Source organism: Odontesthes bonariensis, chromosome 8, assembly GCF_027942865.1.
Source record: "Odontesthes bonariensis isolate fOdoBon6 chromosome 8, fOdoBon6.hap1, whole genome shotgun sequence".
NCBI classification, from domain to species: Eukaryota; Metazoa; Chordata; class Actinopteri; order Atheriniformes; family Atherinopsidae; genus Odontesthes; species Odontesthes bonariensis.
The window spans coordinates 16,451,042-16,521,364 of NC_134513.1; the positions used below are offsets into that span (position 1 = coordinate 16,451,042).

Below are 70,323 nucleotides of genomic sequence, written 5' to 3' on the forward strand. Positions count from 1 at the left end.
GTAGCCAAGGTGACAGGTGAGCTGAGCAGGGTCATTGAGCTCAGCAGCCTCAAGACACCACGCAAAAACCTGCAGAGGAGAAATTGTAGATAAAGGGGCAGCAATGCCGAGGCTGAGGAGGTTCTGTGCTTTCCACGTGATAAGTGCCACCATCACATTTGAACACAGCTGTGCTCACTGTCAAACTTCCACCTGAAAACAGACAATTCATCTTTAACCGAATTGATTATTGATAGAAAATCCTAGAGATGGGACCAAGTCACACATGTGCAAGTCTCAAGTAAGTCCCAAGTCATTTTTTCTTGGGCAAGTCAAGTCAAGTCACCTTATTATTCCAATTTTATCTGCAGAATCTGATCTTAATAAAGTCAAAAGAAAAGATTTAAGTAACTGTCAGTAAACATCGTTGGCCAATGTGTCCAACCTGTCCACCCCGTATCACATCAAGCTAACGTTAGCTAACTACAGACTAGGCTAACAGGATAATATTAGCTAATTTGACAAGCACTTACTGGTCAGAATGGGTCTTCAAATGACGAACAAAGTTCGAAGTCGTCTGGCTGTCTGAGATGTTGACGCCGCATGTCTTGCACTGTGCTGTTCGTCTTTTGCTGTCAAAATGGTAATTACGAAAGCCGAAGACAACGACTCTCGGTCCCCCTCCCGCTGACATGTTGATGCATATCTGATATGAGTTTATTCTCTCCAATAAACACTTAAGGTATGTAGAGAGGGCTTGACTGATTGACAGGGTAGGGATCCAATCATGACGCCATTCTCAGCCTGCGCTCCTACCGGGTAATCGATATTATTTTTTTAATTAATTTATAAATTTTATAGTCAAACGGAAAACATGAACTAAATAACACTCAAGTCATTCAAGTCGTCGTGTCTCAAGTCAAGTCAAGTGCCGAGTCTTTAACTTCCAAGTCCGAGTCGAGTCTCGAGTCTTTTAGTTTTTGTCAAGTCAAGTCACAAGTCATCAAAACAGCGACTCAGCAACAGAGTCGGACTGTGCACTGAAATTCTTAAGACAGGACACCGTACAGCAGCTACCATAACAAGACATTAACATGTCTTGACATGACATAAGTACTCTAACAAAAACAGTAACAATAAATAGGCAATGTGGACACTACAATATACATTTTACGCTAATTACAAGAGCTATACTGAACATTTAATACAAATAATAGCATATGCTAATCTAAGACCTATACTAACCTAGAAACATAAGATAAATAAAAATACAGTATTGCGCAATATTGCATGTTGCAGTGCAAACAGCAGTGGAGGTAGGCATGTGTAAAGTGTCGAGAGTGTAAGTGATGAGCATTATAGTCCATTTAGGAGCCTGATGGCCTTAGGATAGAAACTGTTCTCCATTCTGCGGGTGCGAGACCGGATGCTTCTGTACCGCCTACCAGAAGGCAGCATGGTGAACAGTCTGAAGGATGGGTGGTGGCAGTCTTTTAGGATTCTGCCAGCTCTACGAAGACATCTTGTGTGGTAGATGTCCTGAAGGGTTGGGAGTTTCCTACCAACCATGCACTCAGCAGGGCCTTGATGATGATCAAAAACAGTAAGCAGTACATAGGGCATTATGGGACATGGAGTAATGTAACATCTTCCCCATACCTTACATACTTTATGAATGTGTTCTATCGTCTTTTTTCTACTCCCAACTGGGTCACCTCTGTTTCAGTGAAAGCGATGACTCATTGATTCTTCTCAATAGTTCTCCAATGAGTTTCCTACCAATGATGCACTCAGCAGATCGGACCACACTGCGTCGGGCCTTATCAAGTGATGATGATCAAGTGTTTACAGTAAAACCAAAAAAAAATCTGCATTTTGAAAAAGCCAGGCATTACATTCTGCTACCGCTTATTGCTCTGTTATTTCCAAATATTTTAAATAATTTGGCAACTAAAAATGCCAAAAATGATATCCTTGCACTTATGTAGACAGTCCACAGGCTAGGGTTAAAAAAGAGGAGAAAGAGAAAAAAAGATTACGTTTCGAGAGATTTCGTGTAAATGCTGATGATCAGAAAAAACAAACCAGCGTCAGAGAATAAATGAAATTTCCTTCCTATGAAATTCTAATTCAAGCTGTCTGATGTCACAGCAGAGGGGTCGACCCGCTGTGTCTGAATATTTCTGGGTGAGCCTTTTGTTGGAGTTGCGTCATACAGGCTTGGTGCTTTGTAAAGATATGTCATAAATAGTGCCGGCATAGTTGGCTGCTTAACCGCGACTAAAAAGGCCACCCACGTCAAGCCACGAAGAACATCACTGGGAAAGAAATGCTTCAGAAGATGCTGGTTATAGTTCATCAAATGCAGTGGCGTTAGAGCCACATTTGGACAAAGTGGCTTTGTACCCACTCACATCCACATTCTTAGCTAACACAAAAACATGACAGCATTAATTCTAAATTTTTCCCTTGTCGCTGCTTCCACTAACACAGTCTCATTCACTGTAACCAGCTTAATTACTGTCAGCAGCAGGCTTCCATTCCTCTCCTCCCCAGCCAACTACAAATCCAATTCACTTAAAACTCACAAATGTTACAGCGATCTTGAAATCGTATTATAGATATAATAATCAATGTAGATAGAGGGAATGGAACGCTTCGAGGCAACGAAGCCTGCAAACAGCTGGTTTAAATTCAAACGAACACTGGACATAAAATGCATCAACATCTGCAGACATCTGGCTTTTGAGGGTGCAATGTGAAGGTGTTTAATTGTCAAATGACGCCAGAAGACGGGTTTTTATGGGTTTCCGTTCGTTAGATGCACATATTAAATGTTCTGCAGTCAGGAATGGGCACAGCTCGCTCCTCTTTACAGAGACATACAGGGGGGCTTCCCTGGTTCTGTGCTCCTTGGGGAGCTGCTGGTGGCCTGGGTCTTGGGGCCCTCTCGGCCTGCTTCTGATTGCTGGGGGGGGCTGTGGATTGTGGCCCTATACACTTATACACTCATAATTAAGCGGTTATCATGTGGGACCTGTGCCATGTGTATTACATGTTCATGCACACACACAAACATTCATTAGCTCAGTAGCATGCTGGCTAAGCAGTTGTTGTGTCGTCCTGTGGTTTAAGGTAATCTGTATCCACAGTTGTATTATATGTGATTGCTGCTGCTTGTGCTTTTCTGTTTGTTTGTTTGTTTGTGTGTTTGTTCTCTGCTTGTCTGCCTACAGGTGCTCCTGGTGGCTCTAAGGCTGGATTCCCCAAAAAGGCTGGGGATTGTCTTCTGTTTTTACAGGTGTAGCAGCTGGTGATCTGGTTTTTCATTGTTTTCTCTGATTGTTTCTTCCTACTTCTGTTCCGTTTCTTTTTCTTTGCTCTCCCTCTTTCCCCGTCCTCCCGGTCCGGTTCGGCACTATCACATGTTAAGTATTGTAACAAAATAGATAAATAAATAACCAGTTGATGCAGCATCAAGGGGAGCTTTACATTCATACAGCTGCCCTTGGCATAGCAAATGTGTTTGGCATAAACGGTATTCAGATTACAATTCTGCTGCCATAATGCTGGACAGGACAAAAGGGTTAAAAAAAACAACAACAAAAAAAAAACCCAGAGACATACAGGTTTTTATCCGCCATAATGTCTTTCATAGAGTCTGTTGAGAGTAACAACTTGTGGACAAAGAGAAGAGACTGATCAATCTCAGCTTCTGCAAGACAGCTGGCAGCTTATGCACAGAATCATGGATTGTCTGATGGACACATTGTAATGTCATCCCTCCATTTTGTTGTAGTAGTAACAGCTTGTCTTTGGAAGGTGGAGACCAGTTGTAACCCTGAAAGCACTAGGTGTTAACTCGCTACTATCTGCAATGGACTTAATAGCCTCACTTAGCGTGTGTACCGTTGTTTTAAAAAAAAACTGTTAAAACACACCAGTTTTGGTGTGAAAACAGCACAAGAAACACTCGCTGGTTGTTATGAAGGACAAAGCAGACTCTGGATTTGAAGCTTTACAGATTTTGCGTCATGGTGTACAGGTTGCGTTGTTTTGAACTTTGCATTTCAGTGTTTCATGTTTTAGTTCCTGTTTTCTTCTTGTTTTTTAACTGTTCCACCTTTGGGTATTCTGTTGCATTTTTGCTTCTCCTTGTTTCACGCCAGGTTTCAGTCACCGATTATCAAAGAACTCAACACGGGATTAATCATCGCTTTCTCCGGCATAATATACACCACCAGATTTCCTTTGTTTACGGCTAGAAAATGAGCAGTGCTCTCTGCAGGTGGTGCGTTAGCTGAGGACACCGACTGGCAGATCGCAAACTAGCTCAAAAGGCACACAAACAATGAAAGCAGCGGAGTGAGTTTTAACTGAGCAGAACTGCTTAGATGTGAAAGCATAAATACACACTGCAGACATCAAATACTTCTGTCACCTTCCAGCTGTGGACTCAGTTACAAATTGTGCAACTTTCCTTCACATTACGGGCATGTCGATGCAACATGAGCATGGGCGTCGCACCTGGGGGATGGGGGGTGTTTCGACACCCCCACTTTTACAGCAAGATGATTTCACCTTTTTGAATTTTCAATGACCAAATAAAGTTTTAACAAATCATAAAATGTGTTCTAAAGACTCTGTACCCTCTTTAGAATAATTCTATCCACATTTGAGCAGTGTAACTATTGTAGTTTCCATACAGGACCTAGTTTAGGGCGATCAAAATGCAAAAAATGCAGTGAAATTGCACTTTATGCCCATCCATTTAATTTGTGAATCGGATGCCAACTTCAGCGTCGTGTCTATGGGCTTGATGTGGCGCTCATGTGCCCCCCCCCTGTAACACCCCCACATTTAAAATCACTGCTACACCCCTGGACATGAGCATGCTGCAGGAAGTAGAAGAGTCAGCCCAGTCAAATCACAGCAGCAGTGCATCATTTCACCTCAGCTCTCTCTGGATAAAGTTCGTGAAACCACCAAAAATGAGACAGGTGTTGGTTGTGATGCTCAGACTCTGTGGCTCCACCCAAAATAGATACACTGAGCGTCCATTTTTCTTGCGGTTGGTGCCTTAACGTTGGTCTCCTGAGTAGTTGCTCAGCCCTCTCACCTCCATGTTGCAGCAGTGGTCTGCAAGCGCTCACTTATAACAGTAGACTAATGTGCATCAAGCGTGTATAGATTTATATCATTCTTTTTATAAGAATTGCAGAGTGATTCCATAATCTATTAATCAATTTTATCTACACTGGAAAAAAAATCTAAGTCTTACCAAGTATATTTGTCTCATTTCTAGTTAAAATATCTCATTACACTTAATATAAGACACGACTGCCTAACAAGCACTATTTCAGCCAGATATAGGGACTTGTTTGGAGACAATACATCTTGAATATCTTGTTAAATGAAAAAGTCTTGAAAACAAATTGTTTTGAGTCACATATCATATGAAACAAGCTTTTTTTTTTTACATTTGAAGAGGTTTTTAAGCTAATTTCAAGATCACTTTTATCTCAAAAGTCCTAAATATCACATCTTATTTCAAGAAATCTGGACAAGCTAGTCACTAGTTCACTAGTTCCATTGGCAGATTTTTTTTTTGCCTATTTCAAGCAAAAACATCTTGTATTTGTTGTTTTTCTTACTTATTTTTGGAGGGGCATTTTTTCCAGTGTAGGAAAAAAAGCCAAACTTCAATATCAGGGACTAAGGCTAACATGGCAACTAATAAATAAAACAGTAAGCAGTACATAGGGCATTATGGGACATGGAGTAATGTAACGTTTTCCCCATCCCTTACATACTTTATGAATGTGCTCTATCGTCTTTTTTCTTCTCCCAACTGGGTCACCTCTGTTTCAGTGAAAGCAATGACTCACTGATTCTTCTCAATAGTTCTCCAATGATGTTATCTAACTCGCCTTTACTGCTGTTCGTTCTACCACATGCTGCAGCTAAGAAAACCCAAGTTACACTAAGAGAGAGATAAAAAGGATAATTGCAGCCTTTCTCCGTCGGGAGTGCGGTTCCGTCATCTCATTGTGGTGGAGATGTTCACTCGTGTCTCCAAGATTAGCTCTGATTGGTCTGCAGGAGTGCACCACCAGGAGTGCACCACCAAACTTAAGACGAATAAAATAACTTGTGCCTCTATAATCATTAGGTGAGAAAAGGAATGTGTGCAGTTTCGTCTGATTTTATGATTAAGTGAAGTGAAATTGATTTATATAGCATTTTTCAGCAACAAGGCGATCCAAAGTGCTTTACAACACAAAAACAACAATCAGGTACAGAAATAAAAACATTAAAAAAAAAAAATCTATCACAGAAATACAGATACAGAACATCAATCAGGTAATTTTAGCTAACAGTAAGATTGGTATAACTATAACAGGTAATTTGAGTAAACTAACAAAAGCTAACAAACATGGATAAACTTTCCTCTAAGAGGAGGCATTTAAAAATATAGCTAATAACAGAACGGTTGATAAAATGAACGATAACAAATCTTTAAAAGACTTAAGGTTGGTACAGTGGTAATAGGTCTTAATAGACCATTTGAATGTGACTAAGTTTTCCTCCTAGTGAAGTGTTAATAAGATCAGAAACATGGATAAGCTTTCCTCTAAGAGGAAGCATTTAAGAAGCCGTTCGATGGTCTATAAATTAATGGGAACTTGGATCAAAAACTTTCATCTGAGAGGGAATATTACAGTGATAATAGGTCTTAATAGACCATTTGAATATGACTAAATTTTCCTCCTAGTGAAGCATTAATAAGATGATTAGTGCGATACTCTGCGGATCTTTGTGGACAAATCCTCAAGGAAATACGGTGCCTCTTACAATAAGGACACACACACGTTTCAGAGCAATACTCGCTGACAGCATCTTTAAATGCTGACATGTAGCAACTTGTCCAAAGATATAAATCTTTCAGCTCTGGTTCGTTTGATCCAATGGAAATCAGAAAACGGCGTGTTGTATCCAGGCAACGGGTTCGTTGCCAGGTGACAGACACAGAGGTCCTGAGACCAGAGACTGCGTGTAACAATTCCACATGAATAACTAGAGGCAGAACATCAGTCACCTCCTGCACCGCACACGTTTTCTTTGATAGTCCTGCTTTGATCACCTTTATCATTAAAGCAAACAGCTCCTTTCGAGCTGATGCTAACAAATGCAGCAAACCCTGCACACAGACAAAAGTGGCAGTGAAAACCGATGGCAGGAAACATGCTCTCTGCCCCCTTTTGTTGAACTTAATCAGCCTGCTTAATTGCCTCACAGAGTCCTGATACACAGCGACGGCTTATCAGAGAAGACATATCCTCCAGCAAATATGAAAACAGCCGTAAGTGGTGGGATTATCAAAGTGCCTCAGCCAGACCGTTGGGCCTTTCATTTGGCAGCCATGTGCTAAGATAATGATAATTTCCAAGGTGATTCAGTTGACAAATCCACCGCCACCATTAAAGGCTTTCGCTCTCCCCCAGAGCTGTGTGGGACGACCGAATACTTTACTTTGATTTAGAGGCAGCTGTTTTAGCAGGGGGGTCGTTTGTCTACTGAGATAAGTTTGGCTCAATTAAAAACTCTGATTTGCAAAGCAAATATTGGCTGGTAAAATGCGTGCGAGTGCAAATGCTCCTCCAGAACAAGGGACATTAGAACTGCACTAACATGTGTATTTCACTTTAAAGTATTTTTGGGGGCTTTTTATGCCTTTAATGTTAGGACAGTTCGAGAGAAACAGGAAGCAGGGGGCAGAGAGAGGGGGAAAGACACGCAGCACAGGGTTCTTTGGAGCCGCAATCCGAAACGAGCTAAAAGAGGCTAAACGTTCTGCCCCTTTTGCCCGTGCTTATTTGAGATTCTTGCAGTTCACTTTCATCAACACACTTTTTACGATTAAATATTTGATGCAAAATAACATACTTGACTCTTTATGTTTATGTTTAAAAAATAAATAAATCTGTCGATGCAACTGTAAATATGAACCCCAAACACCTCCCGGGTCGCACTGTAGCCATCATGGTCGGATCTTTGCTGCCATTAAATTGTCCTATTATTCATATTGAACATTTAAGAAAAGCCATTACCATTCTTGAACTGTCCTGTTAACATAGTTCTTGAACCAGCCACAACTGTTAAAGGCAAATGATCAGTGTAGGGGGGAAAAAAACAAGCTCAGTTAGGAATGGATATGTTTGCTCGGGGCAGATGTTTGTGTTGCTGATTCAAAGATACCTAAGGGAAGTATTCATTTGCTTCGTTCTTAGTTTTTCCTTCCCATAGCAGAAATATCTTGTCTGGTGGTTTTATCTTTGTGCCTCTGTCCTGTTCTCTTCCCTCAAACTGGTGGAGACAGAGTCTGGTTCTGCTGGAGGTCCCCTGCTGTCCCTTACATGCTCAGGGCGCGGGCCAAAACAAAGGTTTGAAGCAATCTGCTGGAATTTTAACAAATTATCTTCATATATATATGAATAAACATGGTTATACCGAACTGCAGTGTGTTGGATTGACTTGCACTGATTTGGATTGCATTGAATAGAATTATATTATTACACTGCATTTACTCATTCGCTTTTTCCCCGTTAGAAAACGTGCACCGAGATTAAGTTGGTGTTAACTGGCGCTGTATAAATAAGCTGAACTGATTCAACACCACCGATGTCGATGGATGAAAGGACAGCTAAATCCTGTCCTCGTATGAAAAAATAAATGTACAAATACATGACGTGAAGCTGCAAAGGCAAGTTTATTTCTAAACATTTTCCCTTCAAATCAGACTGCTGTCTGCTCAGTGTTGAGGAGTTGATTCCACCCAAATCAAATCAGTTTGGAACTAAATTCATTGGTGGAAAAAATAATAAATCAATCTTCTTTTTTTTTTTTTTTTTTTACAATTTTCGTAAATAGCAGCTTCACTAATTAGTCCAATATCTTTTTTCAAATGAACTGCACTGAGTAGAAGTCACTCCTTGAAAGAAAAATCGCACGCCTGCCATCTAGTGGACAAACAAATGTACTACAATAACTATCCAGGTTTTTTTTTTTTTTTTTGGTCTTGCAGGTTTTCTGAATTCCCATGAACACAAAACAGATTTGTTACAACCCGCACAGCATCTCCGGCCAATAATCCAGACATGTTGCCAAACTGGTCCAAAACCTATCACATTGGTGAAAAAGAAAAATTTGTTTTAAGACAGGAGTTTTTTTTTTTCTTTTGGGAGCAAAAAAAAAAAAAAAATCAATCACAATCATTATCATTCCACCTGAGTCACCTTTATTTATATTCCAGACACAGTCACATTAGGGAATCTAACGAACAAATGAACGACAAACTTATAATCATCATAATGAAAACCACCACAAATAAAGTTATTGTATTTAAGGATTTGAGAACATTTTGCTCAGATTTGGAAAAAACAACAACAACAAAAAAAAAACCTAAAGAATGGACATTAAAAAAAAAAATGTTCCCACCATAAGCATTTTCATTGTTAGGGTGAGAAAAAGGACACAGTGTGACTCTATTCATTACGTATACAGTGATTTTAGTGCGTCATTTCAGTCTTAGTTGTAATCATCCTTACTGAGGCCGCTCTCAGAAAACCTCCAGGTCTGCAGAGTTGTAAACCACTGCTGTCTCCTCAGTGCCAACAGCTGCTTCCTCCCGACCCTCCTCCTCCTCCTCTTCTTCTTCTGCAGCCTCCTCCAATGACTCCAAGGCCTCGTTAGTGTCGCTAGCAAAAGTCTCCCTGGAGACGTCGTCGTGCTCCTGCAGGTTTAGTGTGCCGATGGCCTGCTTCATCTTCTTAGCCACCAAGTGCCGCCTCCTCTTCTGAGCGGCCTTCTTGCTCTTGCAATCTTTCTGTTGCTCCTCAAAGAACACCTGCCTGATCTGCGCCTTGGTGATGCTGGGTGTGTTCTTGAGCAGATTGAGATACACTCCGCCGGGCGTCCGCCGCCTGCTGCCGTCCATGGTGTACACGCCGCCGTTCTCCTCCAGCGTGGCCGTCTCTCCGAGCAGCTCGATGGCTTTTTTCTTCCCAACCACTTTAACGACTCGTTCTATCAAATCCTTCTTAGGCTCCTGCAGTCTGTACGCGATCTCATCCGTCACCTTGTCATCGGGGTCATCCTCTGCGATCTCGTACCGACCCTTGATGTCCATCTCAGCTACGGGGCCCAGTCTTTCTTTAACCGGCCTTTTTCTCTTGGCGTCGCCCCCTGCTCTGTCTCCTGAGCCCCGGGCTTTCATGTACTCCTCCAACTCAGCGTCCATCATGCTCACTTCTCCCTCCTGCTTAGCCTGCGTCGACAGCTTTTCCATCTCCCTCTCCTTCTCCATTAACTTACGGGCCAGGACAAAGTTATACGTCTCCACATTTCTGCTGGACATGTCAACTCCCTCCATTCCAAATATGCCCAACTCTGCGGTCACGGAATCCTGGCACTGCTCTTGGACCACAGAGCCCCATATGTTGTTCACCTTGCGGCTTCCCAGCGCGCCAGCGGCGCCTACAGGCGTCGGCCCCGGCCGAGCTGCGTTTACAATCGGCTGCGGAGCGTTGGAAACTTTCTGCCGCTTCCGGCGCCAAACGGCCCCTTCCTCGTCTGAGGAATCCGGGTCGCTGTCGCTGGAATCCACCGTCTTACCGGTGCTGCGGTATCCGGAGGCAGGTGGCTGGGCAGCGGCTCTGCTCTGGAAGGACTGCCCGCTGAAACCTGAGGAAATCTGGGGTCGGGGATGTTCGGCTGCAGCGGTGCCCATCTCAGTATCCGAGCTGGACCCGGAGATCTCTCCATCCTCCAGATCACCGTACATAACATCAGCCATTTTTTTTGTTTGTTGTTGTTGTCTGGAAGTCACAGCAAAAGATACTAGCTGTTGACTACGGCATTTAAAGTTAAGGCCAGTGAACGGCGGTAACAGCTAACCCAACACCATTAGCAGCTACGATGTTGCTGAACTTAATGCTAAAGAACGTCAAACAAACGTGTGTTTTAAAAAAAATAAAAATACCTTCAAATGTCTGACAGAAGCCGGCTGTCTGCTCTGCATGAAACTGTATTTTTTAGTGATGTTTGGCTCTTCGAACGACTGCGCCAGAGAGAAAGAGGTCCACCAGCGTTCTTAAGGAACAGAAAAGTTCCCGCTAGGCTAAACCTACACTTCCGCCATGCAACCGTCAGACCCTTTCAAATTAAAAGTGCAGAAGACTTTTTCTTCTTTCTTTACTCGGTAACAAAAAGGGGTTGGATATTAACGATTTTCATCGTGATTTGTGTTATTTGATAACGGTGATAAGAAACTATAATCGGCACAGATTCCTTTTTAAACTGAAAAGAACGACTCGATTACATTTATATGACCTCATAAAACGTATCAATTGGAAAAACTAGTTCACTTTTTTCTTTAAAGATACGACCAACTCACTCGGGTTGCCAGTTTTGTTACGAGTAACATTCTTTATTATTCAACACGATAAAACAGAAACAAAAGCACAGGATAAAAACAAACTAGGGCTGGACGACGATTAAAATGTTTAATCTAATTAATCACATGATTTCCCTGATTAATCACGATTAATCGCATTTGTACGCAAAATCCAAAAATGAATCCAAAAGTAGTGTATAGCTTTTAGCATTCAGTTTTATTTTAAATGTGCTGCCATATGAATGAAAGTGCCATAACATTTGTTATGCAAACACACTTTTAACATCAGCATTTGTATGTAGTTTTTATGTAGAAGCCTCGCTCCACTGTACAAGAGGCTATAGTCCTCGCTGCAGCTGGCCCCGGTTCGAGTCTTGCATCGGACAGCCCTGTGCTGTGTGTCGTTCCCCCTCTCTTTGCCCCCTGCTTCCTGTCTGTCTGAACTTTCCTGTCCATTAAAGGCACAAAAGCCCCCAAAAATTATATAAAAAACAAAACAAAACAAAACTGCGTTAATGCGCAATAAAATATTTATCGGCGTTAAATAACTAACGAGTTCACGCGATAATAACGAGTTAATTCGCCCAGCCCTAAAACAAACACACAAGAAACAACGTCAAACATGAAGCTATACACAGTTTGCCTACAGTAATGTATGTGCCGGTACTGCTTTTGTAATCTGACTTGGCCCAATGTTAAAGCTGAATATGTAATAATGTGTTTCATTTCTTTGAAAACCAACATGCATATACTTACTTACATACTTATACATATTTTGGGGATCTGAAAATTCTGATCTGATTTTCAGAATGGGTTACATTCAACATGTTACGTATACATATATTCAACTACCCGCATATCAAAGCAATCTTACTCAACCCTGAAAGCAACAATATGTCTGTAATATCATAATTTGAACAGCCTGATTAGCCGCTCACATTTCTGTGTGTTTGTGTATTTCTAAATAGTAAACATAAAAAAACACGAGCAAATGGTTATGTCTTTAGTCATGTGCTGTGTTTTTTTCAGTCAATGTGGATTTCTAAGGGCTTATGTAATAATTAGACAGCAGCACAATATCATTAAGAATTATTTAAATGTTTATAATGTGTCTTCAATTTCATCTGAAACATTTAGGAATGTAGCACTTATATTAAGGGAACAATAAAAACAAACACGGGGTGCTTACTATGGCATAGTAATATATTACTAAACACTTTTTAGCCGTCATTTCATACTTACGTTTTCGTGTCGGAATAATTTAAGGAGATCTGCAGTACAGTGGTAGTTACATGCGCTCTTGTTTTAAAGTCCTCAGGTTTCTTATTCTGTTGAGGAAAAAAAAGGGGGTAACGTCATCTCCGGCAGATGTTGCGTCAACAAACACCGCACTTGCGCAGTATTACACATAAACAACATGGCGGCGTCCATACAGCGTCTCACATCTGCGGGGAGAATTCTTCTCCAAAGACATTTACTGAAGACAAATTATCTCAACGGGGTAAGAGGAATGTGTCGAGAGTCGTTTTGTCCAATGTAATATTCATTTCACAATTCCTTGGCAGTTCGCACTGCAAAGTAACAGGAAAAAATATCGTGGCTACACAGGCTCACTGTTTATTAATGGCTACTGGTGGCAAACAGCCATAATCCGCTAAACTACTCTGTGAGTAATTCTTAAATTTGGCCAGGGTAATGCAGTAGAACTAATGATGACATAGTCAAATCAATTACTGCTGACTGAGAACAGCTGACGTAAGAGGTCTAAATGTGAAGTGTCATGATGATTGGCTGTTTTCTTGCATAGCTCACCAGACCGCGGAGACTGTTGGCTACCCGAGCGGCTCAGCAGGTGGCGTTAAATGTGCCTGAAACCAAAGTGACCGCTTTGGAAAACGGACTCCGGGTGTCTTCAGAGGACTCAGGGCTGACAACTTGCACGGTAAACCAAAGGTTACACTGTTTAATACACATGCTTGTTGCTTTCATACGTTTTCAAAACTTAAAAAGTGGGATTATGCCGTCACGTGTCGAGTGTTAATCAGTGTCGCTCAACGTCATCCGCAAACCATGCATCAGTTAATCTACATACATTTAAAAGCGGTCCTGTGGGGGCTGTGGTTATTTTGATGTTTTACCTGTTGAGCTGTTCAGTTGTTTGAATCATAACGCCCTCCAATGATGTGTTATGACAAGTTTTTTTTTTTAAGATTAGATAAGATTAGATTCAACTGTATTGTCAAAGAGCAAGTACAGGTACATGCCAATGAAATGCAGTTAGCATCCAACCAGAAGTGCAAAGGTGTGCTTTTATATATACAGAATAAATAATATGTACAGAATATATACAGACTAAATATATACACAATATATACTATGTAAATCAGTAACTGAAGATTAATAAGTTAGATAAGTAAATATAAATAGTGCATAGATGATGCAAAACAGAGTGAAAGGATAAAGAACAGTGCAAACCAGAAGTTGTGCAAATGGCAGTGGAGTGCAAGATGGTGCTATTTGTTGTAAGAGTCAGTTTAAAAAAAAAAAAAAAAATTATATATATTTTGATATTGCTGTAATTTAATTGGTTATGCAATAAATCATGGCAGCATTTAGTATTTTAAAATCTTGGTCCTTGTGCCCTTTTTTTTTTTAAGTTTAGGCACTGGCCTCGCGAAAGGTCTCTGCATAGCCCTGCTCAGGAGTTTTGGTACAGTGGTAGCACTGTGCGTTGATGACATATTTGATGATTGACTTCTTCCAGGTGGGCCTTTGGATTGACGCTGGCAGTCGCTACGAGAACGAGAGAAATAATGGCACAGCACACTTCCTGGAGCATATGGCATTCAAGGTGAGAGGGAATTCAAGATGACATGCCAAATTGTTGAATCTTGCTTTCTGGAATTGCTAGAACTATCTGTACGTGACCTGCGAAACATACGCCGGGGTTTGTTGAACTGTGTGTGTGTATACACGTGTTACAGGGCACCAGGAAACGCTCTCAGCTGGATCTGGAGTTGGAGATTGAGAACATGGGTGCTCATCTGAATGCTTACACTTCTCGAGAGCAGACCGTCTACTACGCCAAAGCTTTTTCAAAGGATCTTCCTCGAGGTACAGACCGACAGGGGAACCGATTATTACAGTGACATCAAGGTGACACTGAGATGTAGTGGCGACCAAGATGAGGATTGCACTGATGACATAAGATGGCACCGAGGCGTTGTCTGTTCAAAATCTGCTTATTATATCAACTTGAATATACAGTAAGGACAAACCATCGTAAAGGAAGCGGCTGACGTGAGTAGAATGTGGGTGTTTACGCGTAAAGAAAGAGAAGACAGTGGAAGGAAAGGTTTGAGGCTTCGGCAGCATAACTAAGTGCTAGCTTGGGGTCACCAGTGCATCACTAAGTATCTGCTTTATTAAATAGAGAGGTTTTAGCTTAATACTAAAAGTAGTGAGGGTTACTGCCTCCTGGATTTTAACTGGGACCCTGGAAAGATAGGAGCCTGATAGCTAAAGGCACTGCCTCCCATTTCATTTAAACTATTGGAACCACAAGTAAGCCTGTGTTATAAGAGCGAAGCAACTTTTTGGGATAATGCGGTAATATGAGGTCGAAGGTGGCATTTTCTTCACTACGCGGTCTGTTACACTGCTGTTCATTTTGACATGGCTCTTCCCTGCTGGATTTTCCACTACAGACCGTATCCCCTTGACATGGGCAGGATCGGCCGTTTGTCATTGCAGACACCGAGACAGCTTCCCCGTGTGTCTGTGTGTTTATTGCATTCCACTTTTATTCAAAGCAAACTATAAATGAAAAGTACAAACTGGTTACATTGCACAAAATGAGTTGGAATTTAATTGAGCTGAATAATACTTCGTTAGTCCCAAAATAGGAACATTTTTATTAAAAAAAAAGATTTTCTTTGGCATAAAGAATCAAAAATGCTATTTATCATTAGTCGTTGTCAATAAAAATTTTAAAAAAGTGTGTGTAGCGTTATTGCTGTGAGCAGCAATGACCTCTTGTGATATTCTTGAATGATAATAACGACTGAGTGCTTCAGAGCTCATCTCAAGTCAGCAGAGAAAACATCTGTAAATTCATGCTCTCCGTTAATAAACTTGCGCATCGTATATTCATTAGTCAGGGCCAACTATACACGATCCAATTTAGTGATCCGTGTGCACAGTTGAGCTATCTGTGTATTATGTTGTGCCTTGCGTGCCAAACTGTCGAACAAGCTTGTAGACAAAGGACGTGTGTTTGTGTGTGTCGGTACTACCTACAATGGAAAACAAACAAAGAAAGAAACTAATAGCTAACCTTAAAGGGATAGTTTGCCTCTTTTGACATGAAGCTGTATGACATCCCATATTATCAATATCATTTATGAGCATTGACTTACCCCCTGCTGCGTTCCGTGAGCCGAGTTTTAGCGTTGCCTAAAGTATTCCGGCTAGTTGGCTGGGGCTTTTAATAAATTTTTTTTTTTTAAAAAAGCGTTTTGCTTCTCAAAACAAAATGCGTTCAAAAGAGTAATACATTTGCATCACAAAATCGTTCTACAGGAAAAAGTCAGACCTCACAATCGCTTGGCGCTATTTTCTCTCCCTTCGTATCACTGCGAACTCGGCTCACAGGACGCAGCAGGGGGTAAGTCAATGTTCATAAATGATATTGCTAGTATGGGATGTCATGCAGCTTCATGTCAAAAGAGGCGAACTATCCCTTTAATTAATCCCTCTATGTAATGGAAAAACACCAGAATTTACAACGGCTAAAATTTAGCTCTGGAGTTTACAGAGAGAGCCAATGAAGAGATACTGAAATTGCTTCTCTTGCTTATTCTCATCAGAACTTTTGGATGAGCTACGGGCTTCTCAGATGGCTATGTATCTCTGGAAATCCCAGACTTAACATATGTGATGTAGCTTGGAGTGTAGTTTGTACATTAAAAATAAGTATACTTGGAGCACATCTCAAAAGGAAAGAAAAAAAAATCTGCCTCATTAAAAATTTCTGTTCGTTTTTTTTTTTTTTTTTTTTTGTCTCCCAAGCTGTTGAGATCCTGGCTGACATCATCCAGAACAGCACGCTGGGCGAAGCAGAGATCGAGAGGGAGCGAGGAGTGATCCTCAGAGAGATGCAGGAAGTGGAGACAAATCTGCAGGAAGTGGTCTTCGATTACCTGCATGCTACGGCGTACCAGTCCACAGCGCTGGGCAGGACCATCCTAGGCCCCACTGAGAACATCAAGTAAGACCTGGCCACGTTTTTTTTTTTTTTTTCAGCCAGAGGCAAGCAGTTCAACTTTCCTCCATGCTTAGTCAGTTGTTTGTGTTTGTGATGCAGGACCATTAACAGAGGAGACCTGGTCGAGTACATCACTACTCACTACAAAGGACCCAGAATCGTGCTGGCTGCGGCCGGAGGTCAGATCCTTTATCTTGTGTGTTTGTTTGGAAAGCGGTGAAATGTTACTCAATGGCACAGAAAGATGGCGAGATAGTTGTGACCCTCAGGACTGTCTGTGATCTGTTTTCCGATCAGGTGTTTGTCACGACGAACTCATCAGTTTGGCCAAGTATCACTTTGGAAAACTTCCCGGCAGATATCAAGGAGAAGCCCCAGCCGTTCCACCGTGTCACTTCACGGGAAGCGAGGTAGGATTAAGCCTTGTGTCATCACACAGAGACAACTGTGTTATCCAGAGTAAAAGTTCAAGTATTTAGGAGTTGCAAAGTAGTTTTATTTTTTTATACCAGTGACTGTTACTTCTGTTACTTATTTTATTTTTTTATTTATTTTTGATATATATATATATATATATATATATATATATTATATTTTTTATTCATATTTAATTTTAATTATCTTTTTATTGGTAGCAGGACAAGGAAGAATTTCACTGCACATTGCACTGTGTATGATTGTGTATGTGACAAATAAAACTATCTTGAAATCTACCTGTATATCTAATGTAAAAGGAGAAACCTTTTACATTAGATATACAGGTAGATGGGAAGTGTCAAAGTAGTATCCACGTGGACGCCAGGATGCAGGTAGAAATATTATTTGTTCCTGCTGTAAAGAGTAACAATGGTTAATGGGGAGCTCAATGGACAGATGCTTAGCAAATGTGTTGCCATATTTGTTTGGTATTCTTTCATGAGTTTTGTACAGCTGGAACAGAATGTGAGGTGGTGGGCTCCTGTTCAGGATCCTCCATATGCTCTTTCTGGCTGTTTTTATTTTATTTTTTTATTTTTTTTTCCCCAACTTCTTTGTGGTCTTTTTAAGGTCTTTGAACTGCTGCAGTGATTCTAACCCCAGACATTTGTACAGTCACATACAGCAGCCAGGGCTTCTGGCCCCTCGGGTCTTTACACCATATAGTGAAATGACTTGGAAATGATTGATATGGGAAGTACTGACAAAAAAACGCTATTTTAATCATTTCAGTAGTGACTTGATACACAATTGTAAGACATTTTTGTTCATTTTCTACCACTCTTGGAAAGATTTTGCAGCGAAGGTTGAATAGAAACGTCTTCTACGAGCTATTTAACTTGCTGGTCGCTGCAGGAATCCTGTCTGCTCCTGTTTCAGATCCGCGTGCGGGACGACAAAATGCCCCTGGCTCATATTGCCATCGCCGTGGAGGCAGTAGGGTGGTCTCACCCTGACACCATCCCCCTAATGGTGGCCAATACACTGATTGGAAACTGGGACCGCTCCTTCGGTGGAGGGGTGGTAAGTGCAGAGGAAACCCAAAGTTACTTAAGAATCTTTATACATCTCATTCCAGGCTTCACTCCACAACCTTTAACACTATCGTCTCATAAATGCATTTTTACCCAGTGTTCAACAAATACAGCCTTAACTTTAACCTTAAAACCATTAAAACTGTATCTCAAGTGTGAAGTTGTGAGGACCAGAAAGAAAATGTGCGCTCAAAACAAACAGTTACACTCACATGTAGTCAGCAAGTGATTATTCAGTCGTCCCCCAGTTTTCTTTCGCTAGTTGAAGACCGTTTTCTTTGTGAACCCAGAATCTCTCCAGTAAACTGGCCCAGATGGCCTGTCAGGGAAACCTGTGCCACAGCTTCCAGTCCTTCAACACCTGCTACACCGACACGGGCCTGTGGGGGCTCTACATGGTGTGCGAGCCCGGCACCATCAACGACATGATGCACTTCACTCAGATGGAATGGTCAGTACGCTCACACTCAGAGAACAACGAGACATGCTGTAAGAGTGATGATCAAAGTGGCTGAGAAGGTAAAGGCTACTTGAATGTGTAGAAACTGACCGAGACTTCTTTGCGTCTGTTTAACGTGCGTCGCTGGCTGTCAGGATGTCTCTTTGCACGAACGTGACAGAGAGTGAGGTGGCCCGAGCCAAGAATCTGCTCAAGACCAACATGCTCCTTCATCTTGACGGTAAGGCAGCATGACAGAAAATCAATCGCCCGTGCAGTTCCTGGCAAGGCGAGGCAAGGCATCTTTATTCATACAGCGCATTTCATACCACAGGCAACTCAATGTGCTTTACATAAAGACAAGGCATTTAAAGGAACAGCATAAAGCAGCATAAAAACAAGCAATTTAAAGAGAATAAAAAAAAGAATAAAAATTAAAACACAGTTAAAAGCAATCAAAGAAGAGGGGAAAAAGAAAAATATAAACTCAACCATAAGCACACCGAAAGAGAAATGTTTTTAACCTGGATTTAAAAGCTTCTCCTGATCTGTTTAGGACATGAAACCCTTCATTCTGGATATGTTCTTAAGCTGATAAAAGGCTGATTTGGTGACTGATTTGATATGATTGTTGAAGGTCAGGTCTGAGTCTATCAGCACGCCGAGGTTCCGGACTTGGTCTTTAGTTTCTAGAGACAGTGACTCAAGATGTTTACTGACAGCAAACCTCTTCTCTTTGTTACCAAACACAATGACCTCGGTTTTTTCTTGATTTAAATGAAGGAAATTTTGGTTCATTCACTTTTTGACTTGCTCTAAGCCGTCGGACAATGACTCTATAGGACTGCAGTCATCTGGAGACAGTGCCAGATATAGCTGTGGTAGTTGACTTCAGAGTTCTTCAGAATTTGACCCAGAGGCAGCATGTACAGGGGGGTCAACATTGATTTATTTATTTATTTTTGCTTCTTCCAGGATCCACCCCAATCTGCGAGGACATTGGTAGACAGATGTTGTGCTACAGTCGCAGGATCCCTCTACATGAACTCGAGGCTCGGATTGATGTGAGTCGATGACGTTTGCGCGACTCTGTGAAAAATAGGGCCACAGTTTGCCGCTCTTCATGCCACAGTGAAATATACCATGAAGTTATCTGATCTCGTTTTTTTGCCGAGTTCTGTTTTCCTTTAATATGACTTGGTTTCCTGAAGTGGTGAACAGTTAAAGAAAGGAGAACTGGCGATGGTAACTTGTTGCATTGTCTGACGTGTTACACCTCTCAACAGGCCATCAACGCCGACACCATTAAGGATGTGTGCGCCAAATACATCTACAACAGAGCTCCTGCGATCGCAGCAGTTGGTATGTTGCACTTTTGTTTTTTTTAACAGCTTTATAACAACAGAATGTAATAATGTTCCTTGTAGACGAGAACACTTCTATCCTGCTTAGTGTGTAGCGGCCCAACGATGGTATTCTCATGCCTGTTGATGAAGTAGCGTCCTTCCACTGATCATGCCAGACCCCAGAAGTTTTATCTGGGTGCTGGACTCAAGGTAGAAATTGAAAGTGGCAGAAAAGTGTGCCTTTCTAATCCAAAACGCAGCTGTACAGCTTTCCATATAACCTCCATACCTCTGTGGAGTTGCTCAAAGTGCTATAAGTTTAAATTAGGGCTGGGCAACGATTAAAGTTTTTAATCTAATTAATTACAGTAGTGTATAGCTTTTAGCATTTAGCTTTATTTTAAATGTGCTGCCATATGAATGAAAGTGCCGTAACATTTGTTGTGCAAACACACTTTTAACATCAGCATCTTTCTGTAGTTTTTATGTAGAAGCCTCGCTCCACTGTCTGTTTCCTTGAATGACTTGCTGCTATCAGTTGTGTGTTTTGCCTTTAAGTGATATTTTAGACTGGAACTACTACGGTGTGAAGACAATTCAACTTGGCAGCGTTTACAGATGACTTTGGTTCTGTCGACTCCGCCGTCTGGAAAAACTTTTAAAATGGCCGAGTTAAAAGTTCCGTACCCTTCTCCATGTTTGGTGGATCCACCGATTACTTTCTTTTCTGGTTCTGCAGCAGACAGCAACAGACTTTTACAATAAAAAAAAAAAATAAAAATTTTTAAATGGGTTCAACACGGTTTGTAGTTAAAACTATGTTAAGAAATTTCATCCTAAGCAGGGGTCGGTACGTTTTGTTTTCTCCTGTCAATACATTGTTGACGTAATATAGCTGTTAGCAAATTCGAGAATGCGTCAGGTCATGTCAACACAGATTAAGGTTCAGGAGCTCGATCTGTCAAGATTCTATGCGGAGGTCAGTCTGAGTGAGACTGGGAAAACTGCCGTGGAAGTATCAGCAGTTGCTAACAGGAAGAGTCTGAAAAGATGGCCAAAGCGGCACATTAAATACAATTTTTTTTGTTTCAGGTCCAATCGAGCAGCTGCCAGACTATAACCAGATCCGCAGTGGGATGTTCTGGATGAGAAGCTGAGCGGAAGCATTCTAAGAAACCAATCTACTGTACAGCATAAAAAAAACAAACAATATTTAAGTCTCGTCTCTAGTTAATTTCTTTTTTATTATAAAATAAAGAACAACACAATAACATTAAAATAACACAGATTCTATTATGATTTGTGGTTCTTGTCATTTCTTTCTGGTTCCCACTTGCTCCTGAGCAGCTTTCTTTGCTTTAACCATTTCCACCAGCTCCTGTCGAGAGAGAGGGGAAAAAAAAAAAAAAAAAAGTGTTAGATTAACAGTAGAATTCATGGTGCTTCAGTTTGCCGTTAACAGTTTCACTGCATTCCATCACCTTATTAACAGCATCAGTAGACCCACCTTTTGGTAAGAGCACCAAACTACAGCGGATCTTTGAACCGCTCAGGTCAACGTACCTTGTACCTCTTCATACAGTCTTTTTTGCTTCGTCCGGGGACAGCGGCCGCTATCTTCTCCCACCGCTCGGGAGTGCTGACCGGGTAGGTTTTGAGGGCTTGCTCCAGAAGTTTCTGTTCCTCCGTGGTCCAGGGGGCGGCGTTACCTTCGCTGCCAGAGGCTGGAGAACCAGACATTAGCGACTGTAATTGCGCACACTTAAAAATTCAACCTCAAAAGCTTGGGAAGTTTTCAAAATTAAAGTTGGAATCGAGGGAACACTTCCTGGCAAGCTAGTCTCAGACATGGAGCTTAAGGCAGCTTTTCCTCTACATATTTATCTGTATTTAATAACCGGTACGGTTAAACCAGAATATGATTAACGCATTCTCGTGACTGATAAAGCCAAGACTGTCGCATTTTCGTATGGCTACACAAAGAGCAACTCCACTTGCCATCGAATCTCTCGGAGGGCGCAGCATTGTCGATGGAGGGCGGCACCGAAGAGTGTTCCTTCTTGAACTTCTCAAAAGCTTTTCTGTTTATCTCGTCTTTCTGTAGAGGATCTGAAGACATGAGGGGAACAGGGCAAAGAAAAATCTGTTAAGTCTAAAAGTGCAGCAGAAGATTACTTTAATCCCAGTCAAGGATTTAGTGGGTGAAGTATATTACACTACAATGAAATTCAATCAGAAATGATGTGCAAATGTTCCAGCCGCAATAGAAGAAATAGATGCCCATAGTTGGCATCTATCAACAAGCAGCAGTGTAGTAAAACAGATGGCTGGGTATATCCTGGTGATTTTACCGAGTCTTTGTAGGTTCTTCGCTTTGTTAATGACATCTTTGGCTGTCCTCTTCATGCCGCTGGTGGAGTGCAAGTTCATGTAATTGGCGATAACTTCCCATCTGCAAGAAAGGCGGTTTAACATTTTTTTTATTATTATTTTTAATTGTTTTCCTTTTTAAGAAGCAAAAGCAGGGCCACTTGATTAGTCCAGTTCAAGATCACAGTCTCTTGGAAATAAAATAAAAAATAAGATGAAAGTAGCAGAGAAACAACAGGTAACAATTAAAGCTTTGATGGAAATCAGCTGCATTGGAGACAGTGGAATAGTCCTTGTTATCTTCAAGATAAATGCCTAAATATTACAAAAACAGTTTAAAACTGAATCGAAGAGGTTGAAAGTGTGTAGTTACATTTATGCATACTGTACTTCCTGTATAACTTCTTCTTGAGCTATTGCTGCGGACTCATTGGCTGTGTTCGAAACCGCATACTTCTCCTACTACTCATACTAACTTTTTGAGTTAGTAAGCGAGAAGTTCCCGGATGCATACTAGATTCGCCGAAATGTTGGGTATGCATCATGAGGTTACTACTCTCAAACTACCAAAGATGCAACATAACATGACGTGACCGATCGTCATTTCCTGTCAAAACGGCAGTTTCAAGCTAGCTACAACGAGGGTAGGTTCACTTCCTGTTTTCAAAACAAAAGCACCAATTGTATCGTAATGGCTTTCCTTATGATAAAAGGCAACGGGTATTTTATTTTGTGAAAATAACCGGAAGTGCGTTGCTTACTGCGGCTAGCTTTAGTAGCGCCAAATTCGTGGGAACAAAATTGTAAATAGCCGGTATTTTGTCAGGTTTTTAACACGTTGGGGATCTAAACGACTACTTTCTCGCCTGAAAATGTTTCAAATGTTGCTAAAGTTTACAGAGTTTAGAGCTTAAGTGAAATCAGCTTCAGGCCGGCTGATTTCGGCTCGGGCAGGAGCAAAATGCATTGTGGGTAAACGCTCTGCATACTGTCTGATCGATCAGTATGCAGTATGGAAGTATGCGGTTTTGAACACAGCCATTGTCTCCGTACTGACCCTTCCTCCCGTTTAGGAAGAAGGCTCCAGTGAGTCCAGCACGCCTGAACCGCCGGTATGAACCGTTTACGGCACTGTGCCGACATCCCATTTTGCACATTTACAGAATAATGGCAGCCCAATTCATCATGCACAATTCGGGGCTGTAATTTCAAGCCACTACCTCGCGTTGGTTCCAGCAGGAAAGAGATTGACTGCTTTGATGAGTAGCTGGAGGTCCTCCTCGTTCCAGCCCTTCCCCCCTCCGCCTCCTCCTCCTCCACTGGCCTGCTCGGTGCTGCGAGCCGCCTGTCTGGCCTGGACCTCGGCGTCCTTCTCCTTCTGCAGTTGGGCGTTCACCTCCTGGACCTGGAGGAAACGCAGAGCGTTGGTGCATTTGAAAGAACCTTGCATAAATCAGCCGAGACTTCTTCCCTTAAAAAGACGGTGTGTGGTTGTGTGTGTGTGTGTGTGTGTGTGTGTGTGAGACGGAGGGCTCCTGGTGGTCACATTTTTTACCTGTTTCTCAACTGCCGCCTTGCCGTCCTCTTTAGAGCCCGAGGCCAAGATTTCATTCAGGGACTGCAGACTGGAAGCAAAAAATACCGTCACATCTCCCCATTTTCAAACAGAACTAGAAGACTTGGATTTCTATCCCTTTTGGAACTTTGGAAGACCCAGAGTTCTATAAGTACATCATCTCAAAGCTTTGTTTAAACTTGCAGTTCAGTTACTTTCAATTATAAAATAGAGGAAGAATTTCTACATGGTTATATTTGAGTTCTGTTCCAATCCACATTCACACAAAGTTTAAACATTCTATTTAGTGCATTTATATTCTTTAGTGAGACCCTTCTCACCAACCCAAATAAACCCAAGCAACTGGTCAAACTGGTGTGCTTTATCTGCTCCAAAGAGGTCGTGTGTGAACGATCCCTCACATGAAAGATGCGTATGCATCTCTGATGTACAGAAATACGCGTCTTCGAAAATTCTCATATCAAAACTCAGAAGAGTGATCTTAAAAAAAGGTCCGAACCTGGTCAGTTCTAGTCGGTCACAGAGTTTCTCCACTTCCTCCAACATTTTCACGCCGTCGTTCTCGTTGTCAGCAAAGTAATTCCAGTTCTGTAGAGGGACGAAACGTGTGGGGGCGGGAAAAAAAAAAAACATCAACTAAAAACCATCTAAAAAAATAAATAAATGCTTGGATACTTCATTTTACATGAGACTAATCAGTGTAAGTGATGAATCCGCATTTGCATAGGAGCTGACCTTGCAGGTGGTCCTGAGTTTCTGCCTCTCCTTCTTGATGGCCTTCTTCTGGATCTCCTTCTCTTTCTTCACCAGCTGGGCTGCCTGCCTGGCCTCCTCTTCTTCCTTCTCTTTCGCCTGTCGTGCCGCGTCCAGCTCCGCCTGTCGTGCCTGCGAGAAGCACAGAAACCCCCGAGGTGAGCAACCGACAAAGTGACGATGTCATTTCAGAGGTTTGGAAATATAAAAAGCGCGGCCGCTTGATGAATCTGCCGGTGAAACGGTCCATCTTCTGGACCGCCATCTGACACCGTGAAGCACTTTTTTTCCTGCTTCCCAAGAAACAAATCGTAGCTTGCAAACATTTCATTGGGTTTCCTGAAGCAGGATGAATGGTTGTGTGTGATGTATATCTTTCTTTGTGCCTCAGAGCTCCGATCTTCAATCTCAGCTGGAAAATGCATCAGTGCACAAGGAACTGTCGATATTCTCCGTCAGTTATAAGAGGTGGAGCACTGGTATGACGCTTCTTCAACCACATTCTACTCGATTCTATTCCTTAAAGGTAGGGTAGGAGATCCTGGATTTTGAGTCCAGCGAAGCTGCATTTTGAAAATACACAGGTAAAAAGTCCCAACCCTTTTCTTCACTTTCCCCCCGAACGCGCACGAGCACGAAGGTGCACGAGCGCTGTTCTGACAGCAAGCATCGATCGTTGCCGTATTTAGTATATGATAACTATATGTTTAATAATGCTAGGTGCTAGCCAAGCTGGCTCTAGTTTAGCTTCCTGCCAAGCTTCTGGACGCGTAATTCGTTCACGGAGCAGGGAACGCGCACAGGGGGGGGAGGAGGGGGAGGGAGGAGCAGATTGCAGTTTGATAGACGGCATTAGTATCCAATCATTGTGAACGGTCCGTTCACAATGATTGGATACTGTTTTTCCTAGATTGTACGTTCTAGAGGCCACTAAAACTTTTCATATTTGTGTCAAAACTTTTAATTAATTGGTTGCAATGGGGGTGTGAAGAGTATTACAAGCAATATGTAAAAAAAATGCTCCAGAAAAAGATCCCCTACCCCGCCTTTAAGTAGCTACATATATATTTAACAACAATTTAAAAATAAAAAGATTTCTTGTATTCAGGTGTAAAAATTAAACCACAGACCATCACAATGTCTCCATTCTTCAAATGTTTGGAAACAGTCACAAAAGGAGGGCATTTTATCATACGCTGGAGACCAAACTGATATTTTCAAAGAGAACTGGTCAAAATGGCTCAGCTATGTGTCAACTGTAAGACCTGATTTCATATACATCCAGCTCAAACCCTCTATTAAGATTTTATTTGAATTTTTTCCCCCCTATTTTCGAGCAGCATCCTTATATTTCTATGTATGATGTGCTTATGTTGATTCTGCCGTTTTACTTTGTGCACAATCCTCCCTTTGTCATTTCATGTTATGTTTTTGTGCCCAACTGGCACATATGTGTATGTTACCAAGTAAAAACGAATAAAAAGTAAATTAAAAACAAATTTTTTTTTTAAAAAAAAAAGATGTGTTTGACAGCAAATGTATAGATTGAATGTAAGTGAAAGCAAAGTGCGCTGGAATATATATGATAGTTTTATGTTTTAGTCTATTTAAAAATAAAATGATCATTTCACTGTGTTATTTTGTTTATAATTCCTTTTTTTTTGTGACTTTTTCTATTTTCTTTTTGTGCTAGGTGACCACAGTGAAGAAAATAAAATTCTCATGTGTCATTTAAAAAAAAAAAAAAAGGCTTTTTTTTTTCTTTTTTTAAATCCAACAGTCCTATTAGCCACAAGTTAAACGTTTATTTCAGCTCCAGTATAACTCTACCTAGAAAGTAAAGAGTACCAAAGCCCCTTTAGAGTATAATAAGTACAGAGCGAGTATCCTTTATAGTACAGACTGTGGGAAACAGGCTGGGGAAGCGGTACTGCATCATTTCTCCAATACACTCCACGGTCAATACATTGTGCGAATGAATTGGACTTACCCTCTCCTTCTCTTCCTGCTCCTTCTTCTTGGCGTCAACTTTAGCTTTCTTCTCAGACTCTTTCCTCGCTTTTTCTTCTTCCTTGAATTTCTTTATTCTAGGGTCACAGCTGTAGGCCGTATCTGCAGTGAAACAAGGCAAACAGCTCAGCGGTGAAGCTTTACGGTGATGTTCACGTGTTTTTTTTTCCCGCATGTAGCAGCTGTGAGACTGTACCAACTAGTGTGCGTATTCTGTTCATCTCCTCCTTCTTCCTCTGAGCTCTGGAGGCTCTGTTTTGCTTTTCAATCCATCTCCTTTCATCTCGACTGCAAAGAGGGAAGAAAAAAATGAATAAAAAAAAGTCATCTCAATTTAGGCACGAGTCACATCTCAGGACCTGAAAATGGGTTCCAGTGTAGTGAACAAATGGAATATATACAATCATCTCACCATTCAGCTTTTTCCTTTTCCTCTTCATCCAAATATGAGAATTCCCTCCAGGAATCAAAGTTGTACCTTTAACAGTAAAAAAAAAAATAACTGAGTTTGACATTTTATCTCTTGGCTTGATTTTAGACTACAACTCTGGCTTGGGGACAAAAAAAAAAGAATCATTATTATTATTCTCCTTACCAAAAAGAGTAAAAATTGTCCACTTCCTCAAAAGATGACTCCGTGGTTCCAAGTTTGGGCACGTGCTTTTTGGAAGACCATCTGGCATTTCTCTCAAAAACGGGAGAAAACACCTCGGAAAAGTTTTCTTTGCCTTCGCTCTTGGAAGGCACGGTGTTGTCGAAGGTGGGATCCACGCTGTCGAAGGCTCTCCTCTTTACAGGGTCCGAGAGGATTTCAATTGCTATGGTCCGAAAATAAAAAATGAAATATATATATTACATACATTACAACAATAACACAGTGACGGTCGATGTAAGACGTGCCGTTAGCAACCGCGGCGTTGTGTACCTTTAGTTATGCAGGTGAAGTAGTCATTGTCACCTTCAACAATCTGTTCTCCTGCAGCTTTCCTTTTGTCGGGATGGTGCTTCAACACAATTGCTTTATCTGCAGAGAAACAGCAGAGACTGGTGGGATCAAACCAACTTTTTTTTTGGGGGGGGGGGTCCATGACACCGGAGGAGGAGACATACTTACGGGCAGCTTTGATCTGTTTCTGTGTTGCTTTGTATCTCAAGTGTGGGAGCCCGAGGACAGCATAGTGATCTTGATTCTAACCACAAAAACAAACAAGAACATAAAAGATTAAAAATATGGAAGGAGAATTATTAGCCATCAAAGGTGGCGTTACCATGATAAATAAATATGATGTGGAACAAAAGAAAAAAAAGACTGGAAATAAAAATTTTTTAAACATAAGCTCTCCATCTGCAAAGAGGCCAAAAATATGTTGCAGCTAAAAGCTCAACACTGCTTCTGCAAGTCGGAGGGCTCTTATAGACCAAACCCGATGTGAAGAGCCAACTAAATGGCCCTTGAACACACCACTTCCAGCCAATGGCCAGGACGTACGGGCAATGCCTGCAGAAGACAGCCTGGTTCACTATTGCAGAGAGGAGCAGCGCTACATGCATCCTACATTAACGGAAAACCACGTAGGCGTGTTGTGTGTTTTTCGGTAATGTCCCACAGAGCTGGTCTCTCCTCGGTCCTCAAGTTTCTTCCCTCCACGTGGCCATGAAGCGGTGCCTCTTTTGGCAGAATTGCCGATGACAAATGAGAAGAAATCTCTGTGTGTGGCGTGTAAACGGGGTTATTGGTGAGAAAGCTCACTTTGATTGGCTAACGGTGATTCAACATGTTAAATCGGCTGGGAAAAAAAAGAAAAAAAAACCTTTGACAAGTCCAGCAATGTCATCGGTGCTGAAAACAAACGAGAGATAGAGGTTCACATTTGCTGCAGAACTACTGTGGACCATGCATGTTGCGTCTTGGTCATCAAACAATCACTTTGAAGCAGTGAGTACAGTGTCACTATTAGATTCATTCCAAATTTTACAGGGTTTGGAAGCAGACAGACAACTGTCCCGTCCCCTGGTGCGATTAGTTTTAGCCTTTGAAATGTCGGACTCATCTAGTTAGCTTATTTGTACATGTATACAATGTTTAGGTTTGTCATTTTCTTCTGTTTTTATATCAAGATGGGTGACGTTAAGCGACTTGCCTCAACTGTTCTTCTTAAGTTTATCAGTTTCTCTGTCCTATGCATGACATACCTGACAGCGTAAACTGTGGCAAATGCTGAATAAGGAAAAAAAACAACCAAATAAAGACAAGATGTTAATAAGCAGAGTTTTTAGGAGGCTTTCCAGATACTTCTTTAAGATACCTTCCAATCTTTAGGGTCAAGAGTTCGGAGCAAGGGGTGCTCCTCGAGCTGAAACTCCTCGTCCTCCGACTCCTCTGTGGACTCCTCCTCTTCCTCCAGCTCTTGGAACGAGGCGGACACATTCCTGTTCCTCCTCCTCACGTACGCCTCAAACCATCGGCCCACCGGCTCCACCTGAACCTGCACAGATGCTGCGGTGGGTGGGTGTGTGTGTGTGTGTGTGTGTGGGGGGGGGGGGGGGACAGAGAAGTGAAGAGGACAATGATGGCTGTTCCAAATCAAATGTGGACAGGAGTGCTCAAATTCAGCCTGGATGAAGCAAGACTTCAAAGTCAACATAAATATTAACTTTTTTTACTCCCAAACACATTAGTTTCGTAAAAAAATGAGTACATATTTTGATAAAGATAAAGATCCCTTCAAATAAAAGATTTGAAATAAAGCTATGTACAAAGGGGAACAAAGTGAAGAGAAACGATGGACAAGCTAGTTGATAAACGCCACACAGAAAGCCGGGATTCGAACCGGGAACCCTCTGGCTGTGAGGCGAAGGTGCCCTCATCCCAAACATGCTGCCTGTTAAAACAGCATAGGAAAACGCTGTGCTACAAAAGGGAAAAAACATCTTGTGAACAGCTTAAACTAAACTACGGTTGAATTGTCTGGCAAAAACACTAATCATTATGGAAATTATATACACCGACATGAAAACACAATCCTTAAGGTGTGGTACGGTGGAGGGAGCATGATGATTTGGGACAGGTTGGCTTCCTCTGATTCTGTACACCTCACCAGCAATATGAGGAAAGTCAATTATCAAGTTTAAAATAAAAATAAAAAATAAAATAAAAAAAGACTTTTTAGGAGAGGCAAAGCAACGTCCAAATATTCACCCAGTCCAGATGATGTAGGATGATTATGGAAGTTTTTCTGTGCCATCAGAGTTTGAATACAAATTTCTAATATTGAATTTTTACAGCATCAAAATCAACTTCAAAAAATTCTGTGGAAAAAGAACCGGACTCCACATCCGGGTAAACAGGGAGAAGCAATCAATCCCCGTCTCAATTTATCCAACGGCAGCCAATCAAGTTACAGATCAGCCATGTCCACCAGCGCGGGTGATGGTGCTTCGGTGAGTGAGTTTACTTTATTTGCCATTTGTGTTAGTAAAATTGAGTAATAGATATTTGAGCTGATCTGTCCAATGGGAGCGTAACTTGATTGGCTGCCGTTGGATGAATTGAGAACAGGGATCGATTGCTTCTCCCTGTTTACCCGGATGTGGAGTCTGGTTCTTTTTCCACTGAATTTTTAGATGTTGAATTTTTTTACACTGATGGTTTTTCAAATTCATAGTCTGATTTTGATGCTGTAGAAATTCAATATTAGAAATTCGTATTCAAACTCTGATGGCACAGAAAGACTTCCATAGATGAATCAAGGAGCTATTGACAGCCGATGTCAGAAGAATCTAGCTGAGCTAAAGCGGTTCTGAAGGACAAAAAGTTTAAAACTTCTCCTGATCACCTTTTATGTTCACGCATTTGGCAGACGCTTTTATCCAAAGCGACTTACAAATGAAGATGTGAGGATCCTTGTGAGGCTTGTAGCTGCAAGAAGCACTTCTCTGTGGTCGCTGCTCTAGTTATTAAAACTAAAAGTTCACTTTTTCCCCCACTGGCAATATTCAAATTTCAATCAAGCGTTTGTTTAAACAATAAGAAATCAAGGTTTAGTTACTCAGATTCACTGCTTTCTCGTCACGGTTGGATCTTTTATGACTGAAGTGACATGTCCATGAATACATGAAAGATGGGTGCAATGCCAACCCTTTGCATTAAGTTTACACATAACTTTAATTCTATTTGAAACGCAGGTTGCTAGCAACTCAGCACCTCATTTAACTTCCAGAGAATCTTTTGCAGGATAAAAAAAAAAATAAAAAAAGTCAAAAGGTTTGATCTGATCCCTCTGGTAGCCAAAATGATGCCACACTTTTCTTTTTTTTTTTTATCTCCATCTTGACTTGATTTTAATGGGATGCACTTTGAGGCATTTGCTTTTCAAATAGTAAAAATGGAACTTACAAAAACAATGGGACTAAAACCCATGTGCTTCTTGACTGCTCAACCGTGACAGAGCATCTGCAATAAATATTTGGGGCAATCTTAAGAGCTATTTGGGGTTGTAACCATTAATATCGAATGTTTCCTGCAAACTACTGCAGAACTCCCACAATCAGACACCAAGCTATTCGAGTAACACTGAGCGTACTTTTACTTTGGCTTGGTTTCCCACTTTCCCTTAAAAAGGGAAACACCTGTTTTTGTCTTCGGCGGAAATAGTAACAGGTCAGTCTATCAGGGGGGTACAACAGGTGTTCAGACACCAGCGTTTTGACGTGGGGAGACATAAAAGTATGTTAAATGCCAAACAAGTGCGTTGGTACCAAGAGGTGCCAACAAGACTGTGTAGCTTTAGTCGGCAACTCCTATAAATCACTGCATTAAATGCAACCATGAGTGGGCATCAAACCGGTAACATTACACAACACGCCAAATACCATTTTGAATCAAATGTTACATAACAGAAAGTACGTAGAATGAATTGTCTCTTTCAGTCTTCAAATTAGCCGATAATCATAGCTTGGTTTTTGTTGCCTGATTTTAAGATGTACGCTAATAAGTATAGCACCAGTCAATGTAACATTGGTAGCTTGGTTAGCTATCTTCCTGTGGCCTGTCAATGCTTACCGGCAGCCGCTTTGAAGACGACCGTTTCTTCACCGTCCTTCGCTTCTAACAGCATCTCTGAAAAAAAGTCTTTTCGAACATTCACCTGCCGCAATTATCAAGAGAGAGCTTTCTAAAGTGCTAGAGTTTGTGGCCCGCTCTTTAACACACCACATGGGCCTCCCTTTGCAAGTGGCAATCTGACAACGGGCTCGGGAGTCTGGCCACTATCTACTCCGTGTTATCATAATGGTTCCACATTTGTAGTTCCGCAGTAGGTAGATTTATTAGTTCCTTGATTATTTACAGAAAATCAAACAACTAATGAAAAATATATAATAAATGTAATATTTAGAATTACAATTATTTATAATATTATCAGCTCTTATAATTTTTGCAAAAAAATTTCATAGGGAGTACATTGTCGATACAATTCCGACTTATATTTCCGGTATGTGGCGCATAGTGGCGGAAACCCAAAGCTGCTGTGTAATTGTACAATTTAGCTGCTGAGGCATCGCAATTTCTTCGTCCCAAAACAGTTGGTTCGCACATTAAAGATGCCGGACTATTTGGGAGACGATCAAAGGAAGATAAAGGAAGAGGAAAAGGAAGATGCACCCATTAGAGGTTTACCTGAAATATCCTTTTTAAAAACATTGTTCGCTGTTGAAAGACAACGTCGACATTAGCTAGCCTGCTGTTGGCTAACATTAGCTCAGCTCTTCACCAAAAAAAAAAAAAACTTTTGCAATATAATATCGCTTTGTTATAATACCTGTCATTTTTTAAATATAACTTTAATATGTTTGGTGTGAACAAAAGTAGAAATAAATATTCCAACACCGAGTGTTTACCTCGTTAGTTTATTAACAATGCTAGCGGCCCTGCGACACTGGCGGCATGCAAACTCATACATGTTTTTATTTTTTATTCCAGCTTTGGATGAAGGGGACATCGCTCTGCTGAAAACATACGTAAGCATTACCCCCCAAAAACGTGCATATTTGGGATACTTGGGTGATTCTGTTTGAAATTGTAACATTGCATTTACTTCGGAGATGATCGACTTTGGTCCTTCCTTTGTATTGCCAGGGTCAAAGCACCTACTCCAGACAGATCAAACAAGTCGAAGATGACATTCAGCAGCTTCTTAAAAAGATCAACGAGCTGACAGGTCGGTGGTTTAACCAGAAAAACACTTTTAAACAATAGTGCAGTGGCAAATGTGTTTAATTTTCATAGTAAACCACTGGCTTTAGATAGTTAAGCTGCTATGTTTTTTTGTTTGTTTTTTAACTAACAGGCATTAAAGAGTCAGACACAGGCCTGGCTCCACCAGCACTTTGGGATTTGGCTGCAGACAAGCAAACTCTGCAGAGTGAACAGCCATTACAGGTTGCAAGGTAAAGCAAGCAGTCCTTTGTTTTTGAGTCGGTATTGTAGCAGTGACTGCTTTGCTTCCTAATACCAACTGTTTCCCCTTTCAGGTGGATCCCATTATATTTTAAAGCCTTTTAGTATTTAAATAAAAGTATTGTGAATACCTTGTATATGTTATAATCCATCCATTCTTGAAATAGTGCCAAGTCTATTGTGGTTTACAGACTAAACTCTGCAATGAGTTGCCCGTTTACCATTCAATCATTGGGCACTTTCACTATTATCTCAACAGATGCACAAAGATCATCAATGCAGACTCTGAAGATCCCAAATATATCATCAACGTCAAACAGTTTGCCAAGTTTGTGGTGGACCTGAGCGACCAGGTGGCTCCAACTGACATTGAGGAGGGCATGAGAGTTGGGTGAGGCAGATTATTTAGTCATTTAAATGTGTCACCTAAATACCTTTTAACACGGTCTGCTAAATTTGGGGTCATTTTTGTTCCTCCAGAGTTGATAGGAACAAGTATCAGATCCACATTCCTCTGCCTCCAAAGATTGATCCCACTGTCACCATGATGCAGGTAGGAATGTGGGGAGCTATGGCATGTTTGAATTAGTTGCACTTGAAAATAAAATAGGTGTAAAGACATATTAATGAGAAGAAGTTTTGACTTTACAGTTATTTTATAAGTAAGATTGTCATCCATCTGTCGACTTGCATGGTAATGATGTTGTGCTCCACATGTTGTTCTTTAGGTGGAGGAGAAGCCTGATGTGACGTACAGTGATGTTGGTGGATGTAAGGAGCAGATTGAGAAGCTGAGAGAAGTGGTCGAAACCCCTCTGCTCCACGTGAGTGTTCACAAGTGCTCCAACGTCAAACCCAGTTACTTAAGGAGCTCATATTCTCTGCCTTCAAAGAGAGAATCCACCTTGACGGGTCCCTTTATCTTATTTTCACCAGCCTGAGAGATTTGTCAATCTGGGTATCGAGCCGCCTAAAGGCGTGCTGCTGTTCGGCCCCCCTGGCACCGGAAAGACCCTGTGTGCTCGTGCTGTGGCCAACCGAACAGACGCCTGCTTCATCAGAGTCATCGGATCCGAGCTGGTGCAGAAATATGTTGGAGAGGTGAGCACACCGGTGAAAGGATCAGCCGGAGTTTAGACCGTGTCTGCCGTTTATCTTTAACGTTCACTCTTTTTTTTTTTTTTTCCTGGATTTTATGTCTTTGTTTACAGGGAGCCAGGATGGTGCGTGAGCTGTTTGAGATGGCCAGGACTAAGAAGGCCTGTCTGATCTTCTTTGATGAAATTGATGCCATTGGGGGTAAGGCTTGCTCCACTGTTCATTATGTGTCTTAAAAGTAGTGCTCAGGCGAGGGTAATATTGAGACGATTTAGATATTTGTGGTAGTTATTGATTGGTGGTGCATATTTTGTACAACAGGACCACATACGTTATTTATAAACTTGATTCTTGGAGAAGATGAGAAGTTTTTCAAAAGACACCAGAAACTTCAATCGGTTATTTGTGCGAATCGTTTTAAGAGACACGAATCTGAAAGAAATGATTTTCTGTGCCTTCAACAACGAGCTTAAATGTATTTGGAATATTGAAACGAATGAAAACATTTTTTTTGCAAGTACCACACTGGAAACGTTGTGGGACAAGCAGAGAACAATGGCTGTATTGATTATACAAGCATAACCATTCTGGACGATTGAACAATATGCGAATGAACCGGGGAAAGGTGACAGTGTCAGGGTACAGGCGTAGTTTTTCCAAGCATGGATGGGTCACCATTTTGTGCCCAACTCCATATTGTTGTTACTCAAATAAATAAATAAAAATGGTTTTAAAACAATATTTTTATTTAAAATAGATAAAGTTGTCGAAAGATTCAGGGAGTCTGGTGACACGTCGGTCCATAAAAGCCACGTGTGTGTGTGTGCGTGTGTGTGTGTGTGTGTGTGTGTGTGTGTGTGTGTGTGTGTGTGTGTGTGTGTGTGAGAGACCTTAAAGCCCTCAGGCCACACTGCATCTGGCACCGTGATCAGGACAGCCACATGAACTCTTAAAAACCAAAACCATGATAAGTCAACAGTCTGCGGTTGCATTCAGAAATGTAATCTGAAACTGTATTGCGCAAGGAGAAAGCCATGTATTACCTACATGCAGAAATGCCACTGAGTTTTGCTGGGCACCAGCTTTTCTAAAATGGACATGATGATAGAGGACCCGTGTTCTATGGTCAGATGAGTCCACACTATAGCTGCTTTTAGGGCGGAAGAAAAATAAAACCGATGCCTGCCAAAAGATGAGGAAGACCATCCAGGTTGGTATCAACCCCAGGTTCTGTGATAGTGTGGGCATGCATCAGTGTCCATGGCGGGTGCCATTTATGCAGAGGCCAGAGATATATGCTGACATTAAGGCCACGTCTTAGAAGGTCAGTGGTTATTTTAGCAGCACAATCCCAGACCTCATACACGAGCATGTGTGTGCTTGACTGGCCTGCCTGCGTGGAACATCACATGGAGGAAAATTGGAGGACATCTTGCTGGAATCAAACTCTAGATTGTTAAAAATTGTCTAAATACAATCAAGTTAGTGAGTGAAGACACTGAAAATCCTTTTCTTTTTGCTCGTCTGTCATTTCTTAATTAATTTGAACCTTTATTTCACAGATTTTAGTTTTAGTGGCACAATATTTGTCTCTAATCTTGTTAGTGAATGCAAAAAGTTTTATTATCATTTTAAAAAAAAAAAAGGTTGTTTGAACTTTTCCAGGTGCCCGTTTTGATGACGGTGCCGGCGGAGACAATGAGGTCCAGAGGACCATGCTGGAGCTGATCAATCAGCTGGACGGCTTTGACCCTCGAGGCAACATCAAAGTTCTGATGGCCACCAACAGGCCGGACACGCTGGACCCGGCCTTGATGAGACCGGGACGTCTGGACAGGAAGATTGAGTTCAGCCTGCCTGACCTGGAGGTGAGTTTGTACTCGTTGAAACGACCCACGTTCTCATGAATCGGTCATAAAAAAACCCCTTTGCACGATTGGCCATTAAACCGATTGCACCCTCTCGTGTCTACTTGAATGTTCAGTGTTTCCCACAGAATTTTTGGAAACTATGGGGGGGGGGGGGGGGGGGGGTAAATTCATGCGGCGTAAATTTGTGCGACTGCAGATTTTATTTGATTTGATTGATTTGCACACATTCATTCAAATATAACACATACACAATAAAACACAACAAATTAAAAAAAAAGGAATGTGTGCTGGAGATGTCAGAAACCCTTGTGGGCTTATGAGGAAACCTCATCTTGTCATTAAAACCCAATGATAACAATTGTAATAGAAAATATTTACAGGTTAAAACTAAACTTCATGAAAAATATGAATGGATCATATACAGTGAGGACTTATGCCTTTTTGAGAAACTTGAAAAGGTTGTCCTTGATAATAAAGGGTGTGGGAAGTACACAATGAGTTCATGAACATATCAGAAGTGGTTTGGTTTTGATATCTTTAAAAACAAGAGAGCTATTACAAAATAAAAATCTAAAATGGAATTAACTATGCACACTGAGAAAATGATTTTTCTTGAAACTAAAAGGCTGTGAAAGCTTTATAGTGAGTTCACAAACCCATCAGAAGTGGTTTGGTCTGCATTGGTTGAATATCCAGTGAGAACAAAAAAAGGCGTTGCACTTTTGCGACGGTCCCCAAGCGCTCCGGCTGCCGTAGTTCACTTAGAAGTATATTCGGCGCGGTTATTCTGATCTTTCAGGCTTACTTTGGTGAGTTGATAAAGCCTGTGGTATGTTAGTCTTAGTTTTCTGTAAATATTAATACCATCCTGAGGCTAATTGGTGCGGTTTTCGTGACGCTATTACAATTACAAAGCCGGAAAATAGGCGAATGTCGAATATAAAACCAACTTCACCCCGCTCCGCCTAGTCGGGACGGTTGAAACACACATGCAAAACTATTGAGCTTACTATTTTTTTTAAGCAACATACCGGACAACATACTAGTGTACCCGTCATTGCTCAAATTTCACATTATTTTTCATAATATAAATAGGTCAAAAAAATATGTTTGTCAACAAAATCACGATGATTACAGCTGACCTTTGTGCACGCGCACCCACTGTGTCAATCGCCCCGACAGCGTCAGCGAAATAACCTTTTTTGCCACTAAACTTAAAAACTCTGACACTGCAGACTTTAGGACATGTTTAATTAATAATTCACCTGTTGTATAGTCATATTGGTTGGTTTTCGAGGAAATCGCTGTGTTTCCAAAAAAAAAAAAAAAAAAAAAAAAAAAAATCGCTGTTTGGGATTCAGAAACTATGGCGGCCAAAAGGAAACTATGGCGGGCCGCCATAGTTTCCTCAATGTATGGGAAACACTGATGTTTGTATTCTGTATTTCTCTGCTGCCGTTTCATTCATTCCCGTTTATGTATCGCAGGGTCGCACCCACATATTTAAGATCCATGCACGCTCCATGAGTGTGGAGAGAGATATTCGCTTTGAGCTTCTGGCTCGCCTCTGTCCCAACAGCACCGGTAAGACTCCCTCAGCAGCAGTCTGTCTAAACTCACCAGATCTCATATCTCTCCTTTCCTCTGTTCTCTTATTGATCACCCTTTTCTGCAGCTTTATCTTACCGTAGTTTTCCCTTGCTTCTGTGGTCATTCCAGAATCACATGGGCATTGTGTCATATGTGCAGTTATTTGTACACCGACTCCCACTTTGTTGGGAAACATGCATTTTTGTTTTCAGTCCTATTTCGAATAGTGCAGTGCCAATCTGTGGCCACAAGGGTGCAGTGTAACACCATGCTGTTGCTATCAAACAAAAGCTATTAATCTTTTGAAGCCAAAGCTTTTACTACAGTGCAGGATTTGGAGCTCAGTCTGGGATCTTCAGCTATAACTCTGGGCCGTTAGTTCTCTTGGAAAAAGTGGAGTTAAAAATAAGTCGGTGTAAAGTTTAGACAGTTTAAAATTTCCCTGATGAGAAACTCTGGAGGAAGACTTGCTTAAATCAGACAGATCAAAGCACTTAAAGCTTGTAATTTCTGTTTCTAATTGACCATATAAGACTAAACAGGAAAATCTATTGAAGATGCTAAAAATTTAATTCTCTATAGAAATTGCTTTAGAACCTGGATCTTATGGAAAATTAAGCCAGATGTTCGTATGTAAACCAACTTGATGGCTGATTTTAATTTCTTCTGTCAGGCTATCTTGACTTTAGCTATAAATTCTATTTTAAATTTCTTATTTATGCTCAGGATCATAATTTGCAAATAGTCATGGAGTGCCAACAAAGTCAAAAAGCTTTGGTTGTATTGTGAGGCTTGTGGAAGCCTGGGAACAGATGGGGTGGCTATGTTGAACAGGCCCCTGCTTTCAAGCAGAATTGGATGTAAAATGTATTTTTGTTTTGCGTTTCCTGTCAGGTGCCGAGATCCGCAGTGTGTGCACCGAGGCGGGCATGTTTGCCATCAGAGCTCGTAGAAAGATCGCCACAGAGAAAGACTTCCTGGAGGCAGTAAACAAGGTCATCAAATCCTACGCCAAGTTCAGCGCCACCCCCAGATACATGACCTACAACTGAGTGTGTGTGTGTGAAAGTGTTTGATTTCCCTGTCAAAAGAAACAGTCAAATGTTCTTTGTTGTCACTAATTCACTTGAAAATAAAGTTTATTCCACATTTAAGTCTCAATGAGTTTTTTAAAATAACCACATGGTTAACTCGAAAGGCATCTTGTGTTATTCAGTAACAGCACAACTATTTCTTCTTTTAAAAAGAAATTACAAAAAAAAAAAAAATGTCCAGACAGAAAATGTTGAACTCAAAGAGCGGTGCAGTAACAAATATGATCTGCTTTGATTTAAACATACAATTACATAGAACCAGCTAAAAATACAACATGTCATACAATTTCTCTGTAACATTAGTTAACAGCGTAATGATTAGATTATCGGTTCCTTATACGTCAAGACCACAAACTGGACTCCCAGAAAGGATTCTGGCGTCATTTAGACGACATCTTGAACAGAGCAGCGAGAACGTGAGCTACGAAAAGACAATAAAAGTGCAACTTTCAATAAACCCATCTTAGTGTGGACTGCTCTGAAGACAGAAAACAGTAAAGCACAAAAGGAATGTCAGCTGGAAACTCAGTCTTTAGAATTAAAAAAAAAAAAAAAATAAATGCCAGTCTCAGAATACCCATACTCCCTATCTGGTTTGGACATTTCTAATGTTATGAGGTCGATAAGACTCTTCGAAAGAAAAAGAAAACAGAAATTCCTGTTCAATATGAATGATTGTTCAGTTTTTTCTGCTGGGACGCTGGAGATCAGCCGGTGGCGTCCCCCAGATCTGCTGTGCAGGTCAGAATGTTTGTCCTGCGATTGTCCTTGTTTACGGGTGTCCTTTGCGGTCAGGTCATTTCATCTGGAGCGGCAGGCGGGCTGGAATTCGAGTGTCGACAGTGCAGTACAGCATCGTGGACAGTGGGGAAAACCATGTCTGTGGTCATGTTCCCAGTGAAGAACTGTAAGGTGTCCAGCTCAGCCACCAGGCTTCCTTGGGGAAACAGCAAGGAGTAAGATTAGAGCAGATAAGAAAAACAACGCTTACACTACAGAATTGTGGTGAAGTGAATTGCATAAGACAGTATACACGAGCTAATCCTATCCTAGGTCTCCCTCTGCTGCATCCCGAGGCCTGATACTTCTAAGAGTCTGACGCATCTGTCCATACAGCCGGTGGAAGTAATGACTTTTAAAAAAAAGAAAAAAAAGTATTCTTTTCTTTGAATGGGGTACTGGTTTCTCCACATTCAAACATATGTTTGAATTTAGACTCAGAAGAAGGCTTTATTGCAAAGTAACTGAGTCATTCATTCAACTCCTTAAATGCAAACTGTTGTAATGGCAATAAATTTTTTTTTTTTTTTTTTTTTTTAAACTGTCGAATTCAGGAGTAATCCAGGTACTTCTAATTTAACAAATGTTCCACATTTCTTTATTTTTTAAATGCACCATTTAAATTTACCAGAAGCCACAAATACTACACCAGAACAGCAGCCTTACATATGTATGACTACTTTTGAATAGGTACAGATTTTTTCTTTTTTTATTGGAACCACTGGACTGAGGCTTGAGAAGTCTTCATGACATTTGTTGGGAAGATGTCAAATCTAACAAGGCTTCTCTTATACATTTCAGAAGAGAAGTGTCTTTAATCTGAGCACATGCCTGTAGCCGTTTTCAGAACTAATAAAAATAGTCTCCATGATGCGATACTTACTGTTGCAGCCAGCTATGACCACCCGAACATCCACTTCTGCATATTCTCTGATAACCTGTTGGAACAAAAAACGCTTTTGAAATTCATTTCTAACAAAAAAAGAAAAAAAAAAAGTCTCCTAAACTGGCACTGTAGCACAAATAGGAAAGACACTAAAGTATAGAAAATAATTCCCACCCAAGAAAAATGGGGAAAAAAAAAAAAAAAAGAATAAAAAACCTGTTTAACGGCTTTGGCTCCCACAGAGTCGATGAAGCTGGCATTTGTCCAGTCCAGGATGATGGAGTGCACGGCGCCGAGAGGCTCGAGGAAGATGGCCTCCTCGGAGTTGGACTCGCTGCGTTTGTCCTCCAACTGGCCGTTCCTCTGCTCCTGCACCTCGTGGCTCTGAGGCAAAACCTCATGGGTGACAGTCTCATCCTCGTACTGAAACAAAATCAGAGAAACGCTTCAACGTATGGAAGCTTTATATCTTTCATAACTTCTATAATCTACAAGTACAGGCTTCAGGCGTGCATAAGCCTTCCAGTTTATTCTTAATACAAGTATTAATGGGCGGGACACAACACAGTTCTTCTTCAGACTTTGCTTGTATTCTTTGTCATCGACAAACAAAAAAAAAAAAGAAAAGAAAAGAAAACGGTGTTAACAGGCTGCAAATCGACTGGGGAAGAGTAGAGAGGAATAGGAAGACTCACCTTAGCGCAAACCTTCAGCGGAGAGTTGTGGTTACTGTTCGCCTTTTGCTTCTGCTTTTTTTTGGCTTTCCGGGTTGCTTGTAACTGCGCAGGGTTTACGCCAGTCTTCGAAAAAGATTATCAGAGGTTACATTAGTGGGTTCCTGAAAATAAATAACTAAATAATAGGGCTGGGCAAGTTAACTCGTTATTATCGTATTGACCCATCAATTATTTAACGCCGATAAATATTTTATCGCGCATTAACGCATTTTTTTAACATTTAAAAAAATATCTATATTTTTTTTAAAACAAACATTTTGGGGGGCTTTTGTGCCTTTAATGGATAGAAAAGTTCAGAGCAACAGGAAGCAGGGGGCAGAGAGAGGGGGAACGACACGCAGCACAGGGCCGTCTGATGCAGGGCTCGAACCGGGGCCAGCTGCAGCGAGGACTGTGGCCTCTGTACATAGGGCGGCTGCTCAACTACGCCCCACTACGCCACAAACCACCCCTGTTTTATCATTTGTTTTATTATTGTAAAAGTCTGTCGCTCACAGGCTTTTATTTTGTAAAAGTCTGTTGCTGTCTGCTGCGGAACCGGAAAAGAAAGTAATCGGCGGATCCACCAAACATGGAGAAGGGTACGGAACTTTTACTCGGCCATTTTCATTTTGAAGTTCTTCCAGACGGCGGAGTCGACAGAACCAAAGTCACCTGTAAACACTGCCAAGTTGAATTGTCTTCTCACCGTAGTAGTTCCAGTCTAAAATATCACTTAAAGGCAAAACACACAACTGATAGCAGCAAGTCATTCAAGGAAACAGACAGTGGAGCGAGGCTTCTACATAAAAACGCTGATGTTAAAAGTGTGTTTGCACAACAAATGTTATGGTACTTTCATTCATATGGCAGTACATTTACAATAAAACTAAATGCTAAAAGCTAAACACTACTTTTGAATTTATTTTTGGATTTTGCGTACAAATGCGATTAATCGTGATTAATCAGGGAAATCATGTGATTAATTAGATTAAACATTTTAATCGTTGCCCAGCCCTACTAAATAAATACATTTAAATAAACAAAAAATAAATAAATTAAAAAAAAAGAGTCCTTTGCAGAGTTGGCTGTATTGTATCCCAACTTGTTTTAAAGCAGTCAAAAACAGAGAAAGATTTTTTTAACGACACAAATCTGCAATCACCTTTTCCTTGAGGGCGTTCACATAAAGATCACTGTTGGCAAAGTAGACTGAGGAATTGGAGTGGAAAATCTTAATCCCGTCGTATTCAGATGCCTGGGAAGAAATCACAAAATCAAAACGAGCTCCGGGCAACAGTCGTTTGTCCTGGCTTTACACTGAACACGTTGTATTCCCCCCCCCTCGCACTTACCTCTTCATACTCGTCCACATCATAGTACAGCCCTGTGTTGGGAACGTGGCCAAGAAGGGAAATTTGGGGGCTGAAAAACAAGAAGAAAGCTTAAAATAAAGAAACAAACTTTTGCATTAAATCCTTTTTGTTAGGAAGAGACTTTCAAACCTGCTATTAAAAAGCTATTATTTATTGATATGACAGTAGACGGGCAGCTGCCCATTACCGGTACCTCTGTGTCCTGTAGATGACTGATAGTAAGGCAAACGCGAGGGCAACAAGGAGGCCGTAATCCAGACCTAACAGCACGGACGCGACAAAGGCTACCAGCCAGATGGCCTGAGACAGAAAAGAGACGAAACAAAAATACAGCAAGGTGAAACCTGACAGCCATGCAATAATACTTAAAGACCGAGTCTCCCTTCCGCCAATGACTGGGAACAAAACCTGTGATGGACCGGCATGTAGTGGGAGGCTCTGTAATGGAAAGGCACTTTGGGAGCTTGAGCTCTGATGTTTCTGGGATCCGTTGGCTCTTCCAGTTTGGGGTTGGGGTGTGTGTCACAGCCCCGAGTGGTACCACTGGTACCAATGCTGCCCCTTGGTATCTTCAAAGCTTCTCGCGTTTCTTTTTCCTAGATGCTGCTGTCACTTGGAAAATATATACATCACCACCGTCTTCCTACCAAAATCTCCAATTAGTTAGCCATCACCAGTTTATGCATTTGAACTAATTGAAGGAATTTATTTCATTTCAACTGTAAGTTTAAAGCAGCTCAGAGGGTAATATTTGGTGCAGTTTCTCTCTCATTAGTCGGCCGCTATTGTAAGAGTAATTAAGCACGCTTCTTTGATACCTCTGAACAAACTCGGTGTGTACTGCTATTGTATTTGCACATGGTTTTGATAGGTTTCTGATTTATATTTTGAACGATAACGGTTACCTACCGTAAGTGTTATTGAAACACTGTTCACATGAACAGTTAAACATGTGAGTTCTTGAATGTTTAGTCCTCATATTTGACATACTTGAACATTGAATGTTGTACAACTAAAACTGAAGATTTGATAAGATTTATGTGAAGTTTGATGCAATATTTTGTATTTTAGACATTTAAACCTTAAACGATGCATCTGAGAATAGAGTGTAATAAATACGACCTTGTTTATAGGTCAGTCTTATAATGTCTTGTGACCCATTTAAAGTTTGAATGGTGTCTCTAGCTGAAAGCATGCAGAAGTAGTTAGGTTGGAAAGAGGAAGATGATTTGGAAGAGCTGAAAGCAGTTTCCATTCATTTGAATGACGGGAAAATTTGAATAAAAGTTGAATATCTTAAAAAGTGTAAAAGTTAAAAACACCAAAAGCATGACAGCATGAATTTGTTGAAAGGGCTGAACGTTTTGATCCCAAAATTATAGAAATAGCTGAAAGTATGCAGGAGTAGTTAGGTGCCCAATACTGGCGGAATAATAATAAAGAGAAACAGGGACTTAATAGTGAGAATGCCTTAAAGCATTCTCACAACTAGTGCAAAAGTAACTGGTAAAGTTCAACGCGATTTGCTCAGTTTTCTGACTAAAAGATATGTTGATGTGGCGTAGTGGGTTAAGCAGGCACCCCATGTACAGAGGCCACGGCTACAGTCCTCACTGCAACTGGCCCCGTATCGGACGGCCCTTTGCTGCATGTCATTCCCCCTCTCTCTGCCCCTGCTTCCTGTCTCTCTTCAACTATCCTGTCCATTAAAAATATATATTTTTTTTAAATTTTAAAAAGAAAAAGATATGCAAGTAAGTAACATATTGGCAATCAGGCCTAACTAAAAGCCAAATAACATTTTTGAATTCAAATGCAATCCGGCAACTGACCAATTCGATCTTGCTGATCCTCCACAGACTGGGAATATCTCTGAACTGCTTGAACATCCCCAGCAAGTTGACCATGATGATGGCTGCCAGCGCTGTCTGCAGAACATAAAAGGAACGCATAAAAACAACATCAGTGGAGCCGTCGTCTTTCTAACAATCTGAAAAGGGGGGGGGGGGGAGACAAATGTGTTCAACTTAAGAGCTGCCAGCAGGAAGCCGGACGCTCTGCATCGTTAACGCCACTTCACCCACCTGAGGGAGCGGCTCAAAGACGAAACCGATGGCAACCACCACCAGCAGCACCACGAGAGATGCCAGGAGCCCAGCGATCTGAACACACACACACAAAGAGAGATTACTAAGTAAAGATTATCACCCGTCCTTTTGCGATTATGGTTTTACAGCACCAATTTAGTCGAGTGAGATAGTGAGGCTGGGTACTCCTGAAGTGGAGCTGTGCGTCACCTGTGTTTTTCCCCCAGTGCTCTCCTGCACCAGGCTCCTTGACATGGAGCAAGTGATGGCAAAGGTTTGGAAGAAAGAGCTGATGAAGTTGCACAGGCCAAGGGCGATCAGCTCCTGCAAGCAGCACAGGAAAAGCAATTTGACAGAAGGAAACAATTGAGGCCGATCTGCAGCTTTTTAGACACACGTGAAAGTCGACGTGTTCAACGCACGGCGAAGGAAATCAGAGTTTTTTAAATCCTCCGCACAGATTACAAAGAGGAAACCCATTTCCCCTTTGCTTTCACACTCAAGTATCAGCCTGCGTGCAGATATGCTCGACTACATGGAAACCCATTTCCTCTTTTCTTTAATTGTGCGCTTCTGAAAAGGCCGACAAAGTTACACCTGCAGAGCAGTTTTTGTTCACTTGTTCCGCTTCTGGCAGAGAGAGTCACCGTGTTGCAGGGCTGGACTGGCTATCCCTCCCGCGATTTGGGCCCTCCGGGCCCTCCGAGGGCCGTAAATAAAATATACATATATATATTATATTTTTTATTGACTGCGACGGTAAAAAAAAAAAAATGACACGTCGGAGCCCATTGGATGTTTCTCCTGGCGCACAGAGCGCTAGTCCAGTGAGAATGCCTAACGTTGTCAAAGGCCCGCCCCTCCCTACAGGCCCACTTGACCCAAGTCTCTTGAAGTTTAGCTGACTTCACTTGGCTATATTCGGCTAAAGCTCTGGTGGAAAGAGGACGCGAAATGGAGAAACAAAAGAGTGGCCATGACAAACTTAAAGAAAAGAGAAAACTAAAACTAAAAGACGACGCAGTAAAACGTGCTAAATTCACCGATATGTTTTTTAAAAGCACAAGCTCGAGCTCAGGTTTGGTTAGTGGGGCCGTGGGAGATGCGGAACCTGGCTGCTCGACCTCAGGTTGGGGCAGCAGTGGGGCCGCCGGTACATCATCAACGAGCGCACAGGTGGTGGAGAATGAACAGGAGGAGGCGGAGGAGATGGTTCCAGCTGGGGAACCAGAGGAGGAGGAGACGGAGATAGGAGACGTGACCCAGCAGGGAGAGATTGAGGTTAGAATTCATCTCAACACACCCGCTAGCCAATGCAGTGTAGCTATTGGGCGCTTCAGCGTTTCCCATTGCCTGAAAGTTTAAAACCGAGACCAAGTTGTCATCCTGACTTCATCAAATCAGTCACAAACATACCCATTTGGTATATTTTCATGCATTATCTTGTAATGTTGCGCAAGCATATATAAATCTTCCATTTTGTCTTGAGCTGTCACAAGGTCAATGTGTGTTTAAATTCTGCTAGTGCCCTCTAGAACTACCTAGATTAGCTATTCACCAAGTCGGCGTTTTTCCCATGGGTTGCCTGAAACTAAAACTGAAGTTGTCGTCCCCACGCTCTCAAATCAGTCAAAAATACCCACTTGATTTATTTTTTTGGTTTTGCTGAGGTGAAAAAAAATGACGTGTCCGAGAGAAAAAAAAATACACAGACATAAGCACTATCTTAGGCTCTTTTGATCAGTCTGCATTACAGTTTATGCCTGGGGGGCGGGGGTTAAAATTCCATTCAGTAAGCTCACTGACAGTCTCTGTGGACTGGAGCAATTTTGAGCAATAAATAAAATAACTGAACCCAGGAAATTATTACTACATGTTTAATTTGATTCAGTAAGACTTAGAACATACAACAGTGTGTGTGTGTGTGTGGTGCTGGTGCTCCTTTTCTATACAGTGTTGTGTGTGTTGGTGAAATATTGCTTTGCTTATCCCTGGCTTGGGTCTGTGGCACCCATTTTCAGGTTTTTCTGAGGGAAATGCTATAAATACTTTTTTCACAATGAGATTCACTGGCCAGGGCTCATCATCTGGAAAATAAAGTTAGTTATCCTCCTCTCTCTATCTCTTATCCTCAAAAACAAAGATACCCAGAACTTCACAAGCAGGATGAAGGGAACATGAGAGTGCACAGCAGCTTTTTCCCACTCCTTTAGTCCCAGGTTCACTGGGCCAGAATATCTTCTATGTAACAAAAACATGAACACCTTACAAGGATTAAATGGAGGATTAATGATAATTAGACACAAGTGTGTGTGTATATGTATATGCGCGCGCTGGGCCCTCAGTGATCAAAGTGCCCGGGCCCTTTTCAGATGCCAGCCCTGCCGTGTTGAATAACGCTTGAAGCGTTCACTGATAGCAGTTCACGCAGCTCTTATTTTTCCCCTTCTTTTTTTGACCGCAAGCCATCTGCCATTCTAAAACCCCCCCCACTTCTTCAGAATAAAATTTCCAGATCCGTTAGTTGATATTTCATTTGAGTGCAAACAAGTTTACAAAAATATTCATCAAATTTCAATAGTAAACATCTATGCTCGACTTTGAAGGCCAAAATACTGGCAATATTGGCCAGAAGGGTGTAACTCTGAGAAGTGAAGTTCACTAAAATAAATGTGATGCACAGCACTCTCCAGAAGCTGCTGTAAACTAACCGATTGTGCGTGCTTTCCTGTCATTTCCCCTCAACATAAGGACGAAAGCCATTGTACTTTGGGTCTCACATATTTTTGGTCTCTTCAATAAATCCACCGTTATTTCTGGCATGGTTTCTTTTATCCATGTTTATTCCCAGTATCCACTGGACCCATCCATCAACACAGCCCCAAAAGCTTTTAAGGCGCGAAGCTCACTGTGACCCATCCACTCTTTCACAGCGATGGGGTTTCCTGCTCCAGAGCACATAAACATCCATAGAACGTATAGGAAAGATGGATGCAGTCTCCAGATTTGAAAAATTTCTGATGGTTTTCTCGAGATAATCATGTCGTTTGAGGCCACTTTTTCTCCCCTGTCCGCCCCTGTTTATATGTGTTTATATGCATTTCTGGCAAAGGTGTACCCATTTTTACCCCCCTTTCATTCATCGGTGAATTAACTCGTTATCTCGATAAAACGATCATTGTTTTCTCGAGATCTCAAATTAATTATCTCGTTATCACGGGAAAACGGATGGAATAAAATGTATGTACCTATGGCCGTTTAGGGCTTCCGTACCTGCCAGCAACCATAACTGTCCATAATGAAAGCTTGTAATGATTGCTTAAAATAAAAATAAAAAAAATAATAATTTTTAAATGAAACAATAGAAATTCACTTTGAGATAAATAAAATATTTATTTTCCAATTTAATTTCAATGATAAATAAAAGTAAACTAAAATAAAAAAAATAAATACTTTAAACTGGCATTTTTCAGGAGTTGACAGAAGAAGGATGAATACATAATTATTTGAGTTTGGAAAACAGTTAGGAAACATTCATGTTTTCCCAGACAAATGTGTCATCCTTCCATCCACTCAGTGTTCCTTTATTCTCTTATGAGTCAGACGAGTGTTTTTTTTCTAAGCGCTTTCCTTGTGTTTGATCGTTGGCTCTGCCAACTCTGGCAAGTCAATGATTGCTGGTTGATGACAGCACTGATGGGCCAATTCAGTTTTGAATCAACTTGTTTGTCAAGTGCTTTATGATGGCTCCAGTCCCACATTGGTCAAATATTAACCAATGTTCTGTTCCGTTATTCAGTTTTGTTCCTTAGTTTGTGTCACTGCCGCAAGCTTTTCCTTCCTGATGGAACGAAAGGTGTGGCTAAGGGCTGAGCGCCGTTAAATCTAAAAGCCAACTCATCAGGGGGGATTTTTGTATTCATTTTGAACATTTTTGGGTTTTTTTTTTTAACTTATTTTCCTGTCCTTGTCATCTGACTGCTTGGTCTCTAAGAGCATGGAAATATGTCAATTCGTGCTTGAGTTCACTGTGCCAGCTCCTCGTACGGCCACACTCACCTGGTTGCCTTCCACGCTGTAGCCGTGTTTCAGGGCAAAGATCTTGGCGAGTGAGATGCCCATTGAGAATCCCACAATCGCTACGGCAAATGAGTCCGTGATCAAACTGGGTAACAGAGAGAGCTCTGGGACTGCAGGGGGGCTGAGCCTGAGAACACAAGAGAAAACACATGCAGCTCATCTGTCCCACTGTGTCAATATTTATTTTCAGCTGAGATGTTATAATAGTCTCTTTTACACTAGATGTTGAGAATAAGAGATAAATCACAATATATCAAATTGTAATTTTTTTTACAACACAATAAAGAGACCAAGTAAATTTCAACAGCCTATGAAAGAGGTGCTACTGTCCATTAAACTTGAAAAGCTCAGATTTTCCCTCAATGGTTCCTTAGGTCCTTTTGAAAAGACTTGGAGACCTCTCTTAAACTATATTGAATCTTTGACATCTCTGCCTGACTGCGACAACTGAGCCCCCCATATATTTATTTATTTATATTTTATTCATTTTCTTTTTTCATTGCTGTTGTTTTTAGTTTTTTTTAACATTTATTTAAATTTTCTAGTTTACTTTGTCATTTTCCGTATTCATGTGTTTGATGTATGCGTCTTGTACTATTTATACTACTACCTGTGAAATTGCTTCCAATAAAGAAAGTCTATAAAAAAAATAAATAAATAAATAAATTTCAACAGCTTACAACTTACCCTGTTGGTATATTCCCAACCACGTCCACCTTGTAGTCATCTGACAAGGACAAACCATAAGAGACGCTGGTTGACACAATAACCACGATAATCTCTCCAGGAATGGGAATGGGCAGCTTCTTCTTGTACCGTTCGTTGAGGACTTTGACAACGTACAGGAACACGATGCACGAAAGGCCAAGGGGCAGAGTGGTTACGTTTGTTGTGGTGATCTCACCGAGGACTGCTTTGACACTCTGTTGTGACACAGGGATGATGGCAATGCAAGTGATTCATTTGTTGTTTTTTGGCAAAGCATAACCTCCATCCAAATCTGCATGACATGAGACATGAATCCCAAAAATGGGGAGCTTCCTTCGGAGCCATTTCAACTCACATAAATGGCAGACAGGGGCCCAGAGAAACGCTGCGTTTTCACCCCAAGTAAGTACTTGAGCTGGGAGATGACGACGTGCACAGATGCCGCCGTAGTAAAGCCTCGCACCAGAGGCTCTGTGAGATAGATTGCCACAAAGCCAAACCTGAGAATACCGAAGACAATCTACAAAAGAAAGTAAAAGGTGAAAGCTGAGAAGGGATTGCTTTGCTTGAAACAGAAACACTCGTATCAAGCGGATACATCAACAGCGCTTCAGACGACCCACTGCTTTGTGTAAACAGTCATTTGTGAGCGTGAGAAAATGGGATCAGGTTGTATTCCTGTACTCAAGATGTTCAAACCAAACAGTCACTCTGGGGGGAGTCAAAGGCAGAACCGACCGCCTCGTTCGATTTTCACTGACCTGAATGATTCCCACCATGGTGGTGAGCGCCACGGCCACCTGGACCCGCCTGGCGTCACGAGCCACCTCGTCCACGGCGACAGAAACGTTGGAGCCATTGACACTGTACAGGAACATGGAGTCTGGGGCTTCCCGAACAGCAACGCCCCCAATCATCAGACTTATTACGGCAAAGGTGCCTGCAGGTCACAAACACAACCATCAAACCAGTTATCAGTCAAACCTTACATAATTAAATGGTCTTATATCTAAGTTACACCTAAACTGTGTGAGGAGCCGAGTTATTCTCGAGTTAAGTCTCAGCCAGAAGTTACAGTAAGAGTCATTTCCACAGCCACCAGCCATTCTGACAGTGTCTACGAGTAGAAATTAACAGAAAAGCCCATTGCTGTTTATTTATTGCCCCCCACCCCACCTCATCAGTGGGAAAAAAAAAGAGTTTAGCCAGTTTGAACTCGTTGCTGGCAGTGACTGCAAAGAGCAACCAGACTACGAGAAGGTCACATTACTGAATTTAAGACCACCATTAATTTAGATCAGGAGAACTATTAACAAACTCAATAACACAGGGACGGGATTATATAACACCAGGGGCATAAATTTCTCTGCAGCATGAAGTAGTAAGTGTGTGGGCCTTTCATCGTTTTTTTTTTTCATAATTAACCCTGGACCACACAAAGCTGGGTTTCCATTCACTAGCGAACCAAATCTGAAGAGGTCTCTTAAAATGCCTAAAAAGGAGGAATTAATCGCACAGTTTCTATTGACAGGTTTGAAGTAAGTAAACTAGGATGTGTAAGTGTTGCCAGACGACGGCAGTATAGGCTACATGGCTAGTGGTTATAATTCAGTAAAAGAAGTAGCTGTCCTGATCAGAAACGTCATCGGTTACTTCAAAACAGAAACAAAAAAAACAACAACAACTGTGGACATCCACAAGAGGAAATTGGGAAAGCTCTTCGTCAGAAATGACGCAACTTTCATCAGACGCGACTTTCGTCATGCAACCCGCAAAGTTGTTTCCACCCTTTCCTAATGCACATCGAGCCTTCTTTGAAATAAATAGGCGTCATCGTTACTATGACTGAACATGAAGTCAATCAGACCTAGTGATTCCAGATGATTGAGGAAGTGACGAGTTTTTCCAAAAACTACTAAAACCAACTAAAAAAAAAAAAAAAAAACATAGAACAATGCACACAAACAACGGCCATAACTAGTATCCGATATAATTTCCACTGTAACTTGGCTTCAAAGACACATGCCAATCCTTTACAGTAGGCCTAAAGTTCAGAAACGTTTGTGCGTACAAACCGACTCTTTTAAATGTGAACAAACTACATACTTCAAACTTACTGGGAATTACCATTGGTGTTGATGTGCATCACTGTCCTAGTGCGTGTTTTCTTAAAGTTATGTTCAGTGTTTGCCTTTTCACATCATGATACGTCTGCATGTGTTCCGCAGCCCGACAGCTTATCCTCCTTATCAGCAATACAGCCTTTATCAGCTCTGGCAGTCGCACAAACCCAAACGGAGGAGTGCGTCACCTTAGCCTCACTTATTCTCATCCTCGGAGCGGCATGTGATGTCCAGTCGAACGATGGGGTCACGCTCTTCAAGTTAATACGCTGAGTCTATATATTTCCTGAGTGAAAAGGCCATCGTGTCTAGCACTTGGAACAGCTGCCCGGTTATTCACTTTTACTGTCCTCCACAACCTAGAGGTATTATTTCCACATCACGGGGCTTCATGGGGAAACTTTGGGCAGAGGCCAGTTTACAATGAGGGCGGCTGCTTCCTGTTGCGTGCACCGCTTTGTTTTGATCCACTTTAGTTTCAAAATGTTCGAGGCGCTTTTATCGTGCCTATTAGTCAGCTGACATCTGAGCCAACTTGGAATCGCTTCAAGTATAAGGAAGTGCATAAATGGATGATGAGGTGTCACGGGGTGCGGTCACTGAAATGTCCCAATTCTGCGAGAGAGAGAGAGAGACAGTTCACTGACAGTGATCCTTGGAGCTGGCTTTGGAGAGCAACTCGGCTGTCTAGGAAGACTACTTTACAATTTCAATTTAGATAAGGAAGCATGCCAAACCAGCATGAGAGCCAACCCAAAAGATAGTATCAATTCCCGCATGGGTGAAAACCACTGACTAGCAATGTTCCCTCTAATTTTTCACGTGTCTGGGCATACACACAAGCTCCCTGAGCACACTGAGAACCACTGTGAGCAACATCAGATGTGCACGCTGTGGCCACACACCAGTATCACACCTGTTCAAAACCTTGGATCATACAAGTTACATGGCTTATTAAAAGAACAAAATCACAGCAGCAATTTTCATTAGTTTACTTTTAATATAAGCGATTTGGCCCACTTAAAATGAAAAAGACAAAAATCTTGTTGTTCATGAGATGTGTACTTTGTTAAATGTTATATGTGAGAGTCATGCTTTGGCCATGGGAAGAGTCATGCTTGCAGCCTGCATGTTTTGCAGAGTCGACCTTTCTCACTCGAAAAAGAAAGAATCTCAACCAGTTTCACCGCTTGTTCTTCTATTTGCACAGACTCAGACAGCCATCCTAAAAGAACCGCATTTATTTTTTTTACTTTGGCTTGGTGAAGGGATGTGTCGCTGCCCGTTCGTTTCGCCATGATAAGGGGTTGCGTCTCTTAACTCCTAACTCCGCCGCACTGTTGTTAGCTAGCTCACCTGCACGGCGCGTATGGGCAGGTTAGCTAGCACTATCAATGCTATGATTGGCTGCATAACGTAAGTAAACCGTATCGTTTTATTGGCTGACCACCCGTCAATCACTGCGTTACATTGAAAAATGGTACAGAAAAACATTAGGTCTAGTATTAGATATTAATTAATACGTTTATGGTGAATTTTATTTTATGCGCTACATAGATTTTCTTGTGCACTGAGCATGTGCGAGCAGTGCGCGACTGCACAGGTGCGCAGCTTAGAGGGAACATTGCTGACTAGTAGTTTTTAGTTGTAAATTTTAGTGGACTTTTCAGCCCTTTGGGAACATTTGTCGTTTTTGAATGCGCTCTGTGAATAAAGTCGACCTTGAATTTGAACTTAAGGAACCATCGGCTGCAAAATGTAAACTTTCTGTCATGTACACCCAGGTTTAAAATCCTGTAGAACAACACACATAGGGACATACTCTAAAATCTAAGCAAAATTGAATCTTTATCCTATATGGCGTTTATGGTTTTATTCTTTTGTTTTGTTTTTTTGTCTTGTGGCATGACTAAATGGTGCTACCAGTCGTAGCCTTTGCAAATAGATTTATGATCCGAAAAAAAAACGAGGTCTTACCCACTGAAATGTGCCTGGATGTGCCAAAGAAGGTGTACAGTAGGACGGGGTAGAATGAGGAGTACAGACCATAAACTGGAGGCACAGCAGCAAGCATTGCATAGGCTAGCCCTGTGGGGTAGAAGAAAGGCGAGATTTAAACCAACAGTCCCAGAGCAAAGTGCTTGCATCACAACCTCAAAGCCACAGTCATATCAAAACAAAGGCGGTGTGAAGCCCAAAACAAAGACAGTGTGAAGCCCAAAACAGGCCCACAGGAGTTGGCAGCTGGCCCCTTCACACTTATTAACACTTGTGTCATTCCAGATGACTTAGCCTTAGCTTGTGTGGTGCCACTTAAGAGAATGCAGGGTACCGACCTTGTGGGAGCTGCACGACTCCAGTGCTGAGCCCCGAGACCACATCTGCAAAGAGGTACTGCTTGACTGGGTAGGATGGCAGCCATGTTAGAATAGGCAGCAAACTCAGAGCTACAGCCTTGGCCCTGCTCGATGAACATCTATGAAATGAGACAAACATTTGTATCAATATGCAATGAAAAACAAATTTAAAAAACGAATAATCCAGGCTCGTCGGGACCCAACAAAAGGCAATTGTTGGTTAGAGGCTCAATACGATGCATGCTGGACTCACCTGCAACTTAATGTAAGCACGTAAGATAAGCACATATCAGTGGATAAAGTCTGACAAGAGATATTTGTTCACTCTCAAATCGAACCAAAAGCTGACAATCACTGAATGAAATAGGTTCATGCTTTTTTTTTTGTGCGAGGGCTGTAAAAATTCATTTCACACATGAAAACTGAACAATGATGGGGACACATCTATGCCACCTACCATAGTGCCTTTTACAGGGCTGAACTCGAAGCAGTGATATTCTTCCCATTCAACTTTAGCCACCACGCACAGAAAACCCGTTTTGAATAAACCCTTTTAGAAAACCACAGCTCCAGCTTCGAGCCACAATAAACATCACAACTTGCACTGTGATCCTCCCGTTAAAGCATGGTTACATTTATAGATAAATACATTTAGAATTTTCTCAGTGAAATTAAATGCTAAACTTTAAACTATTCAATGTTCCAACTAATGTTAGAGCGCAGATTGTGATGGGATCTCGCCAGCAGTGACATCTGTTACGCTGTGACCCCAGTCCATGAATACTTAGTACACAAAGGCTAGACTTCAACCATATTTAAACTTGGCCTTTACTTGATCCCAACTGCATACCGATAAAGTTCAGCGCTGTGTCTTGCTTTCTACTGACACAGTAAGACAGAAAATCACTTGCTGAAGTACTTAAAACTTCTTCTGTGGTCTCCAGGACCACCTTTTTTTTTTTTTTTTTAAACTCTCACAAGCTGAAAACTATGGAAGCCCGTTTCCGCCACTTAATAAAAATAAATTTAGAAATACTATCTCATAATTTCAATTTAGGATCTCATAATTTTGACTTAGTATCTCATAATTATGAGATAGTATTTCTAAATTTATTTTCATTAAGTGGCGGAAACGGGCTTCCACAGAAAAACAGCACCCAAACAGCAGCGTGTATTAATGACCCAACCTTTAACCTTCAACGCTGTGTTATTTCACATCAACTGGTGTTTACAAAATATTACCAAATTCATCCAACAAATTCAGCATCTCTTTCTCTTTAAAAAGGACAAAACAACAAGACAGTCTGGCTGCGAATGAATTTCGGCAAAGATTCCACAGTACAAAATTCTGTTTGTTCACCAAGTGTCCACGGACTGTTAATTTAACAATAACAATAAGTCAAAAAGTCTCTTGAAAAGCTGTGAAATGCATTTTTACACAAACTGACATTCTATAGGTTATAAAAAGGAGGGAAAAAAAAAAAAAAAAAAAAAAAAAAAAAAAAAAAAAAAAAAAAAGGTTGCTTCACTTCACATCCAAACAGACAGCCGACTTGGCCACAGGTTTAAGAGCTTCCAGCTTCCATGCATATCTTGTATATTGTATGGCTGCATATTTTCACTGTCCTTATCTCTACCAGGGAGGTTTTGTAACTGGTCCAATTTGTTTGCTCATTTGTTTGTCTGCCAGTCTGTCTCCTTAGCAAGATTACTACTTAAAAAGGTCCTACTTGGGGTGGTCGGTGGCGTAGCGGGTTAAGCAGCCGCCCCATGTACAGAGGCTACAGTCCTCGCTGCAGCTGGCCCCGGCTCGAGTCTCGCACCGGACGGCCCTTTGCTGCATGTCTTCCCCCTCTCTCTGCCCCCTGCTTCCTGTCTCTCTCCAACTGCCCTATCCACTAAAGGCATAAAAAGCCCCCCAAAAAATTAAGGAAAAAAAAAAAAAGGTCCTACTTAAAAATGATTAAAGCAGAAAAATGATTAAAGTTTGATGTTGAGTGGATACACATCAACATCATCCGAGTTAATTATTTATATAGTTTGAGTCTTGGCAGAGAGTCCCCATCTCATCAACTAACCAGAATTTTTTTTTTTTACAAATAATCAGTAAATTCATTTACTAGCTCTTCCTGTAAGCCTGACTCAGGTAGAGTGGCTATGGAAATTAATGAATGAAGGAATGAATGAATGACTAACTTGTCGGGTTATATCTTCACTGCATTGGTTGATCAGCATTAGAGTAGGACAAAGGATCTTTAAAGGATCTTTAATGGATCTTTAAAGGATCTTTAAAGGATCTTTAAAGGATCCTTAAAGGATCCTTAAAGGATCTGGACTTACTGGAACTTCTCTGCCAGCCTCTGACAGAGGGTGGTGGAATTCTCTTTGCGGTGGAGAAGCTGCGTTCTGATGAAAGCTTCATCGTAGACCTCGCGCTCAATCCCAAACACTAGCTGCGAGCCACCACCCCGACAAGCGGCCGCTTCTTCTTGTTCCATCGAGAGGAAGAAATAAAAAACGGTGTACTGAATTCAGTAAGAACTGCTGTCTTCTCTGTAATTTATCCCTCTCACGACTGGATCGCCATTCCTTTAGCTGCTCCTGGAAACAAGAGGAGAGGAGAAAAGAATGATGTTATTGCAACGAGTTGGGAGAAATGATAACAACTAGGCCGGTGTGTTCATTTTCTGTGCTGATAGGAGAGACTTTTGTTCTGTATGGGTGAGTTTCTTTTAGCAAATATTTGATCTTTGGTCAACATACTGGTTGCAATACATGTAATCAACAGGGATAAAGTCTGCCATAAGTATAGACAACAGTGAGTAGGTTCCTCTGAAAGAAAAGAGAGTGTTATATTCTTATGTTACATATTCAAAGTACATGTATTTGCAAACTGTTATCTGTGGAAAACAACACCATGCATGTTCGGCAAGATGTTGACCTCAAGCGTTAAAAAAAAAAAAAAAAAAAAAAAAAAAGACACCAAAATGATGGTAGTATATTACCGTAATGAGAAAAAAGTCGCACTAATTATGATCATTGTGGTAAGTATGGCTTCATGGTGTGAGTTCTAGTTAAAAAAAAAAACAAATTCTCATTTCCAATATTACAACTGACAAGCATTAGTAAAAAATTAAAAGAAAAAAAAAACGTTTTTAATGACTCTATGTGGAAAGGCTGAACATTAATTTGCCAGAGCAGGTATTTGTGATGCTAGCTATTTATGCAGTTTATGAAGCATCTTCTAGTGTGCAAGTAGGGTTTTTAACCACAGTGTGAAGGGACTCCATAGCTTTTGTAAAACACACCAGTTCTCGGAATCCTTCAACTCCTTCGGACACCAACAGTCGAAAGCTTCGAGCTTTTTTTTCCTTTACATTCTCTGCCTTTCTCTGTGAGCTAGCTGACAAACAAGAGGTGTCTAATGAGGGTTGAAACAGTAGCCCCACTAATTTGAAATATGAGGAAACCACGTGCTTAATCAGAAATGCTCGTGTTTCTGGTGATGACCTGTACTCCAGTACATAAGCTATTCTCACAATGACAGGAGGAGTTTTGTTTTTTTTCTTCTTCTCAGCCTTCACTGTTCTTGTATTCAAGCTAACACAAAGATGCTAGCATGGGCAGGTCTCTTACCTCCGTCTTCTTCCTGCGGGGATGCCGTCGACTGAAGGATGAAATGTGACTTAAAAAAAAAAAACTGGCTTCTCAGTTAAACTTCAACAAGGGCAACGTCCTCGTTGAAGCATTCAGTAGCAACTGCTTATGATAAGCCAGGGATAGTGTGTAAGAGAGATGAATCACTCGGTTACGAAATTTTCAACATTTTCCGGTATGCTTACGCATGCGCTATTCACATACAATCAAGCAAGTTTGTAGTCCAATGTTTGTAAGAATAACAATACGATCATCTTTTTTTTGTTTGTTTTGTTTTATTCTATGATGCAGACCGGCAGTGGCTCCATTATTCCGTTATTCTGTACTTAAAAGTAATACAGAGTGAGGGCTCTTACCTTTTTGTGGCTCTCTGGCTGTTTGAGGGAGGAGAGCCGGATGATGAAAGCAGAGCCGCTTTGACGTGTGTGCGCGTTAATGGGGCTCCCCCCAGTGCTCATTTTCATCCCCAACATGAAATAACATTTCTTCGGTGCTCTTTTCAACTATTGAATAAATTAGAACTCGGAATTCGCCTGTGAAGAATTGTGCTACAAAAATATGTAATTTACTTCAGATCCACATCAGGTCACCTTATTCCCAAACATCCCATCCTCTTAAATACAGTAGCCTACCAACAAGTGGAGGTCGTATATAATAGTAAGAATACAACATTTCATATTTCTAATTATATCCTTACCAAAAATGTTTCTACATGATTTATGTGGATGTTGGATGTCTCAGAACTGCCAGTAAATGTCCGGGAGGCAGACACCCTTTCCACTTTTAAGACCAGGCTTAAAACTTTCCTTTTTGATAAAGCCAGACATCCTAAGTTCCAAAAACTCATTTCAGGGAGATGACTCAGTCTCCTCCACTCCTCCTCTTTATCTCTTTACACTTAATAATAAGACACAACTGCCTAACAAGCACTTTTTCAGCCGGATACAGGGACTTGTTTGAAGACAATACATCTGGAATATCTTGTTAAATGAAAAAGTCTTGAAAACAAATTGTTTTGAGTCACACATCATATGAAACAAGCTTTTTTTTTTACATTTGAAGAGGTTTTTAAGCTAATTTCAAGATCACTTTTAATTCAAAAGTCCCAAGTATCACATCATATTTCAAGAAATCTTGACAAGACAATTCTCACTAGTTCCATTGGCAGATTTTTTTTGCTTATTTAAAGCAAAAACGTCTTTTATTTGTTTTGTTTTTTTTTCAGTACATTTTCGCATAGTTTCTAAGGTCTGGAAAAAAAGGTCAGTAACCTGTCTTGGGCTGGTTACTGACCTTTTTTTTAACATCTTCCATGCAATAGGCCCAACAGTTGTGTGCATTGTGGCTGTCACAGCTGGTGCAGTCCCAGTGGTGTGAGATGTTGAGACAGATTCCAGTGAGACTGCTTTGCAAGACTCATTTGAACAATTGACATGATAAAGGAATGAATACAACACCCAAAGGACATCCATCCCTAAATATAACATTTAATCCTTATCAAAGTTGCCATGAGACTTTTCTCCTGAAAAAAAAAGGAAAAAATGCATCTGCTCCAGCCATGTCTACAATTGCTGTGCTCAAATTACTATCTTCCGTTTGTGTGTCCCTACCACAACACTATAAAAAGGGCAAGTCTTTGCCAGCTGGACAATTACCAAACTGCAGTTCTGCTTTAGTTTTCCTTTTGTAGAGCACTGGCTCCTAAGCTGGTAAAATTGATGCTCCATGTCAGGCTGAAGCGTAAAATGATGATTACATTTGACTTTAGAGAGAAAGTAAATCATCATAGTAAGGGTATCAGATGATTTCTGTTGAATAAAAAAATAAACACACACACACACACACACACACACACACACACACTTGGTATTCAGTCAGTCTCTATTAACAATAAATGTGACAAAAACGCAAACAGATTTGAAGAATTTGAAGATTTTATTCGCTTACTGCTAAAACTATAATGTTAGGTAATTGTGCATTGCTTTATAGAAAAAAAATAGGAATAATGCTTCTTCTTTCAGCATTATGACCAACACTAGTTATTATACTTGCAGTCATGTGAGGGTCAAGTGACCGTGACACAGCAGAGGAAAAGTGCTACAAGAAACACACGTTCCAAAAAAAAACTAACACTATTAGGCCAGAAGGTGGCGCCAGAGGTCCTTTTCCTTTATCCAAAAAATCTTTTCACTATAATAAAATTTCAACATTTCGCACTGGAAATGAATGTCCTAATTATTTAATAAACAGTTTTGCACTAACAAATACACTACTGGAAAGGATCAAGTTAACAATCAATTGAATTTCAGTTATTTATTTGCTCAAATTTGTTTACAATCTGATTATTTACTTTTTGGAAGCACATTGGATGGATTTTTACTGTGTCATAATTTATTGTATCATCAACTTGTATCATCTGGCTGATGTGATCCATCTAAATGGTTTGAAAATGGGAACATTTCAAGAACATGCTTGAAATTTGACAAAACTTTGAAATGTTTCACATGTGGGTGAATTGAGTTCTTTGGCAGTTTTGCACACGAGTCTACGGAAAGACACGTGGGGGAGTGAACAGATGCTGAAAAGCTTTAGGTAAAGTGACACAAATGCACAGTGCAGGGACACGTCTTTTCTGTCACATTAAAAAGATATATGATTAGCAATCACAACTCAGTATATTTGCATCTGTTTGCTGTTTATGATTTCCCTCCCTACCCATTTATAAAAGGAAATTAAAAGATCCCCTGTACTTTATGAGATCGTCTTAATACTTTTTCTTCTCTTTTTTTGCCTACAGTTGCCATTGCAATTTAGTCTTTTGATTTATTGTAATTTATTTCTTGATTCATTGCTTGATTATTGATTTTTGTGATGTTGTTTTTTATTCTTTATTGTTTTTTTTTCTCTCTCATTAATCCATTTGTTGTTTTATCCTGATAAGATACATTTAATTTTATTTATTTATCTTAATGGTGAGGTTCTCGATAAGCCCTCCCAGGGTTTCTAACCTCTCCAGCACTGATTCATTGCAGCTTATCATTTATTATCTATTGTATACATATTTATTTATTCATTTTATTCTATTTCTTTCTTTTATGTGATATACTCTTGTTTGTAATGTTTTATTAAAGTGCAAACAAACAATAAACAATAAAGTTGAAATAGCCAAACTCTGTCTCAAGCACATCTTTAACATCCTGACTAACTCTATCTATAACTATATCAAACGTGAAACCATCTTGACTGCTTCTTCTGTACTGCTAGAGGTCACTATAAGCTTGAGAACGCTGCTTCTCATTTGGATAGCCATGATTTCATGACAAGAGAAGGAATGCATGAAGAATTTGATGTCCAGGTCTGTGGGTATTATGGGTTGATTTGTTTGAACACAAATCAGTGAGAAAACCATCCGTCCACTTAAATGAAAGCATCAAGAGACACATAATGGCTTTCTTTATGTAGACTTTTTTACTTGAAAGAAAGGTAAGATTTCATTCAAACTATTCAATATAGATTTACAAACTATATTGGTGAATAACTTTATAATATGAGTTGAAGAGGCCTGATAATCCTTTTGGTGTATTTCCCTCTTAAAACACTTAAAACAAACACTGAGCAGCTTTCTTGCATCCTGCCATTTTGGCCAATAATAACACCCTGGGCCTACCCGAAAGTGGACGATAAAGAGACAGGAGCTAAAAAAAAAAGGAGTGGGTCAAACAAATGTAACATGAAGTAGGCCAGCAGTGTCACTGAGGTATTTTTGGCCGACAACATCACGTGCCAACTGAGCGCACGTCCAACTTCAGCAGTGTTATTCCTAACAACAAGCAACAGATTATTCTCAGCACCGCTTGCTGGAAATCGACATTGCCTAAACCTAGCAAACGAGCTGGTAATTAGCTTTTTTTTGGATTAAATGTAAAGACGAATAGACAGTATTTTCACTTTGCATCATGCAGGTCTTTATTTCTATTTCTGAAACACTGATCATATTAGACTTGTAAAACAGTTATTATGGAACCTGGGTCTCATGTGGACAGTTAATGGCTAATTATGAGTCATTACGCCTGTTGGGCATGCACTTGCTGTGCCTTTCAAGTATGCCAAATTATTTTAATAAGACCACGAGAATAAAATCCTGACCCAAAATGAGCTTTTTGTGTCTCCACACAAAAAAGAAAGAAAGAAAAAAGCACTTGAACCTAATGCAAAGACCACCTACAGCTGTCAGCTCAGATATAGCTTATAAACCTGCACAAAGGACATCAACTCTCCAGAGCAGAAGGGCGTGATAGTACATACACCCAAAACCCCCAAACTGCATAGATAAAAAAGTATAGAGTCAGTTTACTCATACAGAACTGGTATCTTCTGAATCATTTATCATTAATTATTTCACTCCACATGGACATGTTCTTGTTAAAAGAGTTAAAGCCAACAAATGAGAACCAATTGTGCATTACATGTTGAGTTAGTCGTTTGCTTCCTGTTGATACAGTCATACCCCTTCTTGCCCACTCATATTCCACCAGATGTTACCAGCAGTTGATTTATCTGTTTGATCAACATGATCTCGTGGCAAGGCATATAAACAGCACTCCACTTCGTGTACTTTTAATGTCTCATTTGTAAGAATTTGTCTTTTTACGTCATTAAAAACCTTTAAAAAAACCACTCAGTTGATTTATTTTAGAAGAGATATAATCTTATTTTCCAAAATAGTCCCAACAACTTGATACTGGAGAATAAGTTGTCATTTTTATAGTGCATTATACTGCAGACCTACACTGAAGATGGTGAATGTGTAACTGTTGCTTTGGTGTCAGGGGTCAGTAATTCTAAGAAGTCTTGCATCTCCAAATTCTTGTTCTCCAAACTCTATTCTCGGTAAATCAACCGAGCAGAAAGTATGACAAAGGGATACAACTCTTGAAATCAAATACTATTAGCAATGACTCACTGTATGCAAATTTCTCTAATTTAGAAATGTAATCCTGCTTTTTATCCTCAAATTCAAAACTTACATTGGGACTTTTTCCAGAATTGAAACTTGAATTATTACCACGGACTGTATGGTGAGGGATCACTGACATGATAATGATAATAATAACAGTTCACTAATTACAATATAAAAATCTGACTTTGCCAACTTAGTTGGGAAACCAAAGAAGGAATAATGAATGGTGCAGTGAAATTCGGCTGCCTGCTTTCAGCTTGGCTGACAGTTAGTGACTTAGCTCAGGCTGTTGGCAGAATGGTGTTTATGACCTCAGCCTCAGCTATCGACCTACAGTACAACCCAAGTTGAATTTTGCTAAAACTTGGCTCCCAGAAAAGCTGCAGCCTTTCTTGCAGTTGCTGTGGTGTGGACGACCTTATCTGTGTGTGTGAGCACTAGGGGCAAGCCATGTTTTGTAGCAATAGCATCTAACTGACCAGCATTGGTATAACTTCACACCCCAAATCCAACAAAGTTGGATTTCTGTGTAAAAATGTAAATAAGAGTCAAAGCGATGATTTGCAAAAATCCTAAACCAATTATTCATTCTCAATTGAACATAGAAACCCTATAGCATGTACCTATCAATAAGATAGGTAGTTGAAAATATTGGGATGCAGCCATGTTTACCAGCTGTAGCATCCCCTACAGTTTTACCAACAACCTGTAACCATCTGGGAATGAGAGAAATGTTCAATTTTTTTTGTCTGATGTAATATTCTGGGTCTTCTTTGTCTTTTTTTGCATTTCATAAAATGCATAAGAATGTGAAAAGGTCAGGCCTGCAAACAGACAGAACGCAGAAATCCCACCAGCAGCGCAAAATCTAAACCGGCACACAAAACATATTTTTTAAAAGAATCAGTGTTTTAAACAGAGTGAAATCGTTCGAACATCTCAAGAAAATTACAAAGAAAGACATTATGTTCATATCTACTGCAACGGGCTACCACTAGTGCAGCGCTTATTCTAGCACATATGCAATTTTGGCAGTTCCACTAAAGTGCACCAATACCACCAGAGTCGCAGTGGCTTTTTAAAGTTGTTGAAAATAATAAGCTCATGGTTCTCGATCATGTTCAGATATGGCTTCTACTTTGCTTGAAAGAGCTTAAAACATTCGCATTTGTGGATAGCATGTTGAATTGTGTTCATAGACCATGATGTTTGGAAACGTTTTGACTGTACCCCTTGCTCACAGAGATGTTTTCCCATTCTCTGATCTCTTGATGATGTTATGGGTATTATGTAATATAAGTGATGGATTATTTATAGTCTTTAAAGTTGATGAACAACACTCCATAATTTGTTTTATGGATTGTTGATCATTGATGTAATTTCCCTGTGAGTTCCATGTCTGTTTTTTTGGTTAGTTCTTTTACTTTCTGTCTATGGTTACTACCCTTCCTTTGCAGAGCCTTCTGTCTAGTTTGATGAGAAACTTATCATTATCGCCGTCTGTCTTCGACTCCCTCCTCCGGAAGTCCTCATTTCTGATAAAAGTTGAACAGTGACACTGTCCATTTTTTACTTTTGAGAGACACCATCTCTGAAAGGGTCTCTACTTATGACTATTTGTGTTACTGACCAGCCTGCCAGAAAACCTATTAGCTGAAACATGCTCCTCCAAATGTTTTTTTTTTTCCGTGCCACTTGCTTTTGCAGTCTTTTGTTGCTCCTTATCTCCACTTTGACATGTTGGTGCCATCAAATTCAGAACGAGCTCGATCTTTTTCATGAAATAGTCAAATGTCTCACTTTTCAACATGTTTTCTATGTTCTATTGTGAATAAAATACTGGATTATGAGAGTTACAAATCTGTTTTGATCTGTATTTTAACAACATCGAAGCTTTTTCAGAATTGACTATACATTGTTACCATTTTTCAGCAATATTTCCTATTACTTAACATTACTGTTGGTGCCCAAAATGAATTACACATAGATGGTGTTTTTTTTTTTTTTACAACATGATTCTGTTGCATGCTGAGTGGTAGATGCTTTGGTTTGATGCTTTGCTTTGGTTTAAGCTTTGTATGATTACTTGAACATGGGAACAAAACAATACTGATCACGTGATCTAAGTCATTCTTGAGCAGGTGTGACTTCAAAGCCAGGGATACGTTAAAGTACTGTTCTGTTCTGTGTGGCAGTAAAAACATCTTGTACTGTTCTTGAATTAGAAGTCGGTGAACATCAAGATGGGTTTTCCACTGCATCTTTCTGACTCATACATAATCTAATTTTCTACCGTCAGTCATATTTCGGTATGTTTGGATGTAGCGCTACCACAGCAACATTCATTTCATCAGAATTTACAGGATAACTTTGGAGGATTCATTAAAGGCATTTACAACTATAGGAACAAAGCAAAAAACACATTGCACTGTATGCTTTATGCAGCAAACCTGCAAGTAGCTTTCTTCTTATTTCAAACAACTCTCAGGTTATGTAATGTATTTCTAATAGCAGGGGTTTTCTTACTGAAATTCCTTACAAATGATGATTACATTTTGTCCCTAGGTTGGAGTATCTGTTCATGATTTTATGGCTCAGCCCCACTGCCTAACTGACATCACATTTCAAAGCTCATTGTAAAAATAACACGGCTGAAGGTCTTGTTTTAAAATAGCAACACAATAAAACTTGATCCCTTTAGGAAGGAAATTTCCATGCTGATACTTCAGAGCATTACATTAGTGGCTTGTATCTATCAGGTAAGTGAGTTAAATATTACTGTGGAGGATGAAGTTACTTACACATATACATTAATATTCATCTTCACAATTAACCGTGAACGCTAGGGGCTGCTTAAAATGTAGAAATATGCCAAAAGATAAACTGAACCAGACTGGCAAAGATCAAAATCAAGATAAAAAAGGCATGGAAATAGGTGTGAGGAATAAACTGAAGCTGTAGAAGCTGTAGTTTCCTTGGTCAGTTTGATCACACAGAAACCTTCATGCCACAACTGTTTCTCTTCCCTGTCTCTCTATAAAGATGCCAAGCATCCAGCGAAAGGCTAAATGTTATCAATATTAAGTTTTCAAGTTGAAACTAAAGATACACACAAAATTACTCCTCTGCATTTAACCCATCCAGGTCGGCGCCTGTTGGAACACACACATGCACCGGGTCACACACTCATAGGGACGGATGCCATATTCACATATTCAGAGGTGGGCAGCCATTCACAGTGCCTGGGGAGGTGCTCAAGGGCACCTCGATCATGGCAATGAGGTCAACTGTTTCTAACATGGATCCAGTGTGTTAACACCTCTGGTTGGGCATGTCACATGGTGGAAAAGGTTTGCCATCACCTATGTCAGATTTGCCTTTTTGAATTTCCAAGACACACGACTGCAGATCTGATGACACGACTACAAAGTCAATCATCGACTTTTGGCCTAAGGTGGCCTGCTACCAGGTACACTTATGGTACCAGGTACACTTATGCAACACCATGCTTGAACGTGGTGTTTGTAATGGACAATCCATGACTAGCACAGAAGTCCAAAAACAATACATCACTAGGGTTCAGATCAAGGAGGCCATTCCTCCCAAACACGCTTCTCCAGGTCCCTCCGTCATTACCCACACCGCAGTCAAAGGCTTGTGAGTACTGACCCCTCTCCTGAGACCAATTTGCCATGGGACACCCTACCAGAGGCTAACGCCCTCAACAAAACAGCTCTTAGGATCATTGGGATCATATTTTGACCACAGATACTTTGAGATATGTTCTAGGGAAGTAAGGGATAGAACCAGTGACAATTAAATAATTGATTATAATAGATATGACCTTATATATATCCTTTATTCATGAATAAACCATCAAAACTCACCAATATCAGTGAATTATTGGGAGACGGTCCCACCAGGAGATAATGGGAAAAAGTGACAGATTAGGATGTTTGGTGAGGCAGGTGACACTAACCCAAACTATGCTGTGTTTAAGTCATTATGGCCCAAAATACTGTGTTCAGTGTCATAAGCCACTTGGTCCACTTGGTAGTTGGCACTAAAAAGAGTCAGAAATGAATCTAGGTGGAAGAGATGGTCCTCATTTCCCATCACGCCATTGCGGTAAAGAAGAGGCACTACTAGAGACGTTATTAGGTTTTTTCTTTATTTCAAAATGCAAGTTATATTTTTAGACAGAAGATTGTGGTTTGTTTGTATGATTGAACAGACATGGCCAATGTTCATATTTGTCAATGTGCAGTTCATGTTGATCAAATCTGAAAACTTGAGTTTTTGTCTGCCTTTCAGAGCAAAAGCCGCCTGGAACTCTCAGTACAGTCATCCACACCTGCCAAGGAATTTGTCACTCTGCACTGCAACGAACACAGCCACTGCTAAAGAGAGATTATATCAAAGCTCTGTCAAACTACTTACCGGTCAGTACTCACCTCTTGAATAAAAGTGTGGGGGTTTTCAGGAGGTGGTGTGCTTCACCTTTTTCTTTCAGCAGATGGCGCCAGGGAGTATGGTGTGCTGAGCCATCCACCTAATTACAAGCACCTGTCATCCATTATCCCTCATCTGGGTAGGAGCATTTAAGGAGCACGCTGCCAGTCCTTCAGCACCTGAGTACTAGCCATTCATGGTAAACTTCAAGCCTCCAAGTTTGACTCCTTGTATTTCCTGTGAAATTTTGTAACTACTTACCAGTTCCTGTTCCCTGACCAAGAAAACATTGAGAGATTGACGCAAATTAAGCTCCCCTCTAATTTGTACAATAAAACTCCTAAAGCATTCTTTGGTCTCCTGGAAGTTCTCTGCGTGTGGGTCAGACAAATCTGAAAAAACCATGACAAAAAATCTCTTTTGGAACACCTACCACCACATTAACCACTTCCTCTTCTCCCAGAGACCCGAGCGGCGACCCTGGAAGATTCCTACCATTCACTTCTTGTGTTTTGCCACTGGCTATAGAACACATAAATCTCTTTTGTTCAACCGCTCCTCTGTTTTCCTGGGTCCAGCCTGAAATTTACTCTTAAAATTTTCTATTTCAAACAATTAAATGGAATAGACAATGGTGTTCTTGGGAAAAACAGCTGGGAGGATGTCTTTAGGTCACAAATGGGTTGACACATTGGTAGTGCCCTTCTACACACTGACATGGGGACGGTGTATGGGATGTTATTTTGCCATCAAAAGGAGTTCCTGTTCGATGTGCGAGGCATTGAAGAGTCAAATGTACCTTTAAATGGCTGATGGTACTGTAGCATTATTGGGCATTTATATATGTATTAAACCTCGAATAAAGGGCACCACCTTCCTGTATTTTAACTTGTTTTAAGTTACAGTCCAGGGAGGACAACTGTTAAAATCTTGCGATCACGGTATGTTAAATTAATAATCAATTTAATAATCAATTAATAATCAGTCTCATATCTCGCTACTTTCGTGAAAGTTCTCGTTTGGTTGGACAGACATTACGTAAAGAAAGCATACGACACAATCTGTGATTATAACATATATATAGATATATGAACTATTTATTAAAATGATATGACCAAAGACATGAACCTTAAAACAAACAGGAGATGCATGGAATATGGGTGATTATATAAAACACTTAGTGAATGGAAAATAAAATATGGGGGATGGAGAGATACTGGATGTATTCAAATAGTTTGGGTTGGCTGACTATTTGACGCTAAACACTGACATTTTGGATTAATTTATCATTCTGTGAAAGCCTCGAGACATCCATCAAACCCTCTTTAAGGTGAAAACGGGTCGGTCTTACTGTGCTGAAGTTCTGCTTAGTCAGCTTGGAACACGGCAGCGGCCACGCGGGTCCGAGGGGATTTCTCTTCCGCTCTCTGGGCCTTCCTGGTTGTGGTGGCTGACTTTAACGGACTTCTCAGTTGCTTCTTTTCACCGGGAAACGGGAACGATGGTGCCAGGGGCTTTACTGTGGGATGATCCTCAGAGTGTCAGAGTTGGTCCGTTGCTGCTTTCTCTGATGAAGCGAACTTAAGTTCACAGAAGATTAATAAAAGGTTGCTTGGAGTTGGCTTCTTGGTAGGAAAAGGTGATGGTGGCGTGTAACGGCGGAGGTTAGAGCGTGCGACGTAAAAAAGGACATGGATGACGATGGACGAACAAAAACACGAAAAACGTGCATCTTCAGACTTCATTCTGTTTCTTTCTTCGAGTCTTTCTTCCTTGGGTCCTTCTGCCATCTCCTTCCTCCCTTTTGTCGTCTTCTGCACGGCTCATCCTCTCATCTTTCCGCTCTCTTCAAATCTCTCTGAGCAACTGATCTGATCAATTCTCCATTGTTCTTCTCTGTCCTGTTCTCTCTCTGAAAAACTCTCTTCTGAAACTCTGTGTTGAAACTGCTTCTTCTCTGCCCGGATTCGTGGGGTCCGTGGTTTGACTCTCGGAGGCGGGGCATGACGTAAGCTTACACTACTCTTTCAGCCAATGATATGCCTGAACTGTGGTGAACGTCTGCCTGTGTGTCTTTGTGTAAGACGATCTACTCAGCCTTTTATGTGGGGATTTCTGGATAACAAAGAAACTCTTATTTCTCCATTACTCCGTCTCATAGAACATTTGTCTCGGTGATTCTGAAGACACCACAACTTGTTAAGATATGCAGATTAAAGATATAACATAGACTTGCGATATAAAGACATCAAATAACACACAACATAATACAGATTAGAGTGTCAAAATTCAGATGAGTATCTATAAAGTCGTGGCATATGGATAGCGAACCACACAATGTTAATTTTCTGTGTTAACAATCCAAACAAATACCAAATAGATACTGAAGGGACATCGTTAAAAGTTAAATTGTTGCATATATCTTGTCCGGTTGACTGGGTCTGTGGGGATTTAAATGTTCAACACTACAGACCAATAGGGGGCAATGTTGTTCCATCGGCGAGTTTATCTTTTCCCAACAAGATTATTTCTCAGTCAATATTTAAGCCAGAATCGTACAAATTATCTCTATATGCGTCTTGTGATCTAGCTGGAAACCTGAAAGAAATTGTATACGGTTATCAAGCACATTTAATATAGTTTAAGATTCGATTAAAGGTGAGTCTTAGTGAAGTATTCTCAGTTCGTGTGTAGCCATCTGGTCGGTTCTCTGGTGGAAAAGGGTGTTAAAGTGTCAACTTCAATTTATGGTCAAGATAACATATTGAGATCTCCCACTTTTCCAACAGAAAGATCCTTTGTTCATTTTAGTTTATCCCAATTTTATGGCAAGCGTCTGTTGGAGTTCCACTCCCACAGGCTTTCAAAAGGCCGAAGGTTGTTGTAAATTAGGCAGTTTCTGTCTCTTTTTCCTTTGTGGAAAGAAAATTAAGATCTGTTTTTTATCCAGAAACGTAAACATCCCCCACAGGAATGTTGGTTTCGTCAGAGTTTGAAGAACTCTTAATCCACACGGCACTGTGACTGCTACAGTACCTTCTATAATTGTGTGGACAATAAGAGTTGTCTGGGAAAAATTGCAAGTACGGGCACAGTGCTTTTAGAAATTTTAAAAAGAGCAGTATGATTGGTTTTGTGCTCTTTCGTGTGCAGGCACACACGAGTATCTGGCGACTGGGTGCATTCTGGTACTTTAACAAATAGCATTTCACCCCTGTTCCTCACCCAAGTGCTCAATGTCATGTCAGGTGTTCATGTTTTTATCTATCCATCGTGCTCCTATTTTCAGTCGTGTTTCCTCAGTCTTCCTGATCTGGTCCTTTGCT

The 70,323-nt window shown here is 40.8% G+C and overlaps 5 protein-coding genes across 6 annotated transcripts; 2 read left to right on the plus strand and 3 right to left on the minus strand.

The window, feature by feature from the left end:
• Window positions 1-9,254: 9,254 nt before the first annotated feature.
• Window positions 9,255-11,179, minus strand: phax (phosphorylated adaptor for RNA export). The gene is made up of 2 exons (XM_075471928.1): window positions 11,021-11,179; window positions 9,255-10,856 (listed from the first exon to the last, which is right to left on the minus strand). The coding sequence occupies exon 2, from the start codon at window positions 10,832-10,834 to the stop codon at window positions 9,599-9,601; it is 1,236 nt and encodes a 411-aa protein (XP_075328043.1). The 5' UTR covers window positions 10,835-10,856; window positions 11,021-11,179; the 3' UTR covers window positions 9,255-9,598.
• Window positions 11,180-12,828: 1,649 nt separating this feature from the next.
• pmpcb (peptidase, mitochondrial processing subunit beta) lies at window positions 12,829-21,295 on the plus strand. Its single transcript, XM_075471930.1, has 13 exons — window positions 12,829-12,935; window positions 13,242-13,376; window positions 14,199-14,285; window positions 14,419-14,548; window positions 16,505-16,703; window positions 16,800-16,879; window positions 16,998-17,110; window positions 18,057-18,200; window positions 18,502-18,662; window positions 18,806-18,891; window positions 19,626-19,714; window positions 19,937-20,012; window positions 21,089-21,295. Exons 1-13 carry the CDS (start codon window positions 12,852-12,854, stop codon window positions 21,151-21,153), a joined length of 1,449 nt encoding a protein of 482 aa, XP_075328045.1. The 5' UTR covers window positions 12,829-12,851; the 3' UTR covers window positions 21,154-21,295.
• Window positions 21,222-31,964, minus strand: dnajc2 (DnaJ (Hsp40) homolog, subfamily C, member 2). The gene is made up of 16 exons (XM_075471929.1): window positions 31,768-31,964; window positions 29,012-29,202; window positions 27,820-27,895; window positions 27,631-27,729; window positions 27,301-27,523; window positions 27,118-27,183; window positions 26,902-26,993; window positions 26,686-26,807; window positions 24,678-24,827; window positions 24,442-24,530; window positions 23,922-23,991; window positions 23,587-23,771; window positions 22,348-22,448; window positions 21,995-22,105; window positions 21,560-21,720; window positions 21,222-21,374 (listed from the first exon to the last, which is right to left on the minus strand). Exons 1-16 carry the CDS (start codon window positions 31,820-31,822, stop codon window positions 21,309-21,311), a joined length of 1,857 nt encoding a protein of 618 aa, XP_075328044.1. The 5' UTR covers window positions 31,823-31,964; the 3' UTR covers window positions 21,222-21,308.
• A 232-nt stretch (window positions 31,965-32,196) lies between these two features.
• psmc2 (proteasome 26S subunit, ATPase 2) lies at window positions 32,197-38,870 on the plus strand. The gene is made up of 12 exons (XM_075471934.1): window positions 32,197-32,376; window positions 32,686-32,723; window positions 32,842-32,923; window positions 33,053-33,152; window positions 33,422-33,553; window positions 33,643-33,715; window positions 33,891-33,986; window positions 34,099-34,263; window positions 34,374-34,461; window positions 35,926-36,128; window positions 37,619-37,715; window positions 38,616-38,870. Exons 1-12 carry the CDS (start codon window positions 32,307-32,309, stop codon window positions 38,771-38,773), a joined length of 1,302 nt encoding a protein of 433 aa, XP_075328049.1. The 5' UTR covers window positions 32,197-32,306; the 3' UTR covers window positions 38,774-38,870.
• Window positions 38,843-57,689, minus strand: slc26a5 (solute carrier family 26 member 5). 2 transcript variants are annotated; one of them, XM_075471931.1, is made up of 18 exons: window positions 57,565-57,689; window positions 56,269-56,529; window positions 53,908-54,047; window positions 53,549-53,659; window positions 50,210-50,388; window positions 49,804-49,968; window positions 49,428-49,663; window positions 48,720-48,867; window positions 44,871-44,984; window positions 44,658-44,735; window positions 44,406-44,501; window positions 42,767-42,873; window positions 42,553-42,622; window positions 42,363-42,455; window positions 41,177-41,281; window positions 40,698-40,904; window positions 40,479-40,533; window positions 38,843-39,752 (listed from the first exon to the last, which is right to left on the minus strand). In XM_075471931.1, exons 2-18 carry the CDS (start codon window positions 56,424-56,426, stop codon window positions 39,607-39,609), a joined length of 2,208 nt encoding a protein of 735 aa, XP_075328046.1. In that variant the 5' UTR covers window positions 56,427-56,529; window positions 57,565-57,689; the 3' UTR covers window positions 38,843-39,606. The 2 variants fall into 2 exon arrangements, with proteins under 2 accessions (XP_075328046.1, XP_075328047.1); XM_075471932.1 differs by lacking the exons at window positions 53,549-53,659; window positions 53,908-54,047; window positions 56,269-56,529; window positions 57,565-57,689 and adding an exon at window positions 50,469-50,558.
• Window positions 57,690-70,323: the final 12,634 nt, after the last annotated feature.

Excerpts from the sequence above, each read along its gene's own strand:
- psmc2 (XM_075471934.1), top strand. The coding sequence starts at position 32,307 with ATGCCGGACTATTTGGGAGACGATCAAAGGAAGATAAAGGAAGAGGAA. Across the intron at positions 32,724-32,841 it reads TCGCTCTGCTGAAAACATAC|GGTCAAAGCACCTACTCCAG; the intron begins GTAAGCATTACC and ends TTGTATTGCCAG. Across the intron at positions 37,716-38,615 it reads CCTCTGTCCCAACAGCACCG|GTGCCGAGATCCGCAGTGTG; the intron begins GTAAGACTCCCT and ends GTTTCCTGTCAG.
- phax (XM_075471928.1), bottom strand. The coding sequence starts at position 10,834 with ATGGCTGATGTTATGTACGGTGATCTGGAGGATGGAGAGATCTCCGGG.
- dnajc2 (XM_075471929.1), bottom strand. The coding sequence starts at position 31,822 with ATGCTGTTAGAAGCGAAGGACGGTGAAGAAACGGTCGTCTTCAAAGCG. Across the intron at positions 22,449-23,586 it reads CCTGCTGGAACCAACGCGAG|ATGGGAAGTTATCGCCAATT; the intron begins GTAGTGGCTTGA and ends CCTTTCTTGCAG. Across the intron at positions 21,721-21,994 it reads GCCCTCCGAGAGATTCGATG|CCTCTGGCAGCGAAGGTAAC; the intron begins GCAAGTGGAGTT and ends CTGGTTCTCCAG.
- pmpcb (XM_075471930.1), top strand. The coding sequence starts at position 12,852 with ATGGCGGCGTCCATACAGCGTCTCACATCTGCGGGGAGAATTCTTCTC. Across the intron at positions 13,377-14,198 it reads CAGGGCTGACAACTTGCACG|GTGGGCCTTTGGATTGACGC; the intron begins GTAAACCAAAGG and ends GACTTCTTCCAG. Across the intron at positions 16,704-16,799 it reads GGCCCCACTGAGAACATCAA|GACCATTAACAGAGGAGACC; the intron begins GTAAGACCTGGC and ends TTTGTGATGCAG.
- slc26a5 (XM_075471931.1), bottom strand. The coding sequence starts at position 56,426 with ATGGAACAAGAAGAAGCGGCCGCTTGTCGGGGTGGTGGCTCGCAGCTA. Across the intron at positions 48,868-49,427 it reads GTTGGGAATATACCAACAGG|GCTCAGCCCCCCTGCAGTCC; the intron begins GTAAGTTGTAAG and ends TTGTGTTCTCAG. Across the intron at positions 44,502-44,657 it reads TCTTTGAGCCGCTCCCTCAG|ACAGCGCTGGCAGCCATCAT; the intron begins GTGGGTGAAGTG and ends TATGTTCTGCAG.